A 72089-nucleotide genomic window follows, 5' to 3' on the forward strand; every position below is an offset into this window, starting at 1 on the left:
TCCACTCATCCTCCTGTGAGGTTTTGGGGGCTATAAATTTTGACAAAGCTGATTAACTTACTGACTGCAGCAAGGTTAAAAATAATAAACCAGGTACAAATGTATGTCTGGTTGTCATTTTGGCTGCCACTTGGTCTCTCTTGTCCTTGTTATACAGCTGCTGGCATGAAGAGGGGAGTGAAGGGCTATAGACATACTGACTAGAGAATGCACTGCATTTATCCTGGGTATCTCCCACTCCTATAGCCTGCAGGCATGGCTCTGCCTGAGTAGCTGTTTTTAACACATGTCTTTCTGGTGTTCATTGCATCCCACCCAGCACAGCCAGAGCACAACCTGCCACCAGGCTGGAGCCAGAAAGCAGCCAGGATGGCTTCACAGCTGGCAAGATAACCACAAGTCCCCAGGCATCCCCATCCTCTCCAAGAGCAACCAGCCTCGACTGATAGCAACATGGAGAGGAAGGGCACACACCAAGAAAGTTCAGAGGAGATACCTGCAGGATTGCACAGACCTAGTGGGAAAACTGGTGTTGTCCCTCTTCCGGAGGTTCGAGAGGGGTAAGTCATTCATTTGCATGCTGAACTAGTTTGCAGAGAAAGAATGACTTCTGCAGGCTGGGGATACTTGGGGCCAGGCTCTCCACCAGCTGCACCAGCACTAGGCCTCCTGGCCACAGCTTAAAATGAAAAGCATGAGACCTGCTGAGATCTTTGGAGGAAATGGGGAATAGTATGGACCGAGGGGAGGGGAGCATCTCAGAGGGCACTGAATGAGGGACCTCCACTGCAGAAAGGAGCAAGATCCAGGTGAAACTCCTGCTCTCAGCACTGCCCTCCCCTGTAACAGACTCTAGCATCACATGTATCAGCATCCCGGTGCTGAAAAATGACAGTGGGGTGCTTTGAACTAAATGTCATTCGACGTGCTTTAGTTCAAAGCACCCCATTGCCATTTTCCAGCATGGGGGCACTGATACACATAATGCTTGGGCACTTTTAATCAGCGTGGCTCACTAATTAATGCCCCTCCCTCTGCCCCCATTCTCCCAGAGCATATGTAAAAATGTCCCGGATGAGCAGCACAGGATTGCGGGTTCCACTCCAGGGCCGGGCACCCCATGGTGAGGCCAGGCGGGGCTGAGCATCCTAGTACCTGGGTCCCTCTTGAGAGCCATCCCCTCCCTGCTGTGCCCTGGCTCCTCATCTGCAGAATGGGGATAAGCAAATGCTCTTCAACCTGCTTCACTCCTTTGCTCAGCGCCTTGCACAGGGGGAGAATCCTCCTCCACCCAATGCAGCATGGGAGCAGAAGCACTGGGTAAGAGAGCAGGTGGGCTCACGTGGGTCTCAGCACTGGCTGGGGAAGGATATACTGCCATCCTGCATTGCCCTTTCTCCTCCAGAGTCCAGGGTTGCTCTTTAACATAACTTGTTTTCAGAAAACTCCTCTCTCATGTTGAAGTCAGACCCTTCCTGCTGCTGCTGGAGCAGATTGTCTCATCAGGTTGTGCCAGCAGCTTGCAGGATAGGAGTCAAGCTGCAGAAAGCAAGCCTCCTTCGCACCACCTGTGATTGCCCATTGCCAGCTAACAGCCTCCTCTCTTGTGAAGTGTAAACTGATGCACGTGGATACCAGTCCTGGTGCACACCGGCACATCCCTGGGACTGCGTGGATGGGGTTCCTGTGCGGTGGCATGCTATTTTATTCTGTCCCAAGCAAACATAAACATCTGGGAAATGGTTCTTTACTAAATACAGACAATTAATTAGCTCTATATATTGAATTTTGTTTAGGGCACAACTTAAGTGCAGCTGAACCCACAAATCCATTAAACCTAGTAGAACTGTAAAAACTTTTCTTTCCAACTGTTCTGTAGAGGAGCTGGGGCTAGTCACAAGCAATAAATGCAATTCATCTGCCTCACAACAACAACAAATTTTAGCAGTGCCGTAGCTAAGATGATGCCAAAATCACCATTACGAATCCCTTATTCATGTATTTGCCACATAGTCATACCACTCATGTGCACTTTGAAAACATGAAAACAATTTTATGCCAAAATATGCTTTTTCTTTATTTTTTTCAAATAGTCATTTCTTAATTAGGAGTTTAAAGATGAACACATGTGTTAGATCCAGCTCTCTGTAGATTCCTGTAACCCTCCCACCTGATGTTAGTGACAGCAACACAGACTCAGTGGCCCTAGCCCTGCAGACACCTTCAGCTGTTAGAGGCCTCCCTCCTTGACCTGGTCAACCCCATGGGCTGGAGGCTCTGCTTTCTGTGCACACCCTGATCTGCCCATCTGCACCGATTTGCTCTGATCTGAGTCTTGCTGGGATGCAGGAGCAAGGATGAGCATCCCATAAAGGTCCCATCCTGAAGCAGACCGTATGCATACAGATGCACCGAGTTCAGCACCAGGCATGGATGCTGCGGTTCCTCCCACTCGAACACGACTGCTGGAGGGAGCAGGTCCAGCCTTTAATGCAATGGCCTAGTGATCACAGCAGTAACCCAGGTAGCAAGACACTTGGGCTCAGTCCCACTCCAGCCCAAGGGGCTAACCTAACTCATTTACTGTCCCCAGTAACCTTTGATCCTCACTACTTCACATTGCATTTTTATATATTTATCATGGTGCATTTTTATATTTAATCTGTCTTGTCTTTACCATGGCTTTTTGTATTTTATATTTTATACTTTTAAACTCTTAAGCAATGTAATCACTGTAGAATGAAGTTATACCCTGGACCATTGTTAAAACTGCATTGAAATTTTAATTGTAAAGTGATAAAATCTGTTATATTGGGCAGTCCCTTGAGTGAACATGAGTGTATGGTGATCAGTAAATAATTAAATAACAATAGCCTAGCCAAAGGAACTTACCATTTCAAAACTGTACTCTAAAGGTCATGTTAGCCTAATGAAGCCAAGGAACTGATTCCTGGAACTGAGCACCCACCCTGTTGACTATTCCTGCAACCCTTAACAATACCATTGTTAATTAATCAAATCACAAACTGACTCCCAAAACTACATGTACCAGCAGACAGAGACCACTGTGATTGACAACGGTCATGAACTACTCAAGACCCACGTGGGACAGCGACCTCTGGGTTGGGCAGCCATGATGATGCTGGGGGATCAAACAAGCCTGCCAGAAAGGGATAAAAGGCAGTGAAGCGTGACCTTCAGTGGTGCCCTCTCATCCATCACCCGACCTACTGAGACAGAAGGACAAGCGGGCAACCTCCTTCTGGAGAATACAGTGCCTTGGAGGAAGCTGACCATTGACAGCAGATCCGCAGAGCCTTGGATAGGTAGATAGGTAAATATACTGACACCACTGCTCTCACAATCACTACAACAGCTACTGTATACTATACTACATGGGTTTGAATGACATGAGTTTGAATGAGTAAGTGCATGTGTATGTGTGTGCTAAGGTGACCATAGGCACCCATAACTCAAAGTTTGCATTTATGATTTTATCGGTATCTTCACATCCCATCCAATAAACTAGAATGTATTATGATCCCATGAGTTGGTCCTTTGTAGCCAACAGCAGTGCCCAGGGCCGGACGCTGTATCTCTACCCACATACTGGGAATAACAGCTGTGAAAGAGGTACATAACAGAGGAAGAGGAATAACAGCTGGGTGTTATTCTCTTAACACCTTGGAACAGAGGAAGAGGAATAACAGCTGTAAAAGAGGTACATTACAGCTGTGAAAGAGGTACATTAAGAGCTGTGAAAGAGGGCCCAAGCCAGATGCTAAGCCCTGCCCTCTACAAAAGGACCCTTCTTCTCTTGAAAGGAGACTTCTTCTCTTGGGATGAGAAGGCGAGAAGATGGTTGCACCCTAGCAAAAGCGGAAAGCAAGGGGAAGGAGTAAGGAAGAGAAGTGCACGAGCACTAAGATTTGGAGGGAGAGCAGAATGGAAGGTGTGGGGTAGAGGAGGGACATAGAAACAAGAGCTGATGCAGCAGTGGCAGAAGTCTGTACCAGCAGGACCAGGAGAGACCATCTGTCTCCAGGCACAGTCTCCCATCATACAATGGGGTGGGGGGTGGTTCTAGACTTTCCACAGCACGCAGCTCTGGCTTAAATGATCCCCCTGAGCATTTATACCTGTCTAATTCTTAGCACATGCATTTACACAAGACATTACTGTGCAGTAGACTAATTAGTTGTACAGTAAACCATGCATGTCTACATGTGCACCGCTATTAGTCTGCAGTAAGCTAATTTACTCCACAGCAGCATAGTACTTGTAAATACAAGTACTATCCTGCTGCAGAGTAAAAAAATCCAGAGCAGCACACATGTAAATGCTGCCCTGGCTGGCAGGGCACAAGGGTGCTTCAGTGTGGGAGCTGACTGCTGGTTAACCTTGCACTAGAGCACCCACGAGCCCCAACAAGCCCCTCCACAGCACGCTGAGTGAGAGGGAGCAGGCCTGGGCTGGCAGGCTGACCCCTGAGACCCCCTGCCAGCTGCGGCTGCTTCAACCCAGTTCAGTGTGCTGTCTCCTGGGCGCATGTAAAAACAGCAATAAACTCCAGAGTTCATTGCTGCAGAGTTTATTGTTCCCTGTGCACATTCAAATGGTGCACCCAAGAGTAATAAACTCTGGAGCAATAAACTCCACATTTTGTTGCTTCATGTTAACTGCATGTGTAGATGTGCCTGGACAGAGGTATCCTGTTGTCAGCCAAATTACTCCATGAATTGCACTTCTAAAACTTGCTTTCTGGTGCCTTCTCTCCTCCTGCCTCAAATATTTTTTTTTACCTTACTATGAATACGATTTGTCTGCAAATTTCAATATCTCTACTTCATTCGGGCACTGAGACACCCAGAGAAGAATGCCATATTCCAGATGTGGGCTCATTTGAACTGGATGCCAAGGGAGTTCAACCTCCTGTATCATCACCTCCTGTCCGGTCATTAGTGACCTCATATCTAAATGCTGTTCGTTATCTCCTCAGACACATGTTCCCCAAGGCTGTTCCTGTTCTTTATTTTGACTGAAAAAATAACTCTTATTATCAGTCTTTTATACACATTTCTAATTCTGCAGAAGTCTTAATTGCCTGGCCAGGAATTTGAGAGTTGATGCTATAAAGATACAGGGCAGCTGGCTTGGGATGCTTATTGTAAGAACACCCTATCACCTACTGATATTTCCTTGGTTTTAGGACACTGATGGAGATAATTTCAGTGTTTTAGCCTACTCAAGGTGTATTAGCCATTCTTGTGAGGATGAAAGCTATGGGCTACTTTACAAAAGTCAGTTCCTACTCAATCAAATATGATTAAAAGATCAGAAAATCTGAGTCCTGAAAATCAAGAGAATGGGACGCAGAGGATGAAAAAAGGAGGAAAGATGATCTTGTGCTGTTAGAGATTGTGCTTTGAAGGAAAAGGTAAGTCTTAGAATATAGAAAATGGATATTCTTGTCACAAAGGACAAATGCTGCCATACAGTTACTGTAAAAAAAAATTGACATTCAAGCCAGATTTCTCATGCTATTGTAGATCTAAGGTCAAGTACTGAACTCTTCTGGCAGCACAACACTCTGCCTACTAACCTCATCTCTTTTCTAAGGAAATGCCAATGGCAATTGAAATTCAGGGGGAAGGTAACATATTGCCAGTTATTCCTTAGTGTACTGGAAATACATCTGGGGCAAAGATTAATTATTCCATTACAATAAGAGAGAGAGAGAAAACAAAACAAACCCAAAAACAATCAGGTCCCCATGGAATACATAAAAGAGTTGCTTTTAACAGAAATGCATTTCTGCTGAGACAAACATGGTTGGCAATCTCAAATACATTGTGGAGGGGGAAAAAAAGGAAGGAGTGTCACATCATTAAAAGGATTAAGTGCACGTTGAGTTCTCAGTTTAGAGAATAACTACATTCACACAAATTAGGAAGAAGAATAGCTCTCTTTATTTTTAGGAAGCTCACACTGACAGGCTTATCTAGAGAATATATTTATTAGGAATTACATCATCTTTTCACTTCTACGGAGGAAAATGAACATAAGGTGACAGTTAATTCAGGCTCTGAACTAAAATCAGCGCTAATGTCTCTGAAGGGAAGAGATTTATCCTGAAATAATTCAAAGACGGCCTTTGTGCATGTCAGCTGGCCTCGGCATCCGTGCCAAACTGAACTTGTAGTTTGTTTAGTTGGAACTGGCATTGCAGAAAATAGGGCAAATCCCACTCTTCCCTATGCCAAGTGCAAACAAAATGACGGTTGACTGCGATGCAAAGCAGAACCGGAGATAAGGGCTAAGGTTTCCAGAGGAATCAGAGAGCGTTCACATACCGGCAAGCTGCGGTTCCCTGGTGTCCAACCTCTTTGGGCGCCTGGCACATGGCAGCGCAGCCAGAGCATTCATGGGAAGTCTGAGTTCCCAGACTCCCAGGTGATGCAATTCTGGTTTCACATTAAATAATAATAATAATAATAATAACAATAATATATATATATATATATATATATATATATATATGTTTTTAATGGGACACCAGCTATCCCAACATGGCCACCAGCATCAGACATCTCTGCTTCCAGTTGAAAAGTAAATACAGCTCTTCTGCAGTGGGTCCCAACTGCTCTTCTGTTGTCCATACCGAACAGACCACAATCACACCTGTGCCTTTCCTCCAAAAGCCCACTTACCCCTCCATTTGCTCAGTGGTTACTCACTTTAATTTATATTCTAATGAGCACAACCACACTCCTTGACATGATATAATAACGATTTTGGGCCCTACACTACAGAAAGGATGTGGTCAAGTCAGAGAAAGTCCAGTGGAGGGCAATGAAAATGGTTTAGGGACTGGGCACATGACTGGTGAGGAGAGGCTGAGGGACCTGGGCTGATTGAGTCTGCAGAAGAGAAGACCGAGGGGGGTTGAACAGCAGCCTTCACCTCCCTGCAGGGGGGCTGCAAAGAGGATGGAGCTGGGCTGTTCTCGGGGGGGCAGATGGCAGGACAAAGAGCAATGGGCTCAAGTTGCAGCAAGGAAAGTTGAAGTTGGATATTAGGAAAAACTCTCATGAGGAGGATGGTGAAGCACTGGACCAGGTTGCCCAGAGAGGTGGTGGGATCTCCATTATTGGAGGTTTTTAAGGCCTGGCTAGGCCATCCTTGACTAGGAGGATCTAGTTGAGAATGGCCCTGCTTGGAACAGGGGGTTGGACTAGATGTGATGTCCTGAGGTCCCTTCTAGCCCTCATTATCTATGAGTCTACGACAAAGGAGCTACTAAACCAAGAAAAAATATGGCCTTTTTTTTTGTTATAACATCGGTAGAGAAGATAAGTTCAATAAACTCTTTGAGGACAAACACTAGATCAATTAATAAAGGCTTTGGGTGCCCAGAACAGTTAGTGTAAAGTAAATTACGGAGTGAGTTCACGGCATGCTGACAGCTGCACTGTAACTCCGACGTGGACACTGGAAGCGAAGCAAGGAGAGACGCCCCTCTCCAAGGGAAACAACCTGCAGGAGCTCACCGTTACCGCTCTCCAAAAGTTCCCCAGGGAGGGTCGATGCGCAGGAACAAGTATATTAAATTCACAGCCTCCCTCACTTGGTGGCAACTCCCCCAAGTCAATAAGTGTTGATGCAAAAGGAGGCTGTATAGGAAGGATGGCAAAACGGGGGCATGCTCTTGGTGTCATGAAACCTAGAGGGGCTGGTTTCAGGCTGTAAAGCTGACCATTGCTCGACTCTCCTATCGGTTTGCTGTACCTACCTCTTGTCCCTCTAAATATTGCCTTATCCTGAGGTTGGACTCTCCTACAGTGGACACGCTCTTTATCTTCTCTGTGTCCCTTTGCGTATGGAGGTGTGCCCAGTGACTGAGGAAAGAAGGTGCTATCTTGGTACAAGTAATAAATAATAATCATGGATGTCTTGGTGTCCGTTTCTTATACTAGTTGACTTGAAATGAGTGGATGGTTGTTCTCCCAGTCCTGCCTCCCCTGAGCTGACAGCCAGCTCATACATTTCACCCTCTCTACAGAAACACACGGTCCACAAGACATCTCCAAGCAAAGAATTAGCTGCTGCTTTAGCAACTGCACCACATCTATGTCCCACGTTCAACTTAGCATAACAGAGCTAACTGTGATTTCCTCTTCTGTTTGTGCACAAAGTACACATTGAGATGATGATGCATTACCAACTTAGCAGGTGCCCCCCTGTAAAGTAGTATACATACTGAAGGACTAACATCCAAACCAAATCCAGACAACATTTTTGAGTTGGTTACTTTATTTACTGAAAAATGTAGATCCCAGGTGATCAAACCCATCGGTGAATGTTTGTCACATCTGGTAAATGTTGTTGATTGAAAAGCAATTGGAAAATATCAAAAAGTCTTTTTTGTTGTTGTTGTTCCAGCACTTTTGATATAGTTTTACTCATTTATTTTAAAACTGGGTTAAATTCCATTTGGTGAGAAAAGAGGGGAAGAAATGTAGTTTGGATTGACCGGAAATTAAAATAGTTTTCCCCTCCATTTTTCAGTTTTCCCAGAAATTCAAAATCAATTACTTGCACAGCTGTGCTCCAGATACCAGAGTGGACCAGGAAATGAATGAGCCCTTTGCAACACTTGATTAAGTAGCATGTCTGCTTAGCCTACAGGTACAAAGATGCATATGAGGTCAAACTCTTTGGACACCATATGTACTTCTAAATAAACTAAATGTAGCTAAAGAAGAAATGACGCACCCAGGGATATACAGAATTAATTAAATCTGCCTCTTGAGCTCGCTTCTGAATGTTACATTTTGTACCATGCATCAGGCATGACGTACTGAACGCCTGCTCCCTTATTTATGGCAATCTAGAATGAGTTGTGAGGGGGTCCATCAGAGAGAAAATCCACAGCATAATTAAATAGCAAAGGTTTTTTTTTCCCCCCCCTTCTCCCACTGCTCTCCAGTCCTTTCTTCTCTGGTTTATTTCTTCTTTCCTCCCAACCTCTTCTTCTCCACAATTAATTGCAGTTATCTGACAGCAATTAAGCTCTCCTGTTAGACTCATTCACTTTTACAAATACTAAGGTCTTCCTTTCAAACCCCCCAAAGTAAACTGTCTTAAGGGAGAGTTTGCCTGGAAAGGACCCGCGGAGTGCAGACACAGTCTATGCGAGCTCTGTAACAGCCGTAAATCATCAGTGAATGCAGAGGATTGGAAATAATCTTGGAACAATGTTAGGCTAAATCGTTTTCACCTGATGCTAGTATCAGGTCTTAGTGAGACAACATTATGGAGGGAAGAAAGCTGGGAACGGTTTCAGGATTTAAGAGGTCTCTGTGTTTCTTGGCCTCAATCATAAATTGCAAAATGACACCAAAATATGAGTAGGCTGCCTGAGAACGGGAGTGACGGTATCGTTCTGAGCGCCAAGGGAAGAGTATTGACATTTGATACATACTGAACGGTGCATCATTTGCCATATGTACAGAAAGCTGAAGAGCTGAGAAACAGCAAACACGATGATCCCCGCCCCCATCCCAAGAAGGTTTGGCTTTCCCCAAGTGAGCACTTCTCTGAAATCAAGTTCCACTCTAATCTCCCCCGGCATGCCGCTGTTATTACTGTTTCCTTGCGCTTGCATTGGTTCAATACGATCCTCACTGCACCTGCAGTGGATGAAGGCTCTGCATGGCTGAGCTAAGATACCTTGGCTCTTGTGGCTTCCTGCTGTGTGGTCTGAAACGTTGCATGATGCAGATAAATAGGATATAGCTGGAGGATGGTTTGCCTCACAGAGTAGCCACTGCCTTGGGGTTACTAGGGATTTCCTCTCACTTGAACACTCAGAAATGTTGTCCTCTCCACTAGGAGATTTTGCTGCCCTTCATGTAATTCCTGTAACTCTTTGCACAACTTGCCAGAAACACGGTATTTTACAGTCTGTGACACAACCATCCCCATGGCAACATGTTTAGGATTCTTTCCACCTATGCTAGACTTGCCCTTTGCTCTCATGAAGTGAGGTGGCATTAATGATGCTATAATGCCTTCTGATCCACTCCACCCACACAAAGCCTTGCATTGCAGGAAGAAAAAAAGATGTAGGGTTTTTGAGCAGGTGAAATGCCTTCCGACTCTACAGCTACTGGCACAAATGCAAGGGTTACTAAACCTACTTGCTTTCAAAAGCAGAATTGCTTGTGGCTAATCAACCTATTTGCTTAGTGTGGAGCTCATGCCCGGTGTGCAATATTTCATTCCCGTGAGGCATCCATTAAAAATATTCAGTTTCTGTTTCACACCAGGGAGAGTTACAGAACTGGCCAGCAACCTCAGGGCAGCTTGAATCTTCTCTGAGTGAATGCCGAATCGTGCCCACATGTCTGTATGGACACGTGCTTAGATGGAGTCTCTTCTCAGGTATGTCTAGTCCATTTTGGCAAGGCCCACTTGTATCTGTAAATATGGCATTTCGTGTGATGTTTCTGCGGGGGTTTGGACTAGCTGACCCCGAAGGTCTCGACTAGGTCTACAATTTTAATTTTTAAAGTGATCTAACTGTGAAGCAGGGGGACAGTTGAGGAGGATTTGTAAAAGTTTAATAAGAAAAACAGAAGGCAATTGAAGAGAAAAGCCCAAATCATAGACCAGTGGTAGCTGTACAAGGTAGTTGCTGTCCTTGTCTGGTGGGTCCCACCTGGGATTTGCCTCCAGATGCATAGATGATGCAGCCAGTGTTGCATTGGCAAGTGGCAGGTGCTGGTCAACAAACCTGTCTCCCCTTGGGTACCCCCAATGGCTCCAGATGGAGGAGCGCCTAAAGGTAGACTACTGGAACCCCCTGGGTGAAGAAATGTACCCAGAAAGGCAGATGAGCCTGAATCCTGTTGGCCAGCGGTAGGGACACTACGGGGAGCATACCCATCCAGAAAAGGTGCAGCAGGTTAGCCACACCTGTCTTAAGTAATAGTCATTCTAATTGATTTGGAGGAAAACATGAAGGGAGGGAAGGCAGAACAGGGGAAGGTGCAACATTGCACACCTGCTTTATTTGAGAAACGGTAAAAGAAAACAAACAAAAAACCCAGTTCAAAATCTCAGCTGTAATCTCATTTGCCATTGGATGGTTTCATCTATGATGAATCATAGAATCATAGAAAATGAGGGCTGGAAGGACCCCAGGAGGTCATATTTAGTCCAAGCCCTGCTCAAAGCAGGACCAGCCCCAACTAGCTGAGATGACTGGCTCTGTGGATTCAGGGAGACGTGTGGATGTGGTGGACCGTGATGTTACAAGGCTTCTGATACTGTCTCCCACAGCATTCGTACAGGCAAGCTAATGCACAGGCTGGATGGATGGACTGTAAAGTAAATAGAAAACTGGCTGAATCGGCTGGAAAAGGGCTAACGTGGTCCCCGTTTTCAAAAAGGGGAGGAAGGAGGACCCCGGCAACTATAGGCCAGTCAGTCTCACCTCCATCCTTGGTAAAGTCTTTGAAAAAATTATCAAGGCTCACATTTGTGAGAGCCCGGCAGGGCAAATTATGCTGAGGGGAAATCAGCACGGGTTCGTGGCAGGCAGATCGTGCCTGACCAATCTAGTCTCTTTCTATGACCAGGTTACAAAACACCTGGATGCGGGAGTAGGGGTGGATGTCGTATACTTAGACTTCAGGAAGGCCTTCGATACGGTATCCCACCCCATACTGGTGAACAAGTTAAGAGGCTGTGATGTGGATGACTACACAGTCCGGTGGGTGGCGAATTGGCTAGAGGGTCACACCCAAGGAGTCGTGGTGGATGGGTCGGTCTCGACCTGGAAGGGTGTGGGCAGTGGGGTCCCGCAGGGCTCGGTCCTTGGACTGATACTCTTTAATGTCTTCATCAGCGACTTGGACGAGGGAGTGAAATGTACTCTGTCCAAGTTTGCAGATGACACAAAGCTATGGGGAGAAGTGGACACGCCGGAGGGCAGGGAACAGCTGCAGGCAGACCTGGACAGGTTGGACAAGTGGGCAGAAAACAACAGGATGCAGTTCAACAAGGAGAAATGCAAAGTGCTGCACCTAGGGAGGAAAAATGTCCAGCACACCTACAGCCTAGGGAATGACCTGCTGGGTGGCACGGAAGTGGAAAGGGATCTTGGAGTCCTAGTGGACTCCAAGATGAACATGAGCCGGCAGTGTGACGAAGCCATCAGAAAAGCCAATGGCACTTTATCATGCATCAGCAGATGCATAATGAATAGGTCCAGGGAGGTGATAGTTCCCCTCTATCGGGCGCTGGTCAGACTGTAGTTGGAGTACTGCGTGCAATTCTGGGTGCCACACTTCAAGAAGGATGCGGATAACCTGGAGAGGGTCCGGAGAAGGGCAACTCGTATGGTCAAGGGCCTGCAGTCCAAGCCCTACGAGGAGAGACTAGAGAAACTGGATCTTTTCAGCCTCCGCAAGAGAAGGTTGAGAGGCGACCTTGTGGCTGCCTTTAAGTTCATCACGGGGGCACAGAAGGGAATTGGTGAGGATTTATTCACCAAGGCGCCCCCGGGGGTTACAAGAAACAATGGCCACAAGCTAGCAGAGAGCAGATTTAGACTGGACATTAGGAAGAACTTCTTCACAGTTCGAGTGGCCAATGTCTGGAACGGGCTCCCAAGGGAGGTAGTGCTTTCCCCTACCCTGGGGGTCTTCAAGAGGAGGTTAGATGAGTATCTAGCTGGGGTCATCTAGACCCAGCACTCTTTCCTGCCTATGCAGGGGGTTGGACTCGATGATCTATTGAGGTCCCTTCCGACCCTAACATCTATGAATCTATGAATCAGGCTCAGAGAGTAATAATCAATGGCTCAATGTCTATTTGGCAGCTGGTATTAAGTGGAGTGTCCCAGAGGTAACTTGGTCCTGATGCCTCTTTTATTCACTATCTTCATTGATGACCTAGAAGACAGACTAGAGTGCGTCCAAAAAGTTTGCAGATGGCAGCAAGCTGGGGGGGAGTAGCAGATATGCTTGAGTGTAGGGCAATGATTCAGAATGACCTTGATGAATTGATAGGAGCCAGCAGTGTGCCCTTGTTGCCAAGAAGGCTATCAGGATCCTGGGCTGCATTGGTAGGAGAGTCACCAGAAGGTCCAGGGCAGTGATTCTTCCCCTCTATTCAGCACTGGGGAGGCCACATCTGGAGTCCTGTGTCCAGCTGTGGGCTCCCCATTTTTTTTTTTTTTTTTTTTTTAGGGCTGGAAGCGACCTCGGAAGATCATCGAGTCCAGCGCCCTGCCCCAGAGGCAGGAAGTCATCTGGGGTCATAGGATCCCAGCAAGGTAAATATCCAAATGTCTCTTGAAGGCATTCAAAGTGGGTGCTTGAACCACCTCCGGTGGCAGTCTATTCCAAACCTTGGGAGCTCGGACAGCGAAGAAGTTCTTCCTTATGTCCAGCCTGAATCAGTCATGGAGTAGTTTGTGACCATTCGATCTTGTCATCCCTTGAGGCGCTCTGGTGAACAGACGTCCCCAGATCCTGCTAGTCACCCCGATAAACTTATAGGTGGCCACCAGGTCCCGCCTGAGATTGCGTTTTCCAGGCTGAAGCATCCCATGGCTCTCAGCCTCCCTTCATAAGGTCTGTTTTCCTGACCTCTGATCATGCTCATGGCTCTTCTCTGGACTCTCTCAAGCTTCTCCACATCCTTTTTGAATTGTGGAGCCCAAAACTGGATGCAGTACTCCAGCTGCGGCCTCACCAAGGCTGAGTACAAGGGGAGAATGACGTCCCGGGATTTGCTTACTCCATCAGTTCATCATGGACCAGTATGGATATCCATATGAGGTTTGCTTCAGCTTGCAAAGGTTCTGCATAGAAATCTGTCACTGTTTTGTGGGACATTTTATTGTTTGCATAGTTGTATTTATATTAACATGTAGGATTTTATTTTAATTCCTTTCAATGAGGGTTTCATTGCTAAATTCAATCAAATGATAGCAAATATTGCCATTCAGCGCTATACGTTTTTATACTTATTTATTATTTTATTTGTCTCCAAGGTCACTGGACTGTTTTCTCAGTATATCTAAAAATGCTTTCTCCAATAATCCACAGATTGCAAGCTGTTGTCCGCTTCAAAAGCCCTCACTCACCCAACATACATAGTCAACACTACTCTGGGCATACATAGGACTGCACACCCAAAATGTGGGCAGGTGTTTGGACGCTAGCCTCATATTATGATTTTGGGGAGATTCTCCATGTTATTTTGCAAACGAAGAATAAATGTCATCCTGTATGCCAAATTAGGTACTGCTCCCAATTTTACTGTGAGGGTTGGCTCCATTGAGTTCAATAAGGGAAGGACTGGCCCTAAATCTGTGGCTGAATTTCAAAGCAGCAGATGGATTATTAACTAAATTGCCTCATCACTGAACTGACACCATAATGAATGGGGAGATGAGAGAGGCCTGAGTCTTTGGGTTCTAGACAAACCTGGACCATGCCTGTTGCATTTCTATTGGGGACACCAGGATTGATCTTGGGATACAAGGATGGTTCAGCAAGTGCTCTGAAAGTGTAGGGGGAGCAGGGGAAGTATAATGTCATTATGACTACAGCAAGCAGAAGGAGATGCTGTGTTTTCTTCCCACTGCTGCATCCAAATGCAGGATCGATAGGGATGCAGCAGCAGTTTACAAACTCTGCCTGGCTCTCCACCGACACCTCTTCCATGGGCACAGAACAGGAAACTTCCTGCAATGCACCAATCCCTGGCATGTCTATCCCAGCATCCTGCCTCCGGGTGGAAAATAATCCATTATATGCCTCTTTAATTGGATTTATGCCATCCTGGCCCAGTCAGCCTGAGTCAGCATGGGATCCCTCTGCCCCATCCAAACACAGTGAATGGACAAGGGTGGGCATATCTGGCCAGGTACATGCCAGCATGAAGCCCACCCTGTTGCATCTGGCTCTTGGATAGCGGATATGTATGTCATGCAATACCCAGACACTGATATGTGGCCATGGGCAGACATTAATTTGCACCACTACAAAGTGCCACAGGATTCCAGAGTGCTACAAAAATATACCTAGGTGGATCCAGGATTTTAGAAAGTGGGGTATGGGAGGCACAACAGATGCTGAACACCACACTGCAGGAACAGCAGCCAGGGACTTTATTTTAAATTTCCAGGTCATGTAACAATTCTCCCCAGCCTCCACTTTTGCACCCCCTCCTCACCTCCTCCCTTCCCCTCCATGCTCAGCAGCACCCCTTCTCTCCCCAGCTTTCTCTCTTTATAGCTTTGGAGCCAGGTAGGGGTACCCGTGCACCACTACTGCTGTCCCAGCCGCTCCCATCCTACTCTAGCTGGGCTGCACACACAGCTGATTCAAGTACAGTGGTAGCAATTAATGGGTTTCCCTCACTCCTCCTGCTCCCAGTCTGGTGGGGAACACCTAAAGAGATGGGCACGGAGGGGAAACCGGGCTGCTGCCACTGTCCTGAGCTGAGGCCAGCTTGGAGCAGATCTGGAGCTCCCCCTACTCCCAGGGACAATGGTAACAGCAGACTGGGTAGAGAGGGGAATGGGATAGGACAGGAGGTGGTACAAAAAGGTCAGGGGTTTCTTACCTGATTTGGGGACATAAAACATGCCCATCTACCACTCCCATGGGCCCAAAAGGGGGAATATGTCCACAGTGCTGTTCTCCAATTAAATCCATCCCTGAAAGTATAGCTTTATGAGGACAGGCCCCTGGGGAGAATGTGCATGTAGATACATTTCACAAAACTCTCACTCTCTCTCTCTCTCTCTCTCTCTCTCGCACACACACTCATGCACAATTTTGACATTTGAAGGATGCAATTATCTTTCCTTTATTGGCCGTTGCTTTACTTAGGACTTGGTATATGTTGTCTTTGCCGGAACCACCCTGACTGCTGCGCAGAACAGTACAACTCAAACCCATAAACACAGCTGCAGAAAGTGCATAATACAGGTGGGCCAAAGGTATAATTTAATATCCATTTTGCTTCTATCACCTCTCACTGAAAGAAAAAAAAAAGGTGGGGAGCATTTAAGAAAGTGTTGAGATTGGTGCTATCAGGAAACTAATGGCACTTTTCCATACCCCATTTCTGCAGCAAAAGGTTTCTGTTCTACATGTCACTGATGAAGGCCAGTAGATTTAATAGTCAGAAGAAAGGGCAGAGCAGGTAATATATGCCTCAAGGTAACAGTGTTCCTGTGATTTAGGATAATCATTGAAGAAAAGGGGAATAAACTGAAAAGCACAGAGCCTGTAATTCTGCAGCACAATTTCATTATCACCTATTGCAACTGATTTCATCTCAGTTTCTTCATTCCTTAGAAAGTTTGAACAGATGGTATCTGTTGCCTTAAATATACATTTAATTGGGTTGCTCATGACTTTTTGGTTGGGATATTTCAATTAACTGGCTTCCCTCATTTGTTATGTTAGACTGGTGGTGCTTTAAAGATGGCCACGCATAACAATTCTGTGCCGGCCCAGAGACAAAAGGAAGTGTAAATAATTTTTTAAAACCCACACTCTTTCATAGTTTCATAGTTGGTAGGGTCGGAAGGGACCTGAGCAGATCATCAAGTCCGACCCCCGAAGAGCGAGCAACTTTCCTTAAGAGAGGGGAAGGTATGTAGTCACTCTATTGGAGACATCTGCACCCCATCCCAACCAGGCTACATCATGGCAGGTGAATACTACCTGCAAGAGTGACTGGCATCACAGAAGTAGTGCGTGGTAAGAACAGAGCGTTCTTTTTAAACCTATTAAAAAGGTTAAGTTCTTACCATTATCTGAAAGGGCAAATATGCAAACTGAGCACTGTAAATTCTTCCTTTCTTTACTTTCCCCACCTCTTTTCCTTTTTTAATACATGACGTCCCTTTTTTTATGGAATCAATATTATATCCAAGGGACAAGTTCACAAATTAAATTGGTAGAAAGTGTGCTCTCCACGTGCTGATTTTCTGCCTGCAAAATTGCTGCAGTAAAAAGCAAAAAGTGTTTTATTTATCGAGTGCAAGTTGTGAACTTCATTGCAATTTTTCTTGCTGTGCTTTGCACCTTGAAATGGAGGGAGAGCTGGGGGTGAAGTGCTGAAGACTGGGAGTAAATCCTATTGCACCCACTCAGTGAGTAACTAGCACTTAGGAAGTCCTGAAACTTTACCTGCACAAAACACATGTACCCAACATGAGACCGCAGAGAAGGAGACCGCCCAGCCTGATATCTGTGTCCTTGGTCAGGTGGTCTAAACACAAGGCTGGGTGCTGGGTTTTTGTGGCAGTCAGAGGGGGTCTGAATCCACATCTCCTACTTCCCAGAAAAATGCTTTGAACACCAGACCATGGGCAAGGCCTTGTCCAAAGCACTTGAATGTCTTCCTCTTGACACTGGGCTACTGGGCAAGTGGGAGCGGAAGGTGTGTGGGTGAGGAGGAGGAGAGAAGACAGTAAAAGGGCCTCAGCAGATGGAATCTGTTTTGGGAGGGAGGGGCTGTGAAGAACTCCCCTCTGGCCTACTTTCCTCCTCCTTTTCCCCGCTTATATCTTTCCCTTCCATGCTACCCAAGGGACCAATTTCAGGTGGACCGCTGGTGCGTGCTCTGGGCCATGCCTAGCCCACAGTTTGGTACCGAGGTACAACTTAGGTTTGTGAACGTGAAATAGGATGTGGTCCTAAAATGCCATTTCCCTCCCACACTCCAGCTGCCCCTACTGGGGATAGCCGACCAGCACACCAGTACTGCTAAATATTTGCTCCAGTTCCTAATGGCTGCCTGGTTTGATCATACACAAGCCTTTTCTCATGCACTATTCAAGAAACTTTGCGCAAATAGATTTCTGTTCAAATGATAAATTACTGTTCTTTATGCAAATGCTGATATCTGCATGACAGCAAGGTTAACTGCAGACAAAAACACTTGATTTTTTGGTTACACGTTATGCTGTTAGAGGTTAGGAACCTGCACAATCTGACAGTTGTGTGTCAAGGTAAAGAAACAAAAGCATGCAACTTGTGTGATAAGACACAAACTCTGGATAACAATAGTGAACAGATGAACCAAACAGCTTATGAAAAAAAAAATAAATAAAAGTCATGGGATCAGAGGAAAGTAGCATTGGAAGAGACCTCATGGGGTCAGATAGTCCAGACACCTACTCAAGGGAGGATCATCACTGACTGAAGCATCCCAACCAAGTGTTTGTCCAATTTGCTCTCAAAAAATTTCAGGGATAGCGATTCCACAGTTTCTCTAAATAACCCTTGCTCTTTCAGCCTTTCCTCATAAAACAGGCTTCCTAGACCCTCAATCATTTTTGTTGCTCTAGACCAGACTCTTTGCAATCTTTCCACCTAATTTTCAGAAGTGCAGGGCCTAAAACACCGGATTCCAGGTGAGAATTCAGCGGTGAAGAATACAGTGGAAGAATCACTGCCCTTGATTTGTATTTATTGACACAATCCAGTATAAAGTTGCTGTTTTGTTTTGTTTGTTTGTTTTGTTTTTTCCAACAAGATCACATTGTTGCCTCATATTCTGCTTATGGTCTATCGTCATCCCTTGGTCTTTCTCTGCAGTGCCGCCATTTAGCCAATCATTCCCCAGTCTCTATTTGTGCATGCAATTATTCCATCCTAAGTATTCCATCTTGTTGAATCTAATCTGGGTTATTGCTGACTGTAACGGCAGTGTCCTCCAGGAGGGCCATGATCTCCTTAAGGCCCCTTCCCCCATGCCAAGCCGGTTCAAGGGCACCCTCTGATTCTCACCTGCCACATCTTTGATGTTTATATAAGTTTGGGAGGCTGCCTTATGCCCTCTTCGACATGGTTCGTTGGGACCTCTGTCCCCGTGGTTTCCCGGACTCTCCATGGGTCTCACTGTATGATGGGTGCTTCCCGGGCACCCTAGCCTTATGGGCTATTTGTGGCTCCAACCACCCCTTATACCATGCCCCAAGCCTCACAACTGGACTAGACGTTGTTCGGTCTCTTGGTCTACTCCCATGCCACTCTCTCCGGGCCTTCTCTGTACTGCTGCCCTCTCTTAGGGCTCTCCGTGCCCACTCTGGTCCTTCTCAAGAATACCACCCCTCTCTTGGGGCTCTCTGTAATGCTACCCCTTTCCCTGGCTCTCAGTGCCCACTCTGGGCCTTTTTGGTCAAGACGCCCCTCTCCTGGGGACTTCTCTGTAACTCTGCCCCTCTCCTGGGGACTTCTGTGCCCACTCTGGGACTTCTCGGTCTAGCCGCCTGTCTCTCAAGCCCACCGCACTGCTACCCCCTTTCTCCGGGGCTAGCCACACTACTACCCCCTCTCTCCAGGGTTTACCGCAATGCCACGCCCGTCTCCAAGGTTTACCACAGTGCTATGCCCTTCCTCAGGGGCTCACCACGCCTGCACTGGGGCTTCTCAGTAGTGCCCCCTCCTGGGGCTGGGGTCTATGCACCCCGTGCGCCGCACCCTTACTAGCACTGGGGTCCCCACACTCCTTTGGGTCCCCTATAAGGATGCTGAGTCCTCACTGGTGCTGGGGCCCCCACACCACTGTGGGTCCCTATGAGGCCTCCTCCAACCCCTAATAGCCTCACCCAAACCACTGGTGTAATACGTAACAACAACAACGCAAAACAGAAGCCCCTAGGCTATAACATAACTTAAAGCCGCCTGGCTAAAACCATGTTGCTCAGACATCTTAGAGCTGCCTTCCTTACTCTGCTTGAGGAGTACCTGCGGTTCTCGCATCTTAACTCCAGGAGCTCCTGCCCCCCTGGCTACTGGCAGGGAACTGCTAGCCTGGCCTCAGCCCCTGGGCTTTATGCGGGCCAGGCCCTGCCCCTTCCGGTCAGCTGACCTCCTGGTTGCCCCAGGCAACCCACAGCTGTGCTCCTTATTCCCTGCCAGGGCTCTTTCCCCGGCAGTTTCCCCTCTCTAGGAGCAGAGCACCGAGGTTCCCTGCGACACTGACCATTTCTCCAGACTATTCAGGTGATTCTGGATCCCAACCCAACTCTCCCAAGTGCCTACAATGCCACTCAACTGGGTGTCATCTGAAAATTTGCTAAGGCTATGACACACATTCAAATAATCTGGGAAAATTCTCCTAAGTTTGTTCTTCTGGTAGAAAAATTTACCCAGCGCCATGCATACAGACATTTGAATGCTGAGGGTTTGAAACATGGAGAACTTGCAGTATGGTCTGCCAGCTCCCTTAGTTTGCCTGGGAACAGATGGCATCAATGCATAGGGCAGCCCTGATTGGCTGACCCAGAATGCTTATGGTCAACCTGTGTTTCCCTGCAGCACAATGTGGGAATAGTGAAGGGGGCATGTTTTGCTCCCTGCTGGAGCAGCAGAGCCCAATGAGTGACACATTCTCCCAGGGGCAAGCAGGATAGGAGTTGCTAGAAAACTGTTCTCTTCTGAGAGAAGCCATGACATATATATCCTTTCACTTTCCCACAAGTGATTTAACCTCAATTAGTCCCACATTATTTTTTCCCCTGGAATGGCCATTTTTATTCTGGGAGAAAAAGCTTGAATATCTATACATTCATGGTTTCTCCTAGCAGAGGAGTGACTCTCTTAGGTGAAACAGAATATCTGTATGAGGCCTAAATATCTCCTTCTTATCATAGAAGGAGATAAGGTTGGTCAGGTCTGGCTTGGTCTTAGTGCATCCATCCTGGCTGTTCTTTATCACTTTGTTCTCCTCTAGGTGCTTCACAATAGGTGAGCAAATACACTCACGTGTGCATGCGTGTGCACACACACACACACACGTTTGAAATAGCCATCACCTTTGTGCAACCATTCAAATCTATCAATCTGGGTGAACAGATGCCCCAATCCCTTGTCACACCACACATACCCAAAATGTTGAGTGTGATGATTCCTAGTATGAGTTTGTGCTGCCCTTTCACAGCTGACATCTGTGTTTGTTTTTGGTGCGAGAGTAAGGGGAGCTCATGGTTGCCCATGCTCTGCAGCTGCCCCTGGGCTTCATCCTGTGGGCCAAGAGCTCATGGTGCCTGGCCCTGATCCAAGGCACATAAAGCTCCTGAAGCCCCGCATCTGTAGGAGTGCACTACAGCCCAAGGCCAAGCGGTCGGAGTCCATCTATCAGATCAGCAATGTCAGGACACATCCCATCTCAGTTGATTCTGCCACAGAAACACTGTCGGTAAGTAGCCACAGAAATGGTTCATGAATCATTTTCAGACAGAAGAAAGGGCTCTGTCTATCAGAACAATTCACCAACCTCCTGGATATGGCTGAGCTCCTCTCATGCTGATGTATCCCAGACTATAGGCTCAGTACTGGTTTTCCCTTTGGCCTTCCTGGCCCTATTCCCATGCACAGACTCTCAGGTGTTTACCCCTTCAAAGAAGTAGAGTCCCACAGCCCAACTGCAGTGGGCCCCAGGACCAGCACTTGAGTTGCATATTTTCTGCTTTACAGCCACTTTCAGAGGTCATGTAGCCCAACTCCCTGCCCAAGGCAGGATCATCCCTGTAACAGACTGTGCACAAGTATATAAAACACCATCGATATTTACACGAGAGAGACTAGTGTGAGAAATACATCGGTGCCTGTCTCTGATTTCTTACCCCTCTGGAGCACTGTCTGGCCTGGGGTCACCCAGGATCCTTCCCATGCAGCTGATGGCTTACTTTCTGAACCACGGGATCTTCCTAGCTCAGCTCTGCTTCTCTGACCTTGGTTGTTTCCACAGCCAGATTCCTCAAATCATCCTAACCATTTAGAGCCCGCTTTTGCAACAGAAAACCCCAGAGACCTGTCAGATGTGTATTTTAGGAAGATGTTTAGGTATTTTATGAGATATTTAGCACAGTGGGGAAAAATAATAATTCCCCAACATTTCCAAATTTCAGCTTCATTTTCCCAGCCTAATATTAAATACAGCTGCTCAGTGGATTCCTTCCAGGCCACTATACACAAAAGGTAAAACCCATCCATTGCTGATGCTGGCAGCCCTCAGCATCCAGCCGGCTCCTCTTTGTCCTCAACCTGCCCATTTTAGAGTTTCCCGAGCACAAATTACTCATTCTGATATCACCCATAACATGTGTTTGGGGTCATAAAGAACAGCTTTCTCTCCACAGTATTACAGTTCAGGATTTGAGTATGACTGCTATCAAAATGTTAAACATCTTGCTTAACAGACAGCAGGAACAAAACACAGTACAAGCAAGCAATAACAATAGGTAATTAGTGTTTCCATAATGTTCCCTCTCCTTTCCTAATTGTCTAGGGTTTAATTTTGCAATATTGTCTCTCATAAACAAAACTAAAACAGGGACATTGTTATCAATGACTCAGTAGCACACATTTCACATCCTATGCTTCTTTCCCCCTCAATCTATGCTATTTCCTACTGTGGGATCAACATCACGTCTAAAGGGCAGGTCCACAGATGGGCTACAATTGTTGTACTTTGACCACTGCAAATAACTGAACCATATTATTCATACACTAATATAATGATGGGGTTTATACTGAGTTTGGATATGAGTAAGAATTAGAATATAAAAAGGGGACAATAATGCACTAGCCTGGATGTATAGATTTAATCTACTTTAACCCTTGGAATCTCTGCCATTTGCAACAGGTTTGAATTTGTCCTCTATTACCTAATGACATATTCATTGTCTCTGCTTCTGGTGGGGCTGTTGTCAGGATGATGAAACTGTGCCCTTTCCTTGTCCTTTGAAACTGAAGGAAGCCATAGGATTGTGTCAGGAGAAAAGGAAGGTCCTTCACTTGTTCTGCATGCTTCCTTTACATGTTCTTTGTTCACGCATCCTCTTGAGTTACACTCCACTCAACTCCTGTGTGGGACAGCAAAATACAATACAAACTGAGCAAAATATTTCCACTCTCCCAGATACACGGAAAGCAAAATAGACAAATGGGCCTGTTGCAGCATGTTGATCCTAATGGATTCCAATTTTCCTAAGATTTCTGTCTACATTTCCCCCTAAGCTGATCCAAGATTTTCTCCTCGAATGTATTAGCAGAGTGTGACTTCACACGTTTGAATAGAAAAGAGGAAATGTATTCAAGGTGCAACTCCTTTTACCTAAAGAATGGATTTATTTAGTACACGTGCTTAATAAATATCATGATCCTGCTTCAGCAACCAGGTCTCAGAGGGCAAAAACAAATTCCAATCGGCATGTCTACATGCTCATTAATGCACCGTAATTATGGTGCATTAAGTTTAGAACCTGTAATGACAGGTACTAAATGCACCGTAAATTGGCACTATTGCCCATTAGCAGAAATGGAGGGTTTTTGTGACATTAATGCGCAGTAGATTAAATCTACAGCACATTAGCACAAATTTTGCCCACTGCTTTAATGCAAAAAATTAGTTGGCCTGGAAAGAATAACTCTTGAAAGACTGAAAAGCAGGGCTGTTACTTTAGAAAGGAGGCAAGTAAGAATAAGGATGACACAAGCAGGCATAAAAAAAAACAAACCAATGAATGGTATAGAGTGTGGCGGGCCAGTAGGGGGCGCTCCTGCATTGAGCCGCCCACCTCCCTGCGCCCGACCACCGTCCAGGCTCCGAGTGCCTCCTTTAGGGTGCCTCCCGTCCGGCCGACCCCTTCCCTGGAGCACACCCGCTAGCCTGGGGTCCCGCTGCCACCATCCAAGGCTCTGGACTCACTTCTGGCTCTGCGCGCCTTGGAAAACACAGGCCTGATCGTCCAATGGGTCCTAGACCCAATACAAGCACTTGGGGCACTTCCCCAAGTCAGGGGCTTATTAGGGAAGCCTCCCTTAGTCCACAGACCTAAGGGGCCTCCTTGGCATAATTTAGACCCACCCCTCAATAAGTCTCCCACATCGGTCACAAAGGAGAACTTTATTGATTACAGGGGGTAGGGTGAAAACAGGGTAAAAGGTAGAGTAGTATCATAGAAATCTTACAGGAATATCAGAGGAATCCCATAGAGCAAACCAGGGTGGCTGAGGTAGCCGTTTAAACGCATCTGAGTTACTGAAACTAGATATCTAATCGGATCTTTAGTAGCTTACTCACTCGCATCGTCCAGAGGTAGTTGTTGTTTCCTCTGGAGGCAGGGCACTCTTGGAGCATGCGGTGATGAGGAGAGAGCCAGGCTCAGATTCACCTGGATGACCGCATGGCTAATGGCTGACTGCCCTTCTTCTTGGACCGAGCCCTTAAATAACCTCTCTGACCTCAGCAGCCTGGTCCAATCAAAGCTGCCAATACTGGCCACAAGCCGACCAATCTCCCAAGCATCCCTGGCTACCTGGGTCTGCGCAGGGCCGAGTCTTTCCCCCCTGCCCAGGTGACCAGAGCATCGCCTCCCAGGTGCCAGGCTTTTGTCATGTAGACAAGGTGGGAGATTCCCGCACTGAGGGATTCAACAGCAGCCTCCCAGGCTGGTGGAGACAGATCTCTGCAGAGGGGCACCCACGGTGGCATTTCTGCCACATTAGCAGAAATGGAGGGTTTTTGTGACATTAATGTGCAGTAGATTAAATCTACAGCACATTAAGACAAGTTTTGCCCACTGCTTTAATGCAAAAAATTAGTTGGCCTGGAAAGAATAACTCTTGAAAGACTGAAAAGCAGGGCTGTTACTTTAGAAAGGAGGCAAGTAAGAATAAGGATGACAAGCAGGCATAAAAAAAAAAAAACAAAAAAAACCAATAAATGGTATAGAGAACATACCTCTGTCCTCCCCATCCCATAAGACAAGAGCAGCAGGGTATTATAATGAAGTTAAAAGGTGACTAATTCTGGACTGATAAAAAGGAATAATGTTTCACACATTGGATAATTAGGCAGTGGGATTCACTGGCACAGGAAGTCATTGAGGCCAAGAATTTATCAAGATTAAAAAAAAAAATCTCATTTAGAGAAAGAAAAAGAAAAAAAAATCCATCATTAGCATTAGCAAAGGTTGGAAGGAAAATTATACAGATAAATCCAAAGGAAAGATGTGTTAGAGACAAAAATAAGACAGAAATGCTAGACATATTAGATATTTTTGGAGGTAGGACGCACCCTTTAAATGCCATAAATAATTGATCTTGTATGCAGCCCAGCCCCTGGCTTCTTTACTTTTCACTCCATCCAGGAAGAGCACACACCAACTGCTGAATCTTCCTTAGCCTGATGAAGGGTTTTTGAACCCGAAAGCTTGCTTAAAAATTGTTTTCCAACTATTTAAGTTGATCTAATAAAAGATATCAGATTCACCCAAAGAACCTTGTCTGCCTATGTCCTTAGACCAACATGGCTACACCCTACACCCCTATAAATAATTGAACCACATAATCTATTGACTACTATGATGATGGAGTTTAGATGGAGTTCAGAAGCAATCTGGCAGTTCCCATGACCCTATTGCTGTTAGTAGTAGTCACAGTAATAGCAGCAGTAATTTTCTATACTTTGCTCACATATATGTGGGAAGCTAGAGTGAAATATCAAAACTAGTTTGGGAGTAACTAGTATTCCCATATTTCCAGTCAAGCCAAAATCAAGAACTGCCAGCATAAAGTTAAAGAAATATTTCCAATGCACAAATATTTCCTTTTCCACCCATCAGTACTTTCACTGCTATGGATATATGCAAGCTTTCCAGTTAGGAGGCAGGTTGTGAGACAGCCTAAATCCAATTCACAAGAGGAGCTTCAGTGAAACAGCTTTATTGGTTTGACCTCACTCCCCAATGGAGAGTAGTCCATGTGATAAAAAACCCACATAAATAATTCAGCCCTGTTAGCGTATGTGCTGTACGTGTAAAGGAAACGTGTGATTGGTCCAACAAAGAGACAGAATCACATCCCTTTCCAAGAAAAGAACAAGTCCATTGGTCAGGCGCGAGGCCATTGACAGGTCAGGGCAACTGGAGTGCCCTTCTCTGCTGGTCTTCACCAAACCCCGGAGGGATGCACCGAAGCACATCCGTGTGGTGCTGTCTGGAGATATGCCTCTAAAGATGTTGGCTGAGGAAAGAAATATTGATTTAAAAATAAGGAAGTAAAAGCAAGGATCTGCTGTTTATTTCAGATGTCCCAGTGACCAGCAATTTGACGGGGCATTTGGAATGGCAGTGCTATACCAACCAATTTATTTTGCCCTAAAGCATCTCTAAGGTTTGATGCAAATGAATTATGGAGCCTATAATTAAAGTGGTTTGTATCATTCATCATTAAGGCTCCCACTTAGCCTTGCAATGAACAGCATCTATTTGTTTTTTTTTTATATGCTATTTATATAATCATTATTTATCTATATTTAATTATAATCATTTTATTTAGAAGGCACCCCTCCGTCAAAGCACTCAGGAAAGCTGCACAAGCAATTAAAATACAATCACGAAAATAGCGTGAAATGAAACCTTGTATAATGCAGAACCTAAAAGCAAAACGTGGGAGAAGTAAACAAAGCAGCAGACTAACAGAAGAGGGGATTTTGCTTCAGGAAACCCTTAAAAATTAGAAAAAATGAAGAAAAGTTTGTCAGCGGTAATTTTTTTTCGAAGGGCTTGTTGTAAAATTAATGCAATCCCTGGTGCTATAATTGTTCTACCGAACAGTGGGCAAGTATGGTGCCTGAGGTCTTATTGAAATCCAACTGAGCGGCCACAGAACTACAGCCAAATTTTAAAGATCGAAGGCACCACCTGATCTGCACTCACCATACAGCTAACACTGTATGTTTGTTGCTTTTCAGCTCCTCAGCTGTGCTAATGTACACAAGGACATTTCTTTAAAAGAATTAAATAGATACCTTGAGACATTTTTATTTTATTTTTTTTTTTTAATGGGGGGCCTGAATTTTGCTCTGTTCTTTCTTAAATTGACAGTTTTGTCTTTCTAACTCACTTTGACAGTCTGTTATTTTCTCTGGTGCTTCTATATTTATTCAAGAGTAGGGCATTGTTGTTTTGAACAATGGTAGAAAGCAGAGCGCGTGGGCTTTTCTTGGGTTCAGGCCAGGTGCCTGGGGCACTTTTTGTGGAAATTGAACATCACAGAACTTGTCCAAAGTCTCTAAAAAGTTATTGTGCCATGTTTAAATGTTCACTGTTTCCTGATTTTTGTAGGATCATTTCTACATCCCTTTTTGCCAGAGGCTGCTCCGGTTTATAATGAGCCCATTCTCTTCGCCCATCCCGAAAGCATTTATGGAACAACAATAGGACAAATGGACAAACACATTTTTAGCAACAGGCTTGGATCTAGACTCTATGGGCCCAAGGTCAATGGAAATATTGGAAGTGGCCTCGGCCTTAATTCAAGGAGCATAAGGCTAGGCATTTCTTCTCTGGTATGTCCTAGCTATTCCAGTTCACCCAGTCCCTCACTGCTTTCTGAGCCCATCTTCCAGAAAAGGATCTAGTCTCTTTGTGGAGACATGAAGGGGTGGAGGATCCAACCACTGACAATAGATTCCAATGGAAAGTTGTAAACTTCTTCATATTTAATACCTACTGCCTAGTTTCTTACTTGACTTTGCCTGTTCCAGCTTCCTGGCATGCCTTTTTTCTGCTAAACAAAAGAGCTTCTTAATCCTGTGTATTTTCTTCCAGTGAATGTATTTATATTAGGATTGCCAACCCTCAGGGATTGCCCCAGAGCCTCCAGGAATTAGATATAAATGTCCAGGAGACTGCTGGGAGTTACCTGGGAGATAAATGCTAGGGCATTCATTAAAATGAATATTAAATGTTGAATCCAATTTATACAGTAGGCCAGTGTTTTGTTTTGTTTTTTAAATGTAACAGTAACATGCATTTGCCTTCCTGACAAAGTCTATACGTCGTAATCCATGACTGATATGCACAAGCAGGCAGACACGGTCGCATTGTGTGTCGCGGGCACACTGACGTACCAGAAACCTCCCAGAATAGATTCAAACAGAGTTGGCAACCCTAATGTATATGTTATAATGAAACAAAATTCAAGTGGGAAAAAGGTTGCATGTTTTTAACAGTAAGGGCAATTAACTACTGGCACCAACTGCATAGGGAAAGAGGGATTCTCCATCTCCTAATGTCGTCAAGTGAAGGCAGGTCACCTTTCTGAAACATCTGCATTAACCACAGACACTGGGTTTTTCTTATCCGATTTCCTGTACAACAGAGGCTGCAGGTTTTCCCTGAATCAATTCCCATTGGAGCTGGAGAGTAACTTTTACCCTCCCCCCCCCAAAAAATTCCAATTTTGAGATAAAACTTGCAAGTGATGGAAAATCCATTATCTGGAGAGCCCTTCTCTTGCAAGTATCTTTGGAGATGAGGTGAGTGAGTGTTTTAACTTCAGCTGTCAGCATGGATTAGTGTGTGTCCACAGATTTTTTATATACTCGCAGTCTGCTTTAGGGAGGTAATGGACACTTTGTGCAATGCGCCGACACCAACAACTGAGAGTGACATCTGGGAATTACAGACACCTAGCATCTTACAGCAGGTCTCCAGCACCTCATAGTATGACAGAAACCTCAGGAGCAATTTACTAAGGAGAAATACAAATACTTAAAATATCTCATTGCCCATTTCTGGCATCTTAACATGGATATTATATTCCGAACATTGGTTAAAGATCACAGAATGGTAGAATCACTGCAGCTTGATGCAAAAAAATCACTGGACTGCAAGGAGAAAAAAAATAAAATATAGCTTATGAACTTGCCACACTTTCACTCTTAGAACTGATATTCAGACAGTGTGATAGATATCTGATATAGATTAGTTCCAGTTCAATGGATGAACCACTGACCTGCTTTTCCACAAGGGGAAAAACAAACAAAATTAATTAAAAGAGAGAAAACCAGATCTGTATTGTTATGCTGCTTGAAATCTCTCCAACAAAACAACAAGCTACCTTGGTAGAACTGTAGTTTTGCCTCTGTTATTAGCCACCTGGTTGTTACAAAAGCCAATCAATATCCATAAACAAGGTAAGCCTCAATGAAATGCACACCCTGTTCATTCTCTTTTTTTTTTCCCTTTGCAGTAAGTGCTTGTTACTTGTACCCATCAACAGACTGCTTGCCACTTCGAATTGCATCTGCAATACCGACAGGCACTATGAAAAAAAAAAAAAAAACCCAAAAAACTAGAAAAAAGTAAAGAAGACTCATGATTTACTTTGGGAGAGGAATGGCAGCCCTGTGAGGCACAACATCTACCCTTAGGACATTGATGATTAAGCAACTTTAATTAGAAGCATGCCTAAATGGTAAGATTTAGCCCTAAATTAATATGGAGAACAACTGACAAGGAGAGCAGTCAATACAGAACAGGGTCCTTAAGGGAAGAGTTCAGGGTAAGATTGATCCGGGTAAGACTAGTTGCTACCCTTAAAAAATGATCATGGTGAGACACTTCATAGAGTTGTGCCCTTTTCAGAATTGGAGACAGTTGTGGTGTCCATTGCTGCATTGCTCTGTTGGGAAGTTGTGACATTGGGCACGCCTGCACATTGCCGTATGGTGATGCTGTTACCATACTCCTTTTGGAAGGACTAAAGCACAGTGCAATATGGGTGGTTACTGTGCCGTGCGTGCGGCACACACGTAGATTTTGCTGCTACGTCGCTATAACCAGGGAGAGCGCCACTACACCAACATAGCTGGTGATCACATGTAATCGCTACATCACTGCAGCATGCCATATGGCAACCTAGCGCATCGCTGTATCGCCATAGGGTGACGTGTAGACGCACCCATTCGTAACATCTTGCTTTGCCCATTGTTAGAACCCAACCAAACTCTTATTAGTTCTCAGACACTTGGAGAAACTTCTGTGGCTTTCCTTTTCAACAGGGGATAAGAACTGGTGCAATAGCAAGAGTGGGTGCCATTGCATTATTGCTGCTTTTTTAGATAAGATGGGAAGGAAGTGCTCCTCCAACGTTGTCTGGTTGAACGAGTGAGCATTGCTGGATCACTGAGAGTTTCTATAAACAACTAAATGAAATGTACTGAAACATGACAGGACCCAGCCATGGGAGCTGGTGTCAGTTTTAGGGTGCTTCTAGTCTTGTGGTCCAGCTGCCAGGATGGGTCCTGCCTTTGAGTGACTTCAGCCATCAGCTGCATACACCACCGAGTGCCTCAGAGGGGAGAGGAAAGGTGGCAGGGTGGGTGTTGTGCTACCGGGACTAGGGAAGGACACCCCCGTAGCACAGATTTCACATTTGATGCATGGATTTGCAGCCGAGATCAAGGCTCTGTTGCACCGGGAGATTCACCAGCACGCTGCCGTGCCAAAGGTCTCGTGGTCCAGACACACAAGAGAGGCAGACAACGGATAACAGAAGTGATTTATCCATGGTCACAGCGCAGATGCATGTCAGAGATGGAAATGGGACCCAGGCATCCAGGGTGTCAGGCTAATACCCCATCCGCTGCCTCTCAATTCTTGATGGTGATTTTGTTGGTGGGGGGGGGATACCTCTGAAATCATGCAGTTTTGACACAGCACTCTGAACCTCTAATGCCCTACATGAATTGTTTCAGTGTATTATAATGTTAATGATGGCTCCTGTAAACTAGGCTACATCTCTATTGCCATTTAAGGTAGTTTAAAATACTCCCCTGATAGAAAAAATAAAATTTATTTTATGCCATTAAAGTACTTTAAATCATAGTTGTATCGATAGAAGCTGAATTAAATCACCCCTGTCCTCTGAAACCAATTTGTATTGTTGTAACAAGACCCACAGAGAAGAGTTATTTAAATCATTTTCGTCCAATCACAATGATTTAATGTGCATCACACCATAAAGCAGCCAATAAATTATTCTTGTATCCAAGTTCTTCAAATTGCTCCTATCCTATTAGTGCTGTTTAGCCTGTTCTAAAAATAATTTAAACTGCATTACATATATCCAAAACACTTAAATCAATCCAAGGATGACACAAGTGTGCTTTATAAGCTACAATCCCTTCTGATAAATTATTCTGGACACATACTACATTAAATCTCATATTTCAGATTTTAAGGTTTTTTTGTTTTTTTTTTTTAATTTTGTGTGCATCATTTTCAATAGCACATAGCAGGAATGCTCCCACAGGACTAAAAGGTAGAAAAATTTAAAACCAAGTGTGGAATATAGCACCTGGGGGACCTTTGCAAACACAGCGAATGGTAACACCCCCTGCCACTTGCACAAAGCCACAGGAGTCAAAACAGGGACAGTGAATGGGTTAAAAAAAAAAAAAAATGGGGTTACAGGACATGGGGTCTTGCAGGATCCAGCTTCCACTGACGTGCCTAGTTTTCTGTGGACCACAGACATCTGAACCGAACCATTCATTCAGCAAGGGAGGGAGACCTAGCTCTAGAGCAAGGTTGTTTTCTTTCCCCTTAGAATAGGCAATAAATAACCAATATCTCAATGCCAGTCTGCAGCAAACAAGGCGCTTTAACGGTGACTATTTGAAATCATCGCACCTCTCATCAACGTTGCAAAATGCTGTACTCTTCTCATCCAGATCAATGTTGCTCATCCTAAAAAATTAGGAATTAACAGTTATGGATTTGGGCATTTGCATTCAATTGAGATAAAAATAAATGAGTTTTCTCCATGATTAAAATGAAACACCACTATATATAATGTATATATTAATAGTGTTTTATTTTAATCATGGAGAAATGTGGATTTGGGTTAGGTTTTTTTTATATCTGAAAATTGGGGATTTTTGTTTAAATCAGAGAAAGCCAGGATCATTGCTCATAACTTCTTGCTGTCAGATCTGAAAACTCAAACTTCCCCCTCTGAGATTTACCACTTTAATGAACGCACCAAATAAAAGCCGCCTAACGGCCAGCATGTGATAATTAACCCCTACCGCAGCTGTGCAGAAGCCAAGGGGATAGTGCATCGGATATAATCCCAATACTCCTCCAGGGAGCCAGGTAACAGGGAGTAATCTTCACCTGCCCCTCAACCAGGACAGCTGTTTTGCTGCAAGGGGATGGCAATCCTTGGAGCTGAAAGGGTTTCTATAGTGGTGAAAGGGCACTGGGAAATTTTTCCCCTTGAGTGTGAGCAATGTTGTACGGAGCACATTGCAGAAGGGCACAGGCACACAGCAAGCCTGCCTTGGGGCCCTGGGTTTCAGTGACAAATTCCACTCGAAACACTGATTTTTCATATGATTTGGAGGGAGGGAAGGCAGCTTCTGTGGAGTCCAATTTAAATCCACCCAAACGTTGTTTGTTCATTTGCAAAATATTGCCACCTCCTATTGTTATGAGCCATGCACGAGGTTTAATAAACAATTTGAGCATTAACAAACACCAAATTAGGGGAGCAGCAGGAAGTCCAAAGGGTAATTCATGGATTATTCTCCCTGAACTTTATAGTCAATGATGGCTGCACAACCAGGCCCTAAATTGTTTTATTAAGGAAAGAGCTGAACTGTAATTTGTGCAAATGGAAAATCTCAAGGAGAGAAAAATCTAGGTCAGGAATAAAAACAAGAGATTGTGATCTAGGACAATTACCATTTTCTAAAAGAAAAAAAAATGTTTTTTTTTTTCCCTTTCTTTTTTTTTTTTTCCATTTTTTTTGCTTTTTTCTCCTTTGTTCCCAGATTCTCTCTTTTCTCCTCAAGTAGTGACAGGGAGAATTAAATATAAAAATCTGATGGGGAAAAATCCACTGAACTCATCTTTTAATTAAAGAGCCTTCCTTTCTCCAACTCCATAGTCTGCTTTTCATAGTAGGTAGGGTTGGAAGGGACCTGAACAGATCACCAAGTCCAACCCCCTGCCATGGGCAGGAAACAGCGCTGGGGTCAAATGACCCCGACTACGTGACTGTCTAGCCTCGTTTTGAAGACCCCCAGGGTAGGAGCCAGCACCACTTCCCTTGGAAGTTGGTTCCAGATCCTAGCCACCCTGACTGTGAAGTAGTGCCTCCTGATGTCTAGTCTGAATCTACTCTCTAGCAACTTGTGGCCGTTATTCCTTGTTACCCCCGGTAGTGCTTGGGGGAACAGGGAATCTCCTATTGCCTGCTGCTCCCCCTTGGCCAATTTATAGGTGGCCAGATTCCCTCTCAGCCTTCTCTTGTGGAGGCTGAACAGGTTCCGGTCCCATTGCCTGTCCTCGTAGGGTCTGCCCTGCTGCCCCCCAATCATGCGGGTGGCCTCCTCTGGATGCTCTCCATGCTGTCCACATCCCTCCTGAAGTGCGGCACCCAGAACTGGACGCAGTACTCCACCTGCGGCCTGATCACCTCCTTGGACCTGCTCGAGATGCATCTGTGGATGCACAACAAGGTGCGGTTGGCCTTCCTGACCGCGTCCCCACACTGTCGGCCCATGTTCATTTTAGAATTGATACTGTCTCCAAGATCCTTTTCTGCCTCTGCACTGAGGAGAAGGGAGTTCCCCAGCCTGTAGGTCTGCCTGGTCTTCCTCCCCAGGTGCAGCACCTTGCACTTGTCAGTGTTGAATCCCATACTATTCTCATCCACCCACCCCTGTAACCTGTCTAGGTCTGATTGCAGCCTGTCCCTCCCCTCTAGCATGCCCATTTCTCCCCACATCTTAGTGCCATCAACGAATTTGAACAAGGTACTTTTTACCCCCTTGTCCAAGTCACTGGTGAAGATGTTGAACAGTGTGGGACCGAGGACCGAGCCCTGGGGGACCCCACTGCCCACATCCCTCCAGGTGGAAAATTGCCTGTCCACCACCACTCTCAGGGTGCAGCCCTCCAGCCAATTTGTGACCCATTTGACTGTGTAGGTATCGACACCACAGTTGCCTAATTTTTTTTTTTTTAAATGAGGATGGGGTGAGAGACAGTGTCAAAGGCCTTCCTAAAATCCAGAAAGACTACGTCCACCATGACACCTGTGTCCAAGGATTTTGTAACCTGGCCATAGAAGGCCACGAGGTTGGTCTGACAAGACTTGCCTCTAATGAACTCAAGTTGATTGCCCCTGAGCATAATCTTCCCTGCCAGCTCCTTGGTCCCTTGCAGATGTCCCCCCAAGACCGAGGTAAGACTAACGGGCCTATAGTTTCCTGGGTCCTCCTTCCTCCCTGTCACGGCAGGGTCCTGCAGGAGGGCCATGATCTCCTAAAGGCCCCCTTCCTGTGCCAAGTTGGCCCAAGGGCACCCTCAAAATTCTCGCCTGCCACTTCTTTGATAACACTATATATTTGGGAGGCTGCCTTTTACGCCCACTCGGTCACGTCTTGCCGGTTACTTGGACCCTGTGGTTTTCCGGACTCTTTGTGGGTCCTGCTCTACAATGGGTGCTTCAGGGGCATCCTAGCCTTAGGGGCTATGCATGGCTCCTACCATCCCAATACCACGCCCCAAGCCTTGCAGATGTCATGGACGTTGTTCTGTCCCTTTCTCTGTGTTCACGCCCTCTCTGGCACTCGGGCTGTCCACAGCCCTGTCTCTCTCTGTGCCCTCTCTGGCATTCGAACTCTCTGCAGTCTCGTTTCTCTCTCTTTTTCTGTGCCCTTTGCTTGGGCCTTCCCAGGAATGCCACCCCGTCTCCGGGCCTTCCCAGTAATGCCGCCCCCTTCTCCAGGGTTCACCGCAATGCTACCCCCTTCTCCAGGGCTCACCATGCCTGCACTGGGGCTTCTCAGCAATGCCCCCTTCTCTGGGGCTTCTCAAGTGCCCCTCTGTGGGGCTGGGGTTTATGTACCCAGAATGCTGTGCCCACACTGGCACTCGGGTCCCCACACTAGTGTGAGTCCCCTATGAGCCCTCCTTCATCCCCTAATACCCTCACCCAAACCACCAGTGATAAACAGCAAGACAAAACGCAAGCCCATCGGCTATAACTTAACCAGAAGATGCCCGGCCATAACAACGCTCAAGCCTACCGGGAAATACTCCATGCCTTCCATGAAAGAGCTCCTTTCTCCATGGTTGCTGGCAGGGAACTGCCTCTGGCCTCAGATCCTTGCATTTATAATGGAGCCAGGCCCTGCCCCTTTCAATCAGCTGACCACTGGCAGGTGATCTCTTCTAGCTCCAGTTGCCCTGGCAACCCACAGCTGGGCTCCTTATTCACTGCTAGGGCTCTTTCCCTGGCAGTTTTTCCCTCTTTAGGAGCAGGGCACCTAAGTGCTCTGCAACATTCCCTTTTTTGCAAATGGGGACCACATTGGCCCTTTGCCCTCGCCAGAGCACCATGAGTGAAAAAAAAAAATCTCTGATACATGAGGAAAAAAACCTGCATTAACATTCAGTGCTCTTTGTGATCCCATTCAGCTCTCCTCTTGGAGCCTGGCTAATATTACGAGTCAGACCATATCTGCCTGTAGAGCAGAGAAAGAAAACAACTGTGGCACACTGATCTCACACCGAGCCTTGCCTTGCAGTTTTAATAGCTTTTGATGCGTCTCAAAACAAAGCCATCGGATAGCTGTAGCAGCCCCAGAATATGACGTGAGGACTTTGTATCACTGTCCTGGCTCTCACTGGACAAGGCAGAGTATGCCACTCCAAGATGGCTTGGTGGCCAGTGAGAAAAGCAGTGGGTTCATGTTGTCCCTTCTGTGGTCATACATTCATTGATTTGAATACTAGAAGAGGTGGTTAGAGAATCTACTCTTGGTGTACCTGATCATATTGTACCTCCATCCTTGGAGGTCCTTAAGACCCGTCTGGACAAAGCCTTGCTGGGACAATCTACTTGGGGCTGGTCCTGCTTGGAGCAGGGGGTTGGACTAGACATGACCTCCTGAGGTCCCTTCCACCCTCATTTTCTATTATTCTATATTTCACTAAGTTACTCCTATATTGAGCCCTATGTCTTGGGTTTAGCTAAAGTACATCTTGCAGGAAGGCATCTAACGTTGACATGAGGACACCAGTGGAGAGGGAATCTTGAGAATCCACCATTTCTTTTTGAAGTTTATTCCAAAATGTAATCACCTGCACTGAAAGGTTCAGGCCTTTCTTCCAATATGGATTTTCTGGTTTCAGCTTCTGGCCTTTGGATCACACTACACCATTCTCCACTAGATTAAGTATAATGTTAGTGCTTGGTTTTCTCTCCCCTGGAGGTCCTTTTACACTGTATTCACACCTCTTCCCCCCCACGCCCCCTGTTTTTGATAAGCTGAACAGAATGAGTGCTCAGTTTCTTATGGTTCTAGATCCTTGGATACTCCACATGAGACTTTTCTGCACTCTATCCAATTCTTCAGCAATCTTCTTATAATATAGACACCCAAACAGGAGGCAGTACTCTACCTTCTACCTCAGTAGAGGTAAGACCACCAAATGACCTAAAATATGTCAATAGAGGGAGAGACATGAATATGTTAGTAGATGCACCTAGAGCCCTTGGGCCACATTTGGGTGCAAGTGGTTGTGGCTCCAGGGACATGAAACTAGTTTACACTAGATATTGACCCAAGTGGTCTCTGTGCAGGAAGGGACTCAGATGGACTCTAAGAGGGGGGCATCTAAAGTTCTGCTAATACAGGAACCCACCAAGATAGCCTTGTGTCAAAAAACAACAAGCTTGCAGCTCTCCTCTGAAGAAGTCTGACTCCTGTGCAACAGACTTGAGCAGTCTCTGCTAAGAGTCATCTGTTATTACAGGGAATCAGGGAGTAGGCTACTGCATCAGGAAATCCTGGAGGGCAGAAAGGTAGCCCAGCTTGTGCTCCTGTAATGGGATACGGTTTTTAATGACACAATTGCAAACCATTTCCCCCCCACAGGCCCACTGCCGCTCTCGGCGCACAGCGTGGATGGTACGGTGCCCATGAATCAGCATGATGAAGTTAATGAGGCTCTTTGTCTGGAGGCTGTACTGCCAACCCTTCGATTGTATCATGACTCTTGTGCTCGTTGGCAGAGCGGTGTGAAGGACAGGAATTCCTGCTGGCAGAGGACATCTGGATTTAAAGAGGTATGTGTTCACAGGAAGGGTCTCCCAGGAGCAAGACCTGACCACATCGACATTTAAATTCAAAATGTTTTGACTTATTTCAATGGTGTTTTTATTTTATAATTACAGTAGCATCAAGAAAAGTGGAGCAGGAAGGGACCTTGGGAGGTCACATCTTGACCGACCCCCTGCTCAAGGCAGGGTCATCTCCATCTTATGCAAATGTTTGGCAAAAATTTTCTTAAAATGGCATGAACCACTCTCTTGTATAATTACCAGGCATAATGCTTAAACATCCCAAAATACCCTGACTAGCTACAGGTAAAGTAGGGGGACAAGAGCACCATTAATGTCCTGCCTCTCCAAAGACAAAAGTACTCTGTTAAAATATGATTTAGAAATGCAAGAAAGAGGACCATACCCCCAAACTTATTTTTAATGGGAAAAAAGGGATATTCCAGCATTTTCAGAATTTTTCACAGCTTCCCCCTCTCCTCCCCCCCCCCCCCCGGCAAAAGGTCCTAAATGCCATGAACCCCACGGCAGACAAGGTTCTTTGGGTGAATGCAATATATTTTATTAGACCAATTACATTGTTGGAAAAAATGTTCCTTGGAAGCTTTCAGTTACAAACACCCTGCTTCAGGTGGAGGGAGAGTCACCAACACCTTTGAACCTCATGAGGCTTGCATGGGGTTCATCTACCTAACTTTGGTGCCATCTAAAGCTGCTTTATACCAGAAGCCACACAGCTGCAGAGATACCTCGGTCCATTTTATTTCAGTATCTACCCCTGGGCAGGCTCACAAGTGATTCAGGTCTAGCATAAAGAGGTGGAGGTATTGGAGAAGCCTGGGCAGTGTTGGTGGTTGTGCTGCTGTTGCTCTCTTTACGCCTTGTTTTGGGGTGCACACCTAGGGCTGCTGCCCACTCACTCCCCCATGTTATGTTCCTGTCATACTTTTCCATGGCTCCCAGCTCACATTGTGAAACAAAAAGTGTTTCTGGGGAGCCCCCACACACCACCAATTGTCCCCGGGGAGGCAGGTAGAAAAGCACATGTATAAAACTCTCCTCAGCAGCCCTGAATGCAAGTGGTTGTGCTGCTGTCTCCTGTCATCTATCCTGGTGCTCAGAAAACTTTTCTTGGAGGTTGGAGACCTGGCTCTAACTCCTCTTGGCCTGAGGGAATTTGCCTTTGCATCTTTCCTTCCTCAGGAAGGAGTATGGGGCCCCTGATCCCAGCACTGCTCATCCAATTTATGTTAGGAAGTCATTTGTTATAAAAGATAAATAACCCTGGCAGCTGGGACTGGAACTGAGGAGTTCCTTCTCCAAGAGAGTCCCTTGACCCCTCAGCCACAGGGACACTTCAGGCCCCCTGACTCTTGTAATGCCCAGTGATCCAGATTCAGCTGAGCATGTTCAAGAGGACCTTCACAAAGCCCATTTTATGGAAGTGAAGTCGGCTCCCTGGGAAGTTGGAGATGAGGGTTCAGACCCCTCAGAGTGATACAGGTAAGTGCTAAACTGCTGGCTGGAAAGTGCCCGGCTCTTTCCCCAACTCTGCATTGATTAAGTGCAGAAACCCAATGTGTGGCTACCTTGGAAATGGCATGAGATGCTATGAATGGTGAGTGAATGGAGAGTGAAGCATGTAATCTCCTCAGAGTCCAGACACTCGAGCAGTTTGGTATGGATACAATCTTTAGGCATTTGGAGGCTTTGGAGGCACCTTCCATGCTCTGTTTTCTGTTCAGGATCACTTGGAGGCATGTCTGAAGCTTTGCATCAGTGCATGTGTCTACATGTTCATTAATGCACTTTTGCTAATACACATTACATTTACTACCTCCATTGTGAGAAACTAGAAAAAGGCATATTCACTTATTTTAATGTGCATTAGCAAGAGTGCACAGTTTTCTTTGTGATGCTTTAATGTGAATTAAAATAGGCTAATTAGCATTAAAAGTTCATGTGTAGATGCACCCAGTGATTTCCAATTGGGGCTTTACTGCATGAGTTCTTTTTAAAGGTGCCATGGAAGGGTGCCTAGAGATTTCAACTAGAAATCCATACTGTCAAAAATATTCTGACCTGCCATGGTCTTTGTGAGTGCTTAGCCACAAAATACTTGCTCTGATATTTTTCTATAGGGAAAAAAAGTGAAAATATATTTGAAATGGGGTGCTGATGCAATGGTGATGCATAGAGGGTGCACGGGGGTGAGTGTCCACTCCGAGAGTTCTAGTGCACCCCCTGTCAGGCTGCACTCCCTGTTTAGGCAATGGGCAAGAGGGCAGGCAGGACCACCAGTGCCCCCCCCACCCGTGAGCACCGGCCAGGGAGCAGGGCCACCAGCAAAAGTGGCCACGCTGCTTCCAGAAGCAGCCGTAGGACTTCCAGAAATGGTGCGGCTGTTTTTTGGTGATGCCGCAGGGGGACACCCCCTCCCCACTCAGGTCAGTGAGATTGGCCTGGTCCACACGATTGGCTGTGGGGGTCCCCCTCCTGGTTGCTGACTGGTGTCGGGGGGGGGGGGCACATGCCCCACCCAACTCAAGAGGCACCAGGTGCCCATGTGCTGATGAGTTCAGAAACACAATGGAAGAGGCCCAAAGTCTGAAAGGTTGAGAATCACTGCTCTACCTTGACAGTATGGCAACTGTAGATACTTGACCTGGTCATTCAAAATCACCGTCCTTTGGCAGATGCTTAGAAGCAATGTCACAGTTTAGGGGCAGAATGAGACACTGCATCCTGGCCAGAGTATCACTTTGCTTTCTCTGGACAAAGTACCGAATTCTGCCATATTAACACCAACAGGAGAAGCTCTGATCTAGAATGACAGATTTTCTAATCTGCACGAAGCAGTAGACCTCAGTGGTTTGAAAAATAAAATAAAATTAGATTAAATTAAAATGGAATGAAATAAAATAAAATATCTGATTCTTATGCCAGAATTTGACATGCCATGTAATATTATCATCCAGTAGTAATTATACAGAATATGCATACAATGGTATGTTTTGATATTATGTTATATTTGCACTGTTATTGCCACTGCCATGAGATAAAGAAAAACTAAGAAAATATAGTATCAAAATGTAATGAAATAATTGTCAAAAGGAACCTATATGATCATGAACAAACAAAAGGGGGGTAAATACCAATGTTGTAATAGCGATGTTAATTTTGACCCTTTATTGTTTTTGATTATTTGCCTTTGTGACCAAAATAACTTTTCTTTCAATGTGTCTTTTGTTGTTGTTGTTGTTGTTCCTATGTAGGATAACCCCAAAGGTCCTGAGAGTCAGCATATTGCTGTTTTTTTGGGTATCTCCATACTATTTCTTTGAGGGCTTTCTGTGGGAATTGTAACTGTAAATGGATGGAAGTAGCAGCTTTTAGCATTATGTCTTACACATGCAAGCTGCTCTTCAGCAAGGGAGATTCCAAACTATATATAAGACAGATCTATGGAAGTACAGTGACTCTGGTAGTAGCCAAATGCAACACCACATGGAGGAAAAGGGACACTAATGCTGGGAATACCAGAGCAGACCTCTAGGTTTGGGACAGAACTTACACATAAACCAGTATAAGTAATTGGAAACTGCTTTGAATCTGTAACACAAGAGAAGTTCACCTAAACCACTTTCAAAATGGCTGAAATCAATTGAGGATAGACTGGGATGGAGGTAGTATCAGACTCAACTGATTTAGGTTAATGCAGTTTCTTGAACTTCTGTCCCAGATCCCCTCCAGGTTCAAGTTAATTCATAGTCCCCCAGCATCCCAGGATGCTTTGCACCTCCCCCACAAACCCTGCCTTTGTAGGGTGGGAAGGCTAGTCTTGGACCAATCCATCTGATCCAGGTGAGCAGGGAGGGGTGCTCTAGTGCCCCCCGGCTTCTGGCCTTGGCCACTGCAGGCATGTGGCTGCATTTCTGGAATCAAAAGTGAATGTCTGCTCACTTGTGTATTGGTTTATTCTAAAGAGTTTAGACTAACTTGCAAACACTGAATTGATTCAGCCTCGGGCTTTTTGACTGTCTGTGCTTAGCCCAAATGTTGCCAAAGATGCTAAAAAATCTTTATTAGCTACACAGAGCAAAATAGATCCCAGCATCAAAAATAGAGTACTTAAATGAGATCAGTTGATGAAAAATATTATATGAAATGATAGCAAGAGACTGGATTTGATGGCCCATCCATGCCTATGTTCTTAAATGTTTACTTTATGGATTCAGGTATTCAAATAAAAGGACATATTTTTTGTTGGTCAGTCTAAAAAAAAATAGTGCCTATCAGTTTCAATAAAGATTATTTGAAGTGATTGCTGAAATTAGTCACACCCTACTGCTTTCCAAGTGATGCATTCATAAAACAAAAGATCATCACAGAAACAAAGAGCAAACACATAGTATGAAGTCTAATGTGTGAAACTCTCAGAGTCTGCCCAGAACGGAATAGCTAAAAAAACCTTCAGTTATCATGTTGATGTTCCCTTGAACATCCCAAAAGGGATCTGGATTGCAGTCACTTAAGACTTAAGATGAAGAATTCCATCTGCTATACAGATGCTTTTTTCCTCTGACTTCAGCAAAATAGGAAGGAAATAACTTAATAACCATGAAGAACCTTACTGAAAAAACTGCATGGTGTAGCAGTCAGGTTGGCTTCATTCCCATGTTCCACACTGGATCATTGCACACTTTGCAAAAAACAACAAATGGGAGATTAAAATGTATGTATCAATAACCAAGTAATTCTTTATTTCCAAAGTCATGTGAGGAGAATAGTAAGCTACAAACAGATATTTTAAAGAGTAATTTTCTATGGGATTAGGCTCATTAACACACACTAGCTCATTTTTATGGTATCACTACAACCTTTCATATATGTAATTAAAATGACTAGAAATAAAGCACAACACCTCACATGGTAATTAACAAAAATATAGGGTTTGTTTAGCTTTTCTTTCAATAAAAGTAGAAATAAGGACCCATAATTACTCTCAAATATGGGAAATTCCAGGATCATTTAATATAGCAAAAAAGCCAAAAATATTTTAGATAAACTCCCATAATTAGGCAGAATACTAAACCCAGACACTAATCTATTATATAGACTCTAGACAGAATGCAAATAGGACCGGATCAAAAACCCAGGTTGCTGAAATATCTTTACAACTCTGCATACTATTTTCTAATTCAGTTCTTTTTGTGTGCTGAAGCCCTTTCATAGTAGATAATATCTTACACTCACTCACTGACAGGTCTCCATGCTAAAAATGAACCAAAAAAAAAAAATCAATTCTGTCCTAGAGCTCATCCACCTGATGAAGAAATAACAATTTATGCTGCTTATAAACAATGTCATGACCAACTATTAGCTAAATAAGACAGAGATTTAACTTTAAGAGCTGTAACAATTATAGTCACATAAAAAGAATAAGTTGAGATGAATCATGCATTGTTTCAATGCAGGGATTTTTGAAATACTGAAAAAGAAAGAGCCCAGGAATGTGGCATGCATTGACTGGCTGGCAACATCAGAAAGGCTTGGGTATGGCTAGAAGGGGAGATGAGGAGGCCACAAAATTAGCCCTTAAGGCAATGAGCAATTAGACTGTAGCACATAAGTGGACGAGATCTCTCTCAGGGATCCCTGGGATAGCCTCCCATTCCTAAATACACATTGATATCAAGGTATGGCAGGTGAGTGGAAGGGGAGTGTGCCTGAAAGAATCAGGGGAAACAAAGGCTGACCGGTCATCGGGGGTGTTATGGTGACCTCTGGGGCTGGCCTTTGTTACACACCTAAAATAAATCTTCCTTGTTGCAGTTTCAGTCTATATCTTGTCCTCTACACTCCAGACATGGAAAATAGCTGGTCATTATCCTGTTTATAACAGGGTTTTTTTTTGTATTTGGAGACCATATGCCACTCACATCTCAGCCTTGTCTTTTCCAGAGTAATAACCCCAGGTATTCTAGCTTTCCGTCACAGATCACATTTTCTACATGTCTAAACAGGTTTGTAACCATCCTCTCTGCCTTGAAATCTGGACCCTGAAACTGGACACGGGACTTTATATGAGACCTCACCAGTGCTGAACAGAGCAGAAGAATCATTATTTGTGATTAGCACACAACAGTACTATTAATACATCTAAGTGTGCTACTAGTTTGTTTGTTTTTAAATAAAAATGCTTAGCTCACATTAACAGCACCAGATGAGTAGAGTAGGGTTGGTCTGAGGACGAGATCCAGTGTACAGGACTGGTCTGTGGACCCTAACCAGGACAGGGTCAGCACACATGCACACTGTAATGTGTGATCCCAGCCCCATGTGCTGGGTCAGGCCTGGTCCCATGTGCAAGGGCAGGCTGGCTTTTCTGGCCCAACATGCACTGAATCAAGTCCAAGCCCCATGCACCCTGGATCAGGCCCCAGCTCTGGACCCAGACCTGAGCCAGCATGATCCAGTACATGGGGCCACGTCATCTGGCCACAGGGCTTGGAGATTTGGCAGCAGGGGAGGAGTAGCAGTATTACTTGTCACTGCTCTCTTGGTGCCAAATTTCTGGGCCAAATGAAATACTCCATGGGCCAGATAGGAACCAAGAGTCAGAAGTTGAGCACCACTGATCTAGCCCAGTATCCTGTTTCCAACCATAGCAGGAATGGACACTTTGGAGGACAGCATTGAACCAGGTATATCTAGAGTGCTCTATCCCTTGTTGATAACCATCCCTGGCATTCACCATCATTGGTTCAGAGATGCCCGAGCATACACCTCTCACTGTTCTGCTTAAGAGCAATTAATAGATTTATCATCCTTTAATTTGTCTAGTCCCTTTCTGAACCATGCTATCCACCTATACAACCTCCTATAGTGATACGTTGCACAAGTTAAATATGCCTTACATAAAAAACTATTTATTTTATTATTTTTAAACCCATTTCCTGCTAACTTCAGCAGGCATCTCCTAGTTCTGGTATTCTAGAACTTGGTGAATAACAGCTTCCTGTTCACGTTGTCTTCATGACTGCATAGACCTCTACCATATTCCCCATCAGTCTTATCCTGCTCAAAATGAAGAGTCCTAGCCTTTTTAGTCTCTCCTGCTATGGCAACTGCTCTATATCCCTGGTAATTTTGCATGTCCTTCATAGTTTCATAGTTGTTAGGGTCGGAAGGGACCTGAGCAGATCACCAATTTCGACCCCCTGCCATGGGCAGGAAAGAATGCTGGGGTCAAAGATGTCTACCTAGCCTCCTTTTGAAGATCCCCAGGGTAGGGGTGAGCAACCCTTCCTTGGAAGTTGGTTCCAGATCCTAGCCGCCCTGACTGTGAAATAGTGCCTTCTAATATCTAGCCCAAATCTACTCTCAGTCAATTTATGGCCGTTATTCCTTGTTACTCCCAGTAGTGCTTGGAGGAACAGGGACTCTCCCATTGCCTGCTGGTTTCCCTTGGCCAGTTTATAGATAGCCACCAGATACCCCCCTCAGCCTTCTTTTGTGGAGGCTGAAGAGGTTCAGATCCCATAGCCTCTCCTCGTAGGGCCTGTTCTGCTGCCCACTTATCATGCGGGTGGCCCTCCTCTGGACTGTCTCCATGCTGTCCACATCCCTTCTGAAGCGCGGTGCCCAGAACTGGACACAGTATTCCAACTGCGGCCTGACCAGTGTCGCATAGAGGGGGAGGATCACCTTCTTGGACCTGCTTGTGATGCATCTGTGGATGCATGACCAGGTGCGGTTGGCTTTCCTGACCGTGTCCCCATGTTGTCGGCCCATGTTCATCTTGGCATCAATAATGACTCCAGGATCCTTTTCTGCCTCTGCACTGATGAGAAGGGAGTTCCCCAGCCTGTAGGGCTGCTGCTGGCTCTTCCTCCCCAGGTGCAGCACCTTGCACTTGTCAGTACTGAATCCCATCCTGTTCTCATCTGCCCACCCCTGCAACCTGTCCAGTTCCAATTGCATCTTGTCCCTCTCTTCTAGCATGCCCACTTCTCCCCACATCTTAGTGTCATCTACAAATTTGAACAAGGTGCATTTCACCACCTTGTCCAAGTCGCTGATGAAGATATTGAACAGTGCAGGTCCGAGGACCAAGCCCTGCGGGACCCCACTGCCTACATCCCTGCAGGTCGAAAATGACCCATCCACCACCACTGTGTGGGTGCGGCCCTCCAGCCAATTGATGACCCATCTGACTGTGTAGGCATCAACATTATAATCTTCTAATTTTTTAACTCTGTACCTTTTCTAATTCAGCTTCTGATTGACTAAATTCAAGGATCCTTTTCTGTCTTAAATTTTTGCTTCCTAAGCACAATACGCTTTGCACAAGGGAACATCAAATTTCATCCTATTAATTCCAGATTATTTTTCCAATTTATCAAGGACATTTTGAATCTTCACTCTCTTGCTAAAATTGTCTGCTATGCTATCCACATTGGTTTCATAGTTTTATAGTTTCATATTAGCTAGGGTCAGGTGGGACCTGAACAGATCATCTAGCCTGACCCCCTGCCACAGGCAGGAATGAATGCTGGGTTCACAAGACCCCAGACAGGTGATTGTCCAACCTCCTTTTGAATTTGCCCAAGGTAGGGGCGAGGACCACTTCCCTGGGAAGTTGGTTCCAGATTTTGGCCACCCTAAGTGTAAAATATTGCCTTCTGATTTCTAACCTAAACCTATTCTCCATCAGCTTATGACCATTGTTCATCACCCCAGGTGGTGCTGGGGAGAAAAGGGCTCTGCCTATTTGCTGTTGATCTTCCCTGATGAGTTTGTAGGCAGTCACCAGGTCCCCCCTCAGCCTCCTCTTGCGAAGGCTGAACAGGTTCAGGTCCCTCAGTCTCTCCTCATAGGTGCCAGTTGTAAGTTTACTTAGCATGCTCCTTTCCACCCCCCCCCCCAAGTCATTAATGAAGGTATTGATCACTACTGGACCTAGGATAAATCGTTGGCTAGAAGTTGAATCATCAATGGCTTGTTCTGGAGGACTATTAGCCAACCAATTATGCACTCACCCAGATAGTAATTTCATGCATAATATATCCCCTTGGCTGAATTATGAGAATGTTATGAAAGACAAGGATCAACAACTTTACTAACATTGTACTATATTACAACCACTGCTTCCCCCAAATCACAAAGCCTACCACTTTGTCAAAGGTGGGTGAGGCATGGTTGCTCTTCTCTAATCTATTCTTGAGCTCCATATTGTCCTCCGAGTACTTACAAATGACTGATTGATTATATGTCCCACCAAGTATCAAAATTAGACTGGCTCCTCTGTGATTGCGCACAGACTTTTTTTCTTTTCTTTTTTTTTTCTTTTTTAAAGATAGGTTGTATGTTCTTTTTTTTTCCAATCTTCCAAGACTTTGCTTGATCCTCATGAAGTCTCAGAGATAACAGCCAATGGCTCTGCAACTACTTCAAATTTCTTGAGTGCTTTAGGATGAACACCAGAGCCAAATGACTTGGAAAACAAACAAAAAGGTTATCTAAGTCTTCTTTAACTTTTATTTCCATATTTTACACTGAATATCTACCCCGCCCCTCCTTATTTATGTTAACTGTGCCTATTTTAAGATATTTAATGTTTTCATAAAGGATGAGGTAAAAATGCATTGAATGATTCTGACTGCTTTGCATTGTTCACTATTATCTTCCCCTCCCCATTCAGTAAGGGACTGACATTTTTCTGGCTCTTCCTCTTATTTCCACCATACTTATAGGGGGATATTTTTATTATTAATTTAATTATTAATTATTATTAATTATTTAATTTGCCTTGTATGTCCATTGGTAGCTGTATTTTACCATGTGCCTTGGCCTTCCTGATCTTCTCCCTAATGGCCATGTTATACTCATATATTCATCCTTAATAATATGGTCAAGTTTTTTGTACATCCCCCACATAACATAAGAACTTGCTAAATGGTTGCATTACCCTCCAGGCAACTATCACCTCCTTATCACCACCATTCATATCTAAGCACTGAGAGTTTACAAAGAAAACGAGCAGACTCCTCTGCCCGTGAAGAGAAGGCGGCCTTCATAAGTTCGTAACTCAAGTCAAAACCAATCTTACAAGGCACTCCAAGGAGCTTTTCAGAGAGAGATATTTCTAGAAAAAAGCTCAGCTTCCAATTCCCAGCCATTTCAGGTAAAGGTTTCAAAACAGCTAAAAAATTCAGAAACTAAAGTCCCATTTTGAAAAAGTGACTTAACCATTTAGATGCTTAATTCACCCTGACTTACAATGGGAATACATCACTTAGGAACATTTAAAAATGATCACAGTTCATAGGTAAATTGCTCTTAAGAGTTAGAGGACAGATTTATATAAAGACAGTGTTTTTTGCTTTTTTCAGTCCCACACGCCTCACACTCAGAAAGAGCTGAACTTGTTTTGCTTAAACTTTGCACACAAATATTTTAAATAACTTCCCTCCCTTCAGAGCCCAAGCATGGAAACTCCCAGGTACTCCTTTCCAAGAATTATAAATGGCTGAAAATAGGGGTTTGCGATGGAGCCTGTTCTGCAATTTCCAGTGTGGCAGATTGCGAGCAGCACCTACCTGCCACATTTCCCGTCAGAAGCTGCATGGAGAATGCAAATGTGGATTATTTTGTTTTAAATGGCTGCTGCTGTGCTATTAGCACAGTATATATTTCCAGATGCCCTGCAGCATGAGGAGCTCACAGTCAATATGTTTACTGCTTCCTCAGTGGATACGGGGTTCCTTTCTTTTTTTATACTAACTTGACAAGACTGACCTACTTCTTCCTGCAGTTTTCAGATGTCTTTGATTCCCTCCCCCCGCCCCCCATGAGCTGTACACACATGAAAGATAACCTCAGAGGCACAAAACTTACCTAGAGGACCGGTTTACAATACAGCTACTTACACTCATGAAGCAAAACCTAACAGCTATAACTTCTTAAGCATAAAAAGACTGTCACTTTCAAAACTCTGGGAAAAAAAAATAACCACAGTATTTATTTTAAAGGCACTCTTCATTTTCACACTGAACATCTATAAAACCTTTCTCGGATGTTGTTCCTCTTGTGCATTCACAAGATGTTCTATTAAAATAAAACAAAACCAAACAAAAATTGCAGAAGCGGAAAAACGGGTGGCTTTAAAAGTCTACAGTGACAGTAGACAGAGGATTTTGCCGTGCACTGGCCCCATCAACAAAGGGAAAGGACTGGGGAGTGGAAAGGAGGTTGTCTCTCATCAGTTCAATACCCATTAGTGTGTGAAAGAACAAGATTGAACTGGTGTCCCCCAGCAGATCAACAACCACCGCATTGCCCTGCCACCCCAAAGCCTTGTTCGGCAAGCACATCTGAGCACGTGCTGAAGGAGGAAAGATTTCCAGGGTGTGTGCTTTGCAAGGCAGTCTTTAATAGCATGAGCACATGCTATTTTTTTCCAGGACCTACGCCTAACTCAGTGCAGAGAAGCAAAATTAACATTGCATGAGTGATTGCAAATCTAGCATTTCCTAATGTTCAAGAGCTTGACTTTACAGACTTTATAACATTCTCTGAAGGCCACAAGGTGCTTTTTTTTCCTTTTTTTTTTTAATGTAATTGTATGTAATGGATATATGTGACCAATATGTAATGACGGAGGAACAGAGGAGAGAAATATTTCACGAGGATGGCGATACTACAAACTCCTAATGCATCTTGAGCATGTGCTGCTGGGTGTATCAACTTCGAAAGAGTCACTGGAGCAGGATGTGTGGAAGAAATCACTCGCCCAGGCTGAGGGAATGGACCCACCCATTGCCTCTACAACCTGTGATCTTCATGGAGCGGGGTGGCAGTGGATGCACTGAACAAGACAACAGAAAGGGCAGGGGTGGTTGGGGAAGGGCTACTGTGCGGGGGATAGATAAGGTCAGGTTTACACTAATGAAAATAGTACCTTATATAAAAGTATCATTGACTTCTAGCCATTTAAACAGACATAGATGTCCCCAGAACCTATTTGTTCTTTCATTTATCTTCTACCTGCCTGTAGGAGAGAATAGCAAAGAAAATAGTGAGGGGACTATGCCAGAGCCCTGTGAAACCCAGACAAGGCCTTCATTTTTACCTGAGCACCGTCTAAATGCTTGTTGGAAGCAGGTTGGATCCATGGCTTATGGCAGGATCCTCAATATCCTCAATATCCTGCTGATTTGGATTCAGCTTCTATTGGCCAAAGGATCTGATTGGGGATGTCTCCCGTTTCTTCAGCTCATTCACAATGGCGCTTTTTCTTTGGGGAAGCAACTGTAGAGAATTATAAACTCCCTTTGTTCAGAAAACCAACGTCTCTAATAGAAAGGAAGTGTCTAAATGCAGAGGATTTTTTTGTTATTGTTATGAAGAAAGAAGTGGGTCTGTGAAAAGCAGAAAGTGTTTGAATTCCACAGGGAAGCGCCTGGGATGACCTCCACATTTATAGACGGAAACAATGCACTGAAGTGCTGCAGCTGAGCTTGAGAGGGGAGAGATTCACTGCAGCGGAGAGCTACCATAAGGCCTTCTCTGCAACACTTAAGCCCTACTTAAGGTCCTTAATATGAGAGTTAAGTGGTGCATAGAGGCTAGTGCAAGTGCTCTGCACAGGGGAGATCTCACCATAACAGCACTGATGATACAACTTTACTCCTTTATTTAGGTGGACTTGCATGTCTACCTATCATGTCAGGAAACTGTGTATCATGAGGATTTTAGACACTGCACTTCAAGAAAGACGTGGACAAATTAGAAATAATCCAGAGGAGAGCTACCACAGTGATTAGAGGTCTGGGAAATATGACATCTGAGGACATCTTAGAAAAACTAGGATTATTTTGTCTGGAGAAGAGAAGACCGAGGGGGATTTGAGAATAGCCTTTAAATACATGATGGGTGGCTATGATCAGGATGATAAAAGACCATTCTCTGTATCTACAGGAAACAGGTCAAGAAGTAATGGGCTCAAATTGCAACAAGGGAAAGTTAGGCTGGATGGTAACTCATGGTGAGGATGGTTAAGCATTGGAGCAGACGCCCCAGAGAGCATCTCCAGTCTTGGAAGTTTGTAAGGGTCAGGTTCGACAAACACTTACATGGAAAGGTTTAGACAGGGAGGTCCCTGCCTTGAGCAGGGGGCTGGACTAGGAGACCTCTTAAAGTTTCATCCATTGCTATGTTTTCCCTAAGCTTCTAAGGAATCTGCAGACATTGAGTAAAGACGGCAGAATTCGTCCCTATAAAAATAAAAGACCACATTTTGGAGAGGATGGAGGTAGTAATCGCACTGCAAGAGTCCAATGTTTCCTCCACAAAACCCAGTAATTTATGTACATCTTCTGAAAATGCTGTCAATATTGTAGTTCCTGGATAGTCATTTCTTCCAGCCTCTCATGCTGCATACCTGAATCAGCTCACTCAAATAGCAATCAGGCGCATTCATTAATAGTATAATACATCCACTAACCTTTGTCCCATTTCCCTTGTTATTGAAGAATTAGCTGTTTTTCATATTGTTAATTACATTCCCTGTACATTCTGCTCTTGAGAAGGATGCGCTATTAGTTCCTCTCCTCTGAAGAGCTTCACCATCATCGAATGGGCAAAGTGTCATGAATAATGGAGAAATGGATGTGGCAAAATTCCTCACAAAAGAAATAAGTCTTTCATCTGATGCGTTTGTCATCAGATGTTATTTAACATGTAACTACTTTATTTATCGACTATCAGATATAAAAGTATCATTTTTCTCTCGTGTAGTAGCAGCAGATGGGCTGGAGTGATGACACACATACATGCCACGCAAAACAGACTTCTCCGAAGCTGAATATGAATATCTAGGCTAGTGAAATATTTTCAGTTCAGAAATGTTTAGAGGCAGGACTGATGGGAAACACTTATGGCTGAGAAAGGGTTTGGTTAACTGTTATCACAGCCAGACCAAGCTATTTATCAGGAAAATGTCAGTGTGAAGCACAGGTTTTAACAAAACTAGAAGTAATAGTAATAGGGATAGTATCTATCATTGTGGGTTTATTTATTTGTGTTTTAAGTGAGCAGAGAAAAAGAAATTGCATTGTTAGATAATCAAACAAGATGATCTGAAGCATCTGATCTCATGATTTGTTTTTCATGTAAAACCCAAGTAGATACCGCTGCTTGCCATAGCCATCATCTACATGCATGTTCACCTCTGAGAAATGGTGCCAGAGAGCTAGTAGTTAGCAATCATGGCATTCGTTCAGTAATAACACTATCAGTACTCATCATTGAAAAACTTGTCTAAACTGTCTTTCAACCAAAATCTCAGCTTCCATCATATGAATTCTTTTGTAAGAAGTGCCTGCTTTCTGCAGCAAATTTAGACATTTGTTCAAGAAACTGAAAACCAGAAAATATTGGTGGCAAACTGAAATGGCCATTCACAACACAAAGGTGGTACCTCATGCAAATAATAACTTGGGGGCCTTAGGTTCTCCAGAAAAGAAATAAATCTTTAATCTGGGAAGTCTGTCATCAGGTGCTATTTGACACACAACTGCTTCATTTATAAACCCATGTGTTAAAAAGCATCACTTTTCTATAGCAAAATAACAGCAGTTGGGCTGGAAAAACAGGATACATACAAACTTCATAAAAGCTCTACCCAGATCACATCTCCCATAACATAGCACCATGAAGCAAAACGTCCCCCCCCAGCACTTACCGGCAGTCCAGCTGCCGTCTCTATTACTGGGGCCCCGCCCGCACAGTGTGGGGAAGGGGGACAGCCCCAGCAGCCCCAGCCCGGGCCCTCTTGCCCCCCGCTGCCCTGTGCTGCCCAGGGGGGCTCTGCCCAGAGCCCCCCCAGCCCCTGCTTCTAGGGTGAGTAGAGGCTTTTTTTTTTTTCCTTTTTTTTTTAAGTGCTGGTGCCTGGGGCTAGGGGGGCAGCCATGGGGGCCTGGGAGTGCAAGTGGGGGATGAGGCCAGGTGGGGCAGCCATTGGCGAGGTCTGGGGGAGCAGGGGGGAGCTAGGGTGCCAGCCATCGGGGGGCTGCAGCAGCCGGCAGGGGATGGGGCCAGGTGGGGTAGCAATCAGGGAGCCGGGGTGGGGCATGTGAGCCCTGCAGGGTGCGGGGTGGTAGCACCTGTGAGGCCATTTGGCCCCTGTTGTGGGGGCTGTTACCTCTGGTGGGGAGCTGTAGCCTCTGAAGGGGGGCTGTAGCCCCTGTGGAGGGCCATAGCCCCTGTTGGGGGAGCAATAAAATATATACTCGTGTATTCATGAATTCATGAAACATGCATTTAATGTTTTCTTTATTATGATGATGGAGACACTGGTAGTCTTCCAAATTGCTTTAACACTGTAGATGTATCAATAAAACATTGTTCGACTGATCGTTGTCTCTATCTCTCACTCTCTCTCTCTCTCTCTCTCTCTCATTTTAATTGTGGAGGAACATGGATTTTGGGGTATTTTACAGTGACTTGGGACATTTTTTTTATCAGGGATTTTTCAGTTTTCCAATAGGGAACACCAGAATTCGTGTTAGGGAAGCCAGTTGCAGGACCTGGCCTGCTCAGAGCTGGCACCTTGGACCCAGCTGGCTGTAGCCAAATGGGTCCAGGAGGACATACTTGGACAGTTCAAAGCAGGCCACCACACCTGAAACATCTGCTGGGCGATAGCTGCCCAGATGGCCAGGCAGGGGCACACACGACAGTAGTGCCGCACAAAGGCAGCCCTGCAGCCACAGTGCACTAGCAGCTGGCCCAGAGGGGCAGATGCCTCATCCAGGCCTGGCAGGTGCACAGCAGGTCACAGCCAGGCAGCAGCCCCCATTGCCAGACCCCTGCAGTGGGTAGAGGGTGCAGGGAGCTCTCAGGGCTGCTTCAGCAGTGCAGCTGGCACAAGTGGTCGTGTCCCCAGGTACCAATTGGCCGGGCCCCAGAAGCTCCTGAAAGCGAGTAGCCTTGAGCTACTTGACAGGGCAGCTTGTTGTACAGTGGGGCCAGGACAGGACATCCTTTTATACTGCTGGGGACAGCACAGGTGCTGGCCCCGGGCTGTAGCTCCCCCTGTCCGCAGATCTGGGAGAAGCCAGGCAGGGTTATTTTGTCCCAGAGTGGCACAATTTGCCACACAACAAAGTGCATGTCCGAGCACGTGCACTGAGGCAAAAAGCCCTGGCTCAAATTTGCACCGCTTCTATTTGAGCTGCTGCGAGCACATGTGCTTGCCTGTGTGGATGTTCCCTAAGAAGCTAAGCCAAAAGAGCAACAATTCTGAAAATGCGATATGCCAGAATATTTAAAATGAAAATCAACTTGTGAACTGAATAGGGTTTCAACATGACAAAAAAACCCAACAAAATGTAATGTATTCTTATTCTTAAAAATATGCTCCAGTGACTGACTCTGAAATTGTATGCAGCTATTTCAAAATACATCCATATATTTTTTAAGGTGTACAAAGAATACCTCTATAAACATTTTTTAAATATATAATATAGATATTTATACATGCTGGCTTAGATGATAAATCTCAGGCAGAAGGAACACTTTTTTTTTTTTTTTTTACTTCATCCTATTCTTAGAAATATTGACTAGCAGGGAAAGTAAAATAGTATTTTGTGTGCTCGAGTGGAAAAATATACTTTTTTTGAGTCAAGTTTAAAACTTCCCAGGGCTATTCCCCATAATTTATCATTTAAAGAATCTATAATATATACATTATCTTAGTTCATTTAAGGTTGATTTATAAAAGACAAAAAGACATGTTATGTCTATGAACAGATTTAAAAGGAAACCATGGGAATTCTTTCAAATATAAAGCTCTGCCTTCATCCAGGTTCTCAGTCACGAAAGTCAAGAAGCCGTTACCTGCATTTGGAAACAGTCACCTTGTATCTACAGGTCTATTTTTCCTTCAGAGAAAATATTTGTAGTTATGTTGGCTCTGATGTTGGCTTGTGCTTTTCATTTTTTGGAGGTAGGGGTTTAATACTGCAAATAAAAAGCCTACCAGCCAATATCTCATTCTTACCGTTAAGTACTACAGCTTTTATATATGTTATCGATAGCTCCGTTTTTTAGATTTTTTTTTAGATCCACATGGCACACAGAAGAGTGATGACTTTTATATATTTATTTTTTTACAGAACTGTAACTCTATTTCAAATATTTTTTAATTATCAAGAATGCTTTTCTGCCCTCTTATCTAGAGTAGGTGTTCACTATTATGTTATTGCCAAGAACTGCTCTTCAGTTCTTTTCAGTGGACACGGGAGTTGGACTAGATGACCCCTGAGGTCTTTTCAAACCCTTCTATTTTGTAGTTTTATGCTGGTTGCAGCCAGCCAAGTTTAGCAGCATCTTGGGATTTGGCAACCATACCTAACTATCAGCAAAGCACTGAGGAAGGTGATTGCATTTTACTGTTTTCCTAATAGAAAATACTGCCTTTCATGGTGTGGTAGCAATTGCAAAGGATTGTTACGCATGGTTCCTTTCAGGCCCCCGATTCTTAAAACTGCCTGGTCTTTCTGCTGTGGATCTTGTAAGTTGGCTCTTCACTTTGGTCTTGGGGTTTGGGAAGAGACAGTCCTAGCAGGGCAGCTGTACACCCAGGGCAACCACATGATACCCAGGGCAGCACTGACTACCATGGTGCTGATAGCAGCACTGTGGTTGCAGCTGTTTCTGCACCCCCTAAAAGGATAGCACCTGGGACTGTTACCCCCAGTCTCCCCCTCCTCCCCTTAGTTATGCTACTGACTCCTATAACAGAAAATTGTGCTGGTGGTTGCTGACAAAGCCAGAGTTTCTGCACAGGCATCTTGGCGAGTGCTGAGGTTATCAGTTCATGCCTTGCATATTCTCTATTCTGACATCTGGGGACAAGACCACAACCCCATATGCTGTCTCTGCTGTATTGCTTGCAAACACAACACACAGCAAACAAGTATCTTCTTCCAGATCTCCTGGTCTGATGAAGAGCATATGTGGCATTGGCAAAAGGGCCCATATTAATAAATTTTAGGTCCTATCCTATCCATTTATCTATCAACCGGTGACTGAAGACTTTGCAAGCAAAGTGTAATTATCCCTTCAGGACTGTCCTGGACAACCATCTTGATGCAATTATGCTGCAAAAGGTCTATGTGGCAAAGAACAACATGTTCTCAAGCCATAAAGTCCCCTGTCATGGTCCTATCACCTGTAAATGATGCAAAGCATGGCAAAGCCACTTACAGGAGGCTGGTATATCCCAGCTTTGGAGGAACACCAACATGCTATATCATAGTAAAGCCATGGCAAATAACAAGAATAAATGATTGCAAGACTCCAAACCGTAAGCAGCTACCACTGCTCTGCTGTCATTCCCATACTCACTGGTGAATATAGAGGTTATTGTACAGACTGGGGGTGACATGAGAATAACACAGGTGGTCAACTCAGCACCAAGGCCTCCACTGAGGATTTCCACCTCCTGTTCAACCCAAAGCAATCATACCCCCTACACTCTGAGAGATGGAGGGACAGCTATGACCTTAGTCTCTATTTTGGGTTGACACACTAGTAGGACGCTTGTTCTGCATCATTCTGCCACATTGCTTGCACCTCCAGCACTACTCAAATTCCTGCAAATGAGCCTTTGATTCCCCTGGACAGATTCTACATGAAGCCAAATTGAGACTTCCAAAGAAAGTGAAAAGAGCAGAGTTTGTCATGACATGAGTGATTTCATACAAGACAGTATGGTATACCCCAGGCTATGATGTACACTGCCCACTGGTTCAACAACCTCGACATGGCCATACAAGGCTCTCATCTAAAGATGGCAGCTGTGGACATCTCTCCAGTCCAAAGTGTGATGCACTATGTGAGAGTTCCTCACTTGAACAACCAGCCTGGCAAGAGAGGCAGTGAAGCTACTACTGCTGCAAGTCCATGGGGTGAAGCTGAGAACCATGGTAGTACTCCAGTAATTATTCAATGTCGATGCCAAGCATGTGCAAATGGCAGCTCTGCTCAGTGACACGACAGCTTTCCAGCACTGACAAATATTAGCTACACTCCATTATGCAGAAAAAAAAAGACTTGCTAGTAAAGAGTTCATGCTACCACAAACATACCTGAACTATCCAAAACAAATAGAACAGCCCTGGCTCCCTGTGGACAGATACAGACATCTGAGGAGCTACCAGAGGGTGCCCCAGGAATAGAAAAACCCTTCACAGCGTAATGAGACAAATGACAAAAAGTGACATTCTTGCTGCCTGTGGCTTCTATGAAATCTGACAGCTCTGTCCCTTTTGTATGTTAATTAGCATTAAAGGTAATCAGATTGCAAGGGCAGTAAGTTCAACTCCCTGCAGGGGGGCTGCAAAGAGGATGGAGCTGGGCTGCTCTCAGTGATGGCAGATGACAGAAGGAGCAATGGGCTCAAGCTGCAGCAAGGGAAGTTGAGGTTGGATATTAGGAAAAACTTTCTCCCTAGGAGGGTGGTGAAGCACTGGAACAGGTTTCCCAGAGAGGTGGTGCAGTCTCCATCCTTGGAGGTGTTTAAGACCCGGGTAGACAAAAACTTGGCTGGGATGATGTAGGTGGGGCTGGTCCTGCTTGGAGCAGGGGTTGGACTAGATGTGACCTCCTGAGGTCCCTTCCCACCCTGATTGTCTGTGACTCTATGAAATTCCTGGTGCAGTGTGTGTATGTGTGTGTGTTTTCTTTTCATATAAGAGTAAATGTATAGACATAGAAACAAAGGGCATTACGTGATCTACATCAGTGTTGCTCAACCTTTTAAGTAGCAAGGACCCCCTAACTTTTGAAAATTTTAATAAATACCCCAACACTCAATTTTCCAGGGGATTTTATATTTACAAACTAATGTGTGCCATATGTTGGAAGAAGGGCTGTATATATAAGGCCGTGATATGACAGATGTCTGATCTGGTGTGGGTAGGGTTGCCATCTTTTACACCAGGGGTGCACAACTCAAGTATGTATTGTCTATTGCAGACCTGCTAGCCAGGATGAAGGGCTTGACCAGGAGTTCACCAGGGAATTGGCTGAGGCTGCACACTCCCGGTGCATGGTTGTTACCCTGCATCTCATTGCAAGAGCGCTCGGCCAAATACAAGCAGTCACAAAGCTTTCTCTTGTGTGTGGATGAGATCCATCTGATGCAAGAAGTCTACAGGCCGATGAGAGGTGAAGTGCTGCTCGACCTGGTACCGGCAATGGGGGATGACCTAATCAGTGACCTAATGATTGAAGGGAAGCTGAGTGACAGTGACCATGAGCTGATCACCTTCACTATCTTCCGTAAAGCTGGAAAGTTAGTCAGCAATGCAGAAGTCCTCGACTTTAGGAAAGCTGACTTTGACAAGCTAAGGAGGCTTGTAGGTGAGGCCCTAAGGGCCCATAGGGGAGGGGAGTTCAGGAAGAGTGGTTGCTCCTCAAGGGAGCGATCATGGATGCACCAGGAAAGTCTATCCTGTCTTGGAGGAAAGGCTGCAAAAGGGCACAGCAGCCCCCTTGGCTCTGCAGTCCAAGAAGGAGTACTCTGCACTGGTCTGGACCTGCAGGGAGCAAACCAGGAAAGCCAAGGCTGGAACTGAACTCCAATTAGCTACAGGCATCAAGGACAATAAAAAGGGTTTTTTTAGATATGTGGGAAGCCAGAGGAAAAGGAAGGGTAACACTGGACCCCTGCTAAACCAGGTGGGACAACTGACAAACAACACCCAGGAAAAAGCCAACTTGCCAAATGGGTACTTTGCATCTGTTTTTCACCAGTCCCACGGGATGCCCCTGCCCATTGTGGGACAGGAAGGCCTGGATGAGGGAGATCCCTTACCCTCCATCAATGCTGACTTTGTGAAGGAACAGCTTGAGAGGCTGGATACCTTCAATCCAGCCAGCCTTGACAGTTTACCCCCCAGTGTACTCAAGGAGCTGGCGAGCATCATAGCCCAGCCCCTGGCATGGATCCTTGAGAGCTCCTGGCGCTCTGGTGTAGTGCCCGAAGACTGGAAGAAGACCAATGTGGTGCCTAACTTTAAGAAAGGAAGGAAAGTGGATCTGACAAACTATAGGCCCATCAGCCTGACCTCTCTCCCAGGGAAAGTCTTAAAAAAGATTATCAAAGAGGTCATTCTCAATGGACTGGCCGATGGCAACATCCTGAGGGATAGCCAGCAGGGGTTTGTTGCGGGTAGGTCTTGCTTGACCAATCTTATTTCCTTTTATGACCAGGTGACCTATCACCTGGACAAGGGAGAGGTGGCTGATGTTGTATATCTTGACTTAAAAAAAAACCCCTTTCATCTGGTATCCCGTGATCACCTCTTGGCAAAACTGGACAACTGTGGTCTCTGCTTCACCACAATCTGCTGGCTGGGGAACTGGCTCCGGGGTCGGACCCAGAGGGTAGTAATTGATGGAAGTCAATCATCATGGTGCCCTGTGACCAGTGGGGTCCCCCAAGGGTCTGTCCTTGGACTCATATTATTCAACATGTTCATTAACAATGTAGACATTGGTGTCAGAAGCGGACTGGCCAAGTTCGCCGACGACACCAAACTGTGGGGTAAAGCATCCACACCTGAGGACAGGTGGGTGATCCAGGCTGACCTTGACAGGCTCAGCAAATGGGCAGATGAGAACCTGATGGTGTTTAATGCCAAAAAATGCAAGGTTCTCCACCTTGGAAAGAAAAACGTAGAACATCTTTATAGGCTCAGCAGTGCTGCGCTGGCTAGCACTATGGACAAAAAGGACTTGGGGGTCATGACTGACCACAAGATGTACATGATCCTTCAATGTGATGATGCGACTAGTAAAGCAAGCAAAAGGCTGGCTTGCATCCATAGAGCTATGGGACTCTTCAGCCTGGAAAAGCACAGGCTCAGGGGTGATCTGGTGGCCACCTGTAAGTTTATCGGGGTGACCACCAGGATCTGGGGGAACACAGAGCATCTAGGGATGCGTTCACCAGAGAGCCCCAAGGGATGACAAGGTCGAACTGTCACAAACTCCTCCATGACCATTTCAGGCTGGACATAAGTTCTTCTTTACTGTCTGAGCCCCCAAGGTTTGGAATAGCCTGCTGCTGGAGGTGGTTCAAGCACCTACTCTGAATGCCTTCAAGAGACATTTGGATGCTTATCTTGCTGGGATCCTATGATCCCTGCTGACTTCCTGCCCCTGGGGCAGGGGGCTGGACTTGATGATCTTCTGAAGTCCCTTCCAGCCCTAATGTCTATGAATCTATGAATGTACCTGGGCTAGAGGTGATGTTGGCCAAAGCTAGGAGGGCTGAACACCAAATTATTACTGGGGAATTTAAAGCACCATGCAATATGCAGCACACCAATTTTTTTTCCCATAGTTTTGAGAGGAGGAGGGGGCTAGAGAGAGAGAAAAAGAGGGTGAGAGAGAGAGAGTGTTGGGGTACCCACAAACCCCCCTGCCTGTGTCTCGCGTACCCCCAGGGGTCTATGTACCACAGGTTGAGAAACTATGATCTACATCTTCATAAAAGCTATTCAGTAAATGAAGGACATTTCCAATTGTAGTGCATTAGCTAGCTAATGTGACCGGGTTTGGTTTTTTTTTTTTTTTTTTCAGAAAGCTTTTAAAAAGCTGGGTACGGAAGCAACACTTGAAAAAGATGGAGTGATGGGATTATTGCAAGGACATTTCCAACAGCAGCAGCTGAGTGAGAGAAGAGCTGCAAAGACTTGCAACAACTTGTAGACGTGTCGGGCCCAGCAATTGTTTTGCGAGTCTTGGCTGAGTGCAACCCACCAGGCACGTTTCCCTCTATCAAACCCCAGCCATTTTTGCTTCTGTTTGAAAAATGCAAACGATCCTTCATTTCTGACGGCCCAAAGAAAACAAATGTATGTCTGAATGAGAGTCTCTTAATAACTGAGCTGATTTTTTTTGTCCCCTGATCTCAAAGCAGCTGGCACGTCTCTCATCTGAGGCCAGGTGGGGAAACAGAGAGGAAGGCAAAAAGTACAAAATATTAATCTCTCAGTAGAGCGACTAAATATATGGAGTGGATGCATGAGCTGCCTGGGGCAGAGATGGTAGGAGGTCTTCAGAGTCTGATGGCTGCACGCTGCCACCGGTGCCTGATGTGGATGATTGGCTATGATGTTCGGTTGGGATGCTTGGTGTCTGATGAGGTGGGAGCCCTGGAGGACTGAAGGCTTCAGCGTACAAAGGGCTTCATTAAAGGCTTGCTCTTGCCTTAGAAGCTGGGTCTTCTTTCTGAATCCCAGTCCCAAAGGCTATAATATAAAGCTGTGTTGTCTCCGACCAGGAGAGACATGCAGTAGAGGGGGTGGGGGGGAATCATATTTAATGTTACTTCAACTTTGGGAAACTAAACTAAAATGGCTACTGCGGTGGCACATCTCTGGGAACAGGTCTCAGGTAAAAAACAGCATTGGTTGCCAGTAAATAATACCCCCCGCCGTGCTCCCAGCTTTGTTTTTTTTTGGTTTTTTTTTTTGTTTAATTATTATTATTTGCCTATGTTTGATGGAAAGCAGGGAAGAAGATTTTTCAGCTGGGTTGGGGTATGGTTTGTTTAATGCATTTTTTAGTTCTCTCTCAAAGTGAAGCAGATCAAAACGCTCTACATTTTCTAATTCTAGTATCCAGTGTCTATGCAAAGGTCTTGCCGGTATTTCAGGTTACTGGTGCAGTCACAAGGTAAGCGGACCCGCAGAGAGAGTACAAACACAGAGCACCGTTTTATTTATAAATGTGCCTTCAGTGATAGCAAAATGCCTTTTGTGCTTTGAAAAAGATGTTTCGAACAGAACGATGTGCATTTGTTTGCTGGTCTCGCGTCCCTTCAATTCATTACATGCATTGAACATGAGAACATGCATCTGATCCAAGCAGTCTGGTATTGAACCTGAGGCCCGGTGGGATTCAGGAGTAAAGGCCCAGCTGGTAAAAGTAAAGAAGACATGACTACAATTAGTGTGCCGCTGCTAGTTGTTCCCAGGGAACCAAACATCCATGCTCGTGTAGATGCAGCCAGTGGGTCTGCAAATATTATTATTATAGCATCCATCCCCTTCAGGGACTCGATGTCTTAGTTTTCTAAGGATCAAACCATTATCTATGGTGTGGATGTACCAGCTCACTCAATCCACCACAGCTAGTACTCATCCTACGGAAATGAAAATGAACAATTTCCCTTCAGCCTTGCCACACCACTGGGTCTTCTAGACTTTGCATGCATTTTATGCATTTTATTCAAGTCCTCATCTTTGTTCATGACCAGGAGCAGTCCTCAAGGAGTAAAGGGATCATGTAGATGGGTGTTTGAAGAGCCAAACCCAGCACACCCAAGCCAACACAGTGCATGTACAAAAATCAGAAGCGCTCGCAAAAGCTGCCAGCTGTAGAGTCTGTTGTCAAATTGGGTTCTCAGGAAATGTTCCTGTCTGTTCTACCTGAGGACACAGATCTGCAATTGAAGCCCATTGCAAATAGGAGGAAGGTTTTCATTGACCACAGAGGGCTCTTTAATGAGGCAAGATTTGGAAATGAAACATGAGCATAGACTTCCACCTCTCAGGAAAAAGGTAAGCTTCTTAGCTTAGATTAAATCAAGTTGCCAGCCTTATTTTCTTGCAATGCCGCTATTGCATGCTACAAAACCTACCTCGTGGAAGCCAGAGCAGAGAAAAAGCATTACTTAACATCACATCAGGAAGAAGTCAAATGGCCTGGTACCGCTGCCTCTGCTCTTTTCTTCCAGATGCTAAGTACATCCCACCATCTGTTCACCTCGGCAGTTGTGCCCAGGACCTTATACTGCTTAAGGTAAGATTTAAACAGCCCGTGGGTTAGAGAAAAGAGTGGCTCTGTTTACAGGACAAAGCCAGCTGTGATGGGATAGAGCCTTAACTTGTCCCTGGTTTCTTCTCCTGGTTATCTGAAATAGCCGGGAAGGAGCTCTCACAGCTGGGTCTGGAGTCCCCTCTGATTCACAGAGCTGGAAACAGGCACATGGAAGGGCTTTTATCTGCTCTGAAACCAAACACTGCCAAGCAGTAATGAAGTGCTGCATTATTAAAAGAGTGCTGTGCAACCTAAAAGTATTAATTTGAGAGCTGCTCATTTCTGCTGATACTTGAAAATCCCAAGAAAGTCTTAAAAGAAAAAGTGGTCTTATACCCTTGCCATATTAGCATCTGTTCATAACATCCCCAGTGGCACTTATGGCCTTCATCCTCTTTGTTGACATATTTGATTTAAAATATTTTATTAACCAAGTATACTTGAAACATTTTTTTCTAAAAAAAAAATAGCCTTCACTTTTTATAGAAATAAATGATATTTGCCATTTACCAGTATTTTAACAGGATTTCTAGAATGTCAAAAAATACAAACAAAAAATGATGAGGGTTTAGGATACAGGAACACAGAACATAGGATGGGGAGGCCAGGACCCTACTACCATAGGCAGCCATATCACAAAATCCTAGGAAAGTAGGGCTGCCAGGGCCCTTAGAGATCACATTTAGTCTAGCCCCCTGCTCAAGGCAGGATCATCCCTGAATAAACCATCCCAGCCAAATGGCTGTCTAACCTGCTCTTAAAAACTTCCAAAGATGGAGATATCACCACTTCTCCGAGTTTCCTGTTTCAATGTTGAACCACCCTCATAATGCAAAAGTTCTTCCTAATCCTCAGCCTACATTTCCCCGGTTGCAATGTCATACAGTCCCCTCCATAAATTGATCAAGCTTCATCTTCAGAGAACTTGGGTGTTTTCCTTCCTTGCCCCTATTGAGGAAGTATTTCAAAACCTCATTGCTCTGAAGGTCAAAAATGTTCTTCTAATTTCCAGCTTAAATTCCTACGCCATGCCCCATGCCTTGCAGATAGCATCCTTACAGATGGTCTACCTATTGCTGATACAGCCCCTCACTGGGCCTTCCAACCCCTTGGTCTGTCTCTCAGCCCCACTCAGGTTGAGACCCCTTGGTCTCTCCTCTGACCCTTCTCTGAGCCCTCAGACCCCTCGGTCTTGTGCAACCCCTTGCCGGTCTCCCTCCTGGCCCCTCTTTGGGCTTTCAGCTCCTCTCTAGTTGCTTGTCCTGGACCCCTTCTGTTCTTCACTTTCCCGGATGCTCTCCAGGCCATCAGACCCATCCAGTCCTGCACTCCATTCCCAGCCCTAGCTGGACCTCCAGAGCTCTCTGGTCCCACTATACTTGCTGGGACTCACTATAATCCACAGGCCCCTCACTGGGCCTCTGCACCCATGTAGTCCTCGTCTTCCTGCAAGTGCGTCTCTGTCAGGGTGTGTTCCCTAGCCTCCCCCCTCCACAGGGTAGCCCACAAGGCAGTGGGAACTGAGGCTTTTTGGTGCCCCATCCTTGCCTTCCCTTGGAGTGGCCCATGCATGGCATTTCCTGGAGGCTGCCCCGCCACAGGCAGCCCCACCACACTAACCAGCTGTAGTAGGGTGCAATTCCAGGTCTTACCCAGGACGAGTCTTCAGGCCTACCTGATCATGCTTGTGCCTCTCTGGGCTCCCCCTTAGATGTCCCAATGTCCTTTCTGGGCTGTTAACCACCAGGATCCCTGGCCCTGACTCCATCTCCACTCTGCATCTTCTATCTCTAGCCCCAGCTCGCTCTTGGACCCCTGTCCTTGATCCCTCCTCCTCAGATAACATAGCACCAGCCACCATCATCCTGGGATGCACTCCCTTTGTCCTCTTCCTCTCATCTGTGGCCACACAAGGACCTCCGGCCTCTCCTAGGCCCTGGCCCCTCCTCAGGCCAGTCAAGAGCTCCAGGCTCTCCGGACTCTGGCAGTCTTGGCCATGGTCTATTTTACCCTTTTGGCTCCTCCTGGGTACTGGCCCTGCACAGGCTACTTGAGCTTCCCAGGGTCCGCCCGCTCGTCTCTGCGGGTCCACCCTCTTGGGCCCCTCAATAGATCCTTCTCTCTCTCCTGGACCGCAGTCCCCCATAGGTCTTCCTGTATAGCCCCTCCTTCTCTGGGCTCTTCTGGACCCCTCAATAGGCCCACATACAGTGTCCCAATCACCAGGTTCACCTAGACCTTCCGCTCGGTCTCTCAAACACTTGGCCCCTCTCTTAGGGCTCACCTGGCCCCTCAATAGGCCCCCAAACTCTCAGCCCATCTTCTGGGGCTGGCCTAGCCTCTCACTAGGCTCCTGTGCACTTAACTCTTTTTCAGAGCTCTTCTGACCTCTCCTAGGCACAGGCACTCAGCCCCTTTCTCAGGGCTCTGGACCCCACACTGACTCCCCAGAAACCTCCTCCATCCCCTTAGTCCCCACTCCAAATCTCCAGATGTTTCAGATAATTTTTGCTGGCAATCAGGAGCAGCAGCCTTCCCTGTTGGAGGATGCTCCTCCACCAGCTCCCCAGATGTTACTACCAGCCCTCCTCTCAGGGGCTGGGCTTATATCCTGTCTAACCCAGCCCTCCTCCAATCAGGAGACTCCCTTGTAATCAGGTGACTCGCTTGATCAGGCCCAGCCTCAGCTGACCCTGCAATTATCCCTGCCCCCACCTGCTGTGGCTTAGCAGACTGCCTGACCTCTTCAAGTGGCAGGCACATCAAGTGCCTTGCCATGATAGAGAGGTATCACATCACCATGAAACTTCTATTTTGCCAGGTTAAATGAGATCTTTTATTCTTCTTTCACGAGACAGTCCTTTGTGGGGGGAAAAAAAAACCCCAACATATCAGAGTAGGCAGTCACATCCTTGCCCATGAGCATACCCCAACTGAGCTAGGAGTCACATTAGATCGTCCCCTCACCTATAAACATCCCATTCAGAAGGTCAGCAGTAATTTCTCTGCACAGGTCACTGTTTTAAGATGTTTAGCCATGATACCGGGTACCAACTTCAAAGCTCTCAGAGCCACCACCCTCACAATGGTATATACCCCAACAGGACATAGTGTTGCTATATGGTCTAGAAGCTGTCACACTAAAATGCTCAACACTAAACTTCACAGTCCACTGAGACTCATAACAGGCAACAACAAATTACACACTCACAGAAGTGCTCCCTGTACTCTCAGGGATAGACCAAGTGATTCATAGATTCATAGATTCATAGATGTTAGGGTCGGAAGGGACCTCAATAGATCATCAAGTTCGACCCCCTGATGTAAGAGGACAGACCCTAACATCATTACTGGCAATATAGACAAGAGATAATGAAAATCGCCTGCTCCATCAACTCTTAACTGAAGGCCCAAACAGGTGGAGGTTTAAAAGACTTAATAGTTGTAAGCCATTTGTGCATGTAGCCCACAAGCTCCTGCAAGAGATAGGGGATGCTGAACCCAACCTATGGGCAGGAATGGAGTAGGTCAACAGTTGGGAAAGGCCAAACCTATTCCTACAGCATTTTATACCAATACCAAATGAATCCTGCATTGGGCATGGCCTTGACAGAGAAGCCAATGTAAACAGACTGAGATCTGGATACAGATATTTTAAGTCAACACTTCACGAAATGAGCATCTTGGACACCCTGGGTGGGAATGTGGTGTCCAACAAACAGCACAACACTTACCGAAAGCTGCAATCTTTTCAAATGCCCAGGCAAGGCAGCTGGAATCTGCACATTGAGTGATAATACCAGACAGCAGGCATATCTGCACATTCATGAATGTACTATACATAAAGTGCATTAAATCTAGTACCTCCATTTTGATGTACTAGAAAAAGGTGCACTGGCTTATTTTAATGTGCATTAACTAAAGAGCACTTTTTGTGACATTAAAAGAGGCTAATGCACATTGAAGTGCATGGAAGTTGATATGTGGCACCATAAAAGGAAGAAGATAGTCCTTTGTATGAAAAAGCCATAGCAGAGTTTAAAACTGCATACTTCTTTGAAATGTTCAACTAGGCAGTGTTATCCCAAAATAGTGATAGCCATCACTTACTTGCTATTTTTTTTTTTTTTTTAATTCTGAAAGCTATGCTGACTGTTGCCAGAGCATAACAAAGAATTGGAAGCCCAGGTCTGTTTTCCAATATACCACCACATTTACTACATAATAAACAGACTTTACTGCATAGTAAAAGTAGAGAAGACGCACACTGCACAAGCCTGTTACACAGCAAATCCACTGAATCCAGAGCAAAGTTATCCCTTGAAAAAATGTGTGGTAAGCCTACACTGCACCACTTTACAATGGCAATACACTGCATGGCCTGGTGTAATCAGCATACTACAGAGAACATGTTGCTGCCCTGGTCAAGTTGATTTTAGGGTAGCCCTTTGCTTAATGCAAGCTGGCTCCCTGCTCAACTCTTTGTAGACAGGTGCTGTCATAGGGCATTTATACACATGGTCCAGGAGTTGGGGGTGGTGGTGGGCACTCCAAGAGCCACTCTAATTAAAGCACCCAGAGCATCTTGTGTATCAGCATCCCCACGCTTAAAAATGACAGTGGGGCACTTTATCTAAGCTCATCAAATAAGCATGAAATAAAGCACCCTTGCCACCACTTTTAAGTGTGAGGATGCTGATACAGGAAACTCTGGAGGCTACTGGAGTGCGGTAATTACCACACTTCAGCAGACTCAATTAATCGAGTCTGCTCCAACACTCTGTAATTACAGTGCATCGGAGAAGCCTCACTGCTCATGTACAGGCACCCATAGTGTCTACTGTAGGCAGCCAACTGGGGAATACTGGTTGTGCATCCAAACCTTAACAGAGTAAATTCTTCTTCTTCTTCTCATGTCTCTACACTACACTTGACTATTTTCTTATGCATGTTTATGCTCATTTATTGTACTTTGCAAGATCTTCCATTATACACATGCCTTCAACCAGCGAGCATTGCAGCAGATGTTGCATAGTGTGAGGCTCTGTGCCGTAGTCACAGGTGGTTGAACCAATGGTATCGCCCCATTTCTTCATTTACATCATGAAGAATAAGGATTCTGAATGACAATCAGCATGGCTTCATTGTGGGCAGGTCTTGTCTTTCCAATCTCATCTCCTTCTATGACCAGGTAACTCACCACCTGGAAAAGAGAGTAGAAGTCAACTTTGTATACCTAGACTTCCAAAAGGCCTTTGAACTGGTATCCCATGATGTTAGCCTGGGACAATTGGAGGATCACGGGCTTAACTGTGTGACCGTGAGGTGGGTAGGAAGCTGGCTGTGGGGCAGGACCCAGAGAGTTCTTATGAACAGATCTGTGTTGTCCTGGTGAGAAGTGGCCAGTGGTGTCCCGCAGGCATCTGTGCTCGGTCCAGTGCTTTTCAACATCTTTTTCAATGATTTGGGTATGGGGGTGAAGGGATCACTGGCTGGACAACACCAAGTTATGGGGGAGCATGGCCATGCTCAAAGACAGACTGCAGATACATGTGGACCTGGACACTAGTTAGCAAGTTTGGTGGATCGGAACCAGGTGAAGTTCAGCATTGAGGAGTGTAAAGTGCTGCACCTGGGGATGAACAATCCCCAACATGCTTACAGACTTGGTGGCACAAACTGACCAGCACCACAACTGAAAGGGACCTGGGGGTAATAATAGACCATAGCACAAACATGAGCCATCAGTGCGATGCTGTAGCCACCCAGGAAAACAATACCGTGGCATGCATCAACTGATGCATCTTAAGCAAAACCAAGGAGGTGATTCTTCCATTTTATTCAGCATTGATGAGACCGCAGCTGGAGGACTGCATCCAGTTCTGGGTGCCACACTTCAACAAGGATATGGAAAAGCTCGAGAGAGTCCAGAGAAGCTACTCACATGATCAGAGACTTGCACAGCAAGCCATACCAGGGAAGGCTGAGGGATCTGGGACTCTTCAGCCTAAAAAAGAGAAGGCCGAGAGGGGACTTGGTAGCAGTTTAGCACTACATCAGAGGTGTACATCAAGGGCTCGGTGACCAACTGTTCACCAGGGCACCCAAGGGGAAAACCAGGAGTAAAGACCACGATCCCCTGGAAGACTGATTCAGGCTCAACATTAGGAAAAACTTCTTCATAGTCAGGATGTCCAGACTGTAATAAGCTCCCTTCAGGGGTGGTGCAATCACCTACCCTGGAAACCTTCAAGTGGAGACTAGACAGTCACCTTGCTGGGGTCACCTGGGCCCAGTTGGGCCCAATGCAGCAGGGTTGGACCCAATGATCTCCTGAGGTCCCTTCCAGACCCTAACATCTATGAATCTATGTTAAATCTCATAGTACTTGTGTCCTGAGTCTACCACAAATGACACACCTAAGATGAGAATTTGACCCATATTTTTTGTTAGCTATGCTTTGAAATGGCTAAATTGTCAGTCCATAGGCCCAAATGTACTATCCTCTCATCGACAGGTACTTCAGTGCATAAGCTGTTTCCACGGCCTTTACTCAAAGAGCAAAATGCTGCACAATGCTATAACAGCAGTTTACATCTCTTGGACTTTGTTACCTTGCCTTAGCTTTGGACAAGGAGGAATGGAAGAGAGGATGGAAGAGTGCTTTACACCGGTCTTTCACCAAGCCAGTAAAACATTTCTGGACTTTCACAGGTGTTCTGCATCTGGGGACATCATTTAATTTGTCCAAAATGTCTAGATTCCTCATTCAACAGGATCACATGAGACAGGTGAGTAGCTTAACTGAAATCAGCAAAGCTGTGCTGTAAATACTTTTTTTTTAATATATCTCCATTTTGTCAATTAAAATTGGGTAAAGCATGCCAAGGTACGCTGATATTAATAACTCACTTCATAGCTGTTAGAATGAAAAGTGCTGTTATGAATGAGCTTCCCGACGTTACTGTGTAACCAGTACAAGATTAATATAGTGAGATATCAGCACGATTTGCTAATTTAAAATCTGTGCTTTATGGGGTGTTGCAAAGATTATTTTTATTCTGTGCTATGTAGTCTCATAGGTCATGCTCATCAGATCAGTAAGTTATAGCATGTGTGCCACCACTACAGCAGCAGCCAGGGTTTGTTGAGCCCCCATCGCAGGTAAGACCCTAAAGGCACATCACTCCTGCTTTTTGGCACTATCTCCCCCTGACTGCCCAGGGTGCTGGCATAGTTAGCTATGTCTCTGGTATTAACTCTGTTTCCATTGATCTTTTGATACCCTGGGTCCAGGTCACTGAGAAACTTGAAGATAAGGACCAAGACATTGAACTTCATAGAATCATAGACTAGTAGGGCTGGAAGGGACCTCCAGAGCTCATCTACTGCAACCTCCTGTCACAAGTAGGATCATCCAGACCACTTTATCAAACTTTTTTCTAACCTATTCCTCAAATGACACAGCACATTACCTTTTGCAGGTTAAAGTGCTGTTGGTATCTTTCTGGCAAAGGAGCAGGATGATGGCTTTCAGTGTCCCACCACTGCAAGGGCTGTTAAAATGCACTTGAGAGGTCCAAGGAAGAGGGCTATGCCACCCATCTTCCCACTACAGTGGAAAGCAAAGACTCCAAAGTCTGTACCAATCTGACCATGGGATGAAACTCCTTCCTGACCCCAACTGTGATGAGCTGTCTCACCCTGAATGGAGGGGAAACACCCCCAAGGCAGAAACCTCCTGGTTTTAGTCCCAGCAGATAATTGGCACAACCCAATCCAAATCCCCAGCCTTGGCTGGACCTAACATTCAATGCCTCTGAGAAGGCAAAAAAAAAAAAACAAACAAACAAAAAAACCCAGAACCCCAGAAACAAAATCTGTAGGACCTAGAAGGGAAAAATAATTCCTTTCTGACCCCATGTGGCAAACAGCAAAGCCCAGAAACCTGTGAGAGCAGAGGAATGGTGTGATGCAGTCACTGAGTCACCGTAAATAATATTGCTGAGAAGATGCATTTCAGCACATTGGAGTTTCCTACTTGCTGATAACTTCCTTCCTAGGTATATTGTATTATTGTAGTGTAGAATATGAGTGTTGGAAGCACAGATAACTGAGGCTGACCATTCAACAGAACGGCATGTAGTTGCATAGGCAGCTGGTAATGGCTGAAGGCATTACTCAGATGCTCTGCTATGCAAGAGGTTGGAGTCAGTGAAACTATCATGGCTGCAAACTCTTCAAAAGGTTTGTTTTTACTCGTCTCCATCACCTTCATCTTCAGGCAGCCACTCTTCAGCCATGAGCTGATCCCATTCAAGCTGTGAGGCAGATTGGTAGGTGGAGCCAGTGTCTTTTTTTATATTGTACATCCCTCCAGGAAGGGCTCACATCTCTCCTCACTGACCTGGGCCACCTCTCACATGTAGGAGAGCAGTATCTCAATGCTGAATGCTGTAGGGAACTCCAGAACTTTCCCCCACTCCACTGATAACAGGACATCTCACTTCAGGGTTACAAAAGGAGCTTCTCTCTGAATTGTGCTGGAGTTGGGGTGTTATCTTCCATTAGGTGAGCTCTGAGCTATACCTGAGTCTTGCTCCAAGTCATTGCTGCAACTTGTTGCCCACAGGAGGACAGCAGGCCAGCCCCTGGACCTGCATATAGTTGGTCCTTCCAGACATCCCTAGAGCAAGGAGCACCCCCAGGAGATGTTGCCCCACATGACCTTTGCTGTGGGAAACCTGCTAAAACCATGATCCATATTTTTAACCATGATTGGTATTTAGGGAGGAGAAGCCACCTTTGCTTATGCTCCACATTGCTCGATAAAGTGGGACACAATCCTACCACAAAGTAGTATACAGAACACTTGGAACTGAGGAAACCCAATGTATGATCATTAAAAAAAATAGTTTCTATTGTTTCATTTTAATTATTCATCATGTATCAGGCTTTTAAGTGAAGATAAAGACAACCCTGAATCCATTGACATCTCTCTGTCTGCCTTCCTCTGACAAATCCATAAAAAGTGCCCAGTTGCACCTTCATGAAGTCAGTGGTTCCTATAGGAGCAGGTCTGGAACAAAAGTCAATACAACAAACAAATGGAAACAGGGCAAATGGTTAAGGAAGAGCAAGTCTATGACTCCATAGCCCAGTAACAATACATTTCAATCAATATGCTGCACAGCAAAGTAATTGCTACCTCTCCAAGACAGACACTGCTTATAAGTGAGCACCAATCAACGTTTTATAAATTAGCTAACACGCTATGTCATGAAACTTGTGATTTTCCTACGCTAATTGCCACGCTTTTTATGCAAGAGTTCTTAGGAGAAGAAGAGGAGACTTCCTGAAGTGGAAACAGCTGAAGGAAAGACCATGCGGGGAAATTTCAGAAGAGCCTCAGTCATTGTCAATGGGCCATGTGCCCACTCCTACACCTGTGGCAACTTCTCTCTCTTCCATTGAAAAGTACATTCCCATTTTTGAGTTTCCACTTACCACAGAGGCCTGCCCCTTTGTGTTCCTAGACCTATTGGGGCATTCTTCTTTTTGTGCCCCTCTACCACAGCTAAATGTTCTTCCAAAACTGGGCACAGGGAAAGTTCTTGAAGCTACACAGCTCTTCCAAAAAAATGCACCAACCAATAGATCTTCCATAGCCTACATTTTCCCATATTATAATAGTCCCGTTTCTGCCTGTTACCATTTGTCTTGTCATCTCTTGTTTAGAGGACATTCAAATGATTAGTAAAGCTAACCACACTTTATCCTGCATTATCAGGTGCATGACAAACAGGTCCAGGAAGGTGATGCTTCCCCTTTATGTGGCACTGGTCAGGCCGCAGTTGGAGTACTGTGTCCAGTTTTGGGCGCCGCACTTCAAGAGGGATGTGGACAACCTCGAGAGGGTCCAGAGGAGGCCACTCGTATGGTCAGAGGCCTGCAGGCAATGCCCTATGAGGAGAGGTTGAGGGCCCTGGATCTCTTCAGCCTCTGTAAGAGAAGGCCGAGAGGTGATCTTGTGGCCATCTACACGTTCATTGGGGGGGGGGGGGAGGGAGGAGAGGGCAGCAAGGAATAGGAGATGCTGTGTTCATTGGGGCACCCCTTGGATTAACCAGGAACAATGGCTACAAACTGATGGAGAGCAGGTTTAGGTTGGACATCAGGAAGAACTTATTTATTGTA

The 72089-nt window shown here is 45.3% G+C and overlaps 1 long non-coding RNA gene across 1 annotated transcript; it reads right to left on the minus strand.

The window, feature by feature from the left end:
• Window positions 1–21916: 21916 nt before the first annotated feature.
• LOC132248453 (uncharacterized) lies at window positions 21917–35018 on the minus strand. Its single transcript, XR_009459646.1, has 3 exons — window positions 34948–35018; window positions 31538–31594; window positions 21917–22915 (listed from the first exon to the last, which is right to left on the minus strand). It is a non-coding gene; the product is annotated as an uncharacterized LOC132248453 (long non-coding RNA).
• Between the last annotated feature and the right edge of the window lie 37071 nt (window positions 35019–72089).

The sequence above is a fragment of the Alligator mississippiensis genome, chromosome 2, assembly GCF_030867095.1.
Source record: "Alligator mississippiensis isolate rAllMis1 chromosome 2, rAllMis1, whole genome shotgun sequence".
Lineage (NCBI taxonomy): Eukaryota > Metazoa > Chordata > Crocodylia > Alligatoridae > Alligator > Alligator mississippiensis.